Genomic DNA, 72089 nt, shown 5'->3' on the forward strand with positions numbered 1-72089 from the left:
GTTAATACTTAAGTTTTTTAAAAAAGCTTAATACTTGGAATTTCAAGACGCCATGGCGGTAGGACAACGAATGCCGTTCGACGGCGCCGTCTGACACATCCTAACGTCTTGGGCGATTTAAAAAAAATCTTTTAAGCTTTTCTGAAGCTGAAGTTATTAAGCTTCCTAAGGTTTTCAATTCTCAAGCTTAAACCCCTTCTCAAGTGGGCATTCACACTTGTCTTATCTTGAACTAGTTTCCGGCTTCCCTGAAAGCCCATGTTCGCACCTGCACTCTGATAGAGCCAAATTTCAGCAAATAGATTGCTATATGCAGTCTACATGGACGAAGTATCTTCTTGGAACAAGGCCAACATCAATTTCCATAGCCATGAAGAAGAAAGATAATAAAAAGCCACTTTTTTTTTAAAAAAGCAAGCCTTGTAATCCTGAATTTGAGCTACGCTCATCCCGCTAACAGGATTTCGAGTGTGTGAGGTTTTTAAAAATTTTGCAGGATGATAGATCAAAATATGGAAGATTTGATGGCAGAAGATGATCTACCAGAACCAACGATGGAGCAAAAACTGGACCTAATTATGATGCAACTTAAAGAGGAGCGAAGAGCACGTCAAACTTTGCAAGCTCAATTGGCCAGTCTTCAACGAACTACTATAGATCAAGATGGACCGCAACCTGAAGATATTATACGACGTACGATCGATGCGACACTTGAAGCACAATCTATTCAGAAAGAAGGCAAGATCAGTAAAAGAAATTTCAAATTTCGTACTTTCAATGGGTTACGCGATGGAAAGACCGCACTTGCTTTTATCAGTCAATTTGATGATTATTTCCATAAAGAATAGTATGCCCGAAAAAGACAAAATTAAGTGTGTCACTAATCATTTAGTGGACAGAGCATCCTTATGGTGGACTGTTGTCCGCAAAAACATTGATTGTCCTACTAGTTGCACGACTTTCCAAAAGAAAATTTTGCAGAATTTTCTTCCACCCCAATTCCACAAAAAAGCAATCAAACAGTGGGATCTTCTGCAACAAAGAGGTCACGAGTCTATTTCCCAATATATCGAGCGATTTTGGAATGCTTTATTACAACTTTGAATGCTCGAAGATGTACTTGAGGTGACCCATAAGTGCAAGTTTATGTCTAAGTTACTTGGTCACTTCTATGCGAAAGTGAACATGTTCAAGCCAATGACTCTCGAAGATGCAATTTCCTTGGCCCATGAGAAGCGTCTACAACAATTCTCAAACAATGGTAACTTCAATACAAAACAATTCAATTCTAATTTTCGAAGATTCAATCAAAACCGTTTTCTTCCATCTTCATTTCGTAAATCTTGGGCACGACCCTCTGCTTTACCATCAAACTCAAATTCAAATCCTAAGCCATCTCTTTAGCCAAATCCCAACATTCCTAAACTTCACACTATTACCAATAATGTATCTAAAGACAAATCCATAGTCTGCTATAAATGCCATCAACTTGGACATCTAGCGGTGAATTGTCAATCCAAAAAGCCAACTGTTCACATGAACTATTTGGGAGTGATTGAAGACGAAGACCATGAAGGAATGCCAGATTTTACGAAAGACGATGACGATAACGACACTATAGCTACTTTACCAGGATACCAAATCCTCATTCTTTATTAACTTTATTAACGATGAAATGTCTTGTGCATGGTAAAGAAAAGATTGTTTTACATGATGATGGGAGTACACACGACTTCATTTCTGCAAAATTTAATAAAGAATTGAAATTACATACTGTTTCCACTCATTATCGCATCAAGGCTGCATTCTTAGGCACTGGATATAATGGAACACAAGAAGTGCATGACTTAGAAATTAAAATTGGTGATTATGTTGAACGTAGAAATTTCCTAGTTGCCTCTGCAATCTAGTGACATTATTTTGGGAATGCCTTGGTATCATCAGTATAATCCTGATATAGATTATTCCATGCATTCAATGAAGATTCATTCTCATGGGAAACAAGTCATATTGCATGGTATGCACACTTTTGATAATTTTCCATTGCTTAGTCATACACAGGCTAAACATGCATTAAGAAAAGGTAGCAAATCCTATTTAATCTGGGTGTGAATGAAATTGAAGTTAAGGAAAATAAGATGCATCCTAGGTACACACAATTTCTTTCACAATTTAAAGACTGTTTTGCTGTTGACTTACCACCTGGTTTACCACCCACATGTCCTGAAGAAGATCATAAAATAGACTTAATTCCAGGTTCTCAACCACCATGTAAAATACCTTATCGACATAATCAAATTGAACAGAAAGAAATTCAAACTCAAGTTGAAGAATTGTTAACCCGAGGACTCATTAGACCCAGTAGTCCTCCATTTGGTACACTTGTCCTATTAGTTAAAAAGAAAAACAACACTTATAGGATGTGCATTGATTATCGTGCCCTAAATAAAATCACAGTAAAAAATAGATATCCGATCCCTAGGGTAGACGATCTTATGGAAAAACTACAAGGGGCTGCAATATTTAGCAAAATAGATCTTAAATCTGGATACCATCAAGTACGATTGGACACATCTGGCATTTTCAAAACTGCATTTGGAACTCAATTTGGACACTATGAATTCCTTGTTATGCCTTTTGGATTAACTAATGTACCAGCTACATTTAGTCGTATGATGAATCGCATATTTTTGAAGCATCAGCATTGTGTCATTGTTTTCTTTGATGGCATATTGGTTTTCAGTAAGAATGAGAATGAGCATTATGAACATTTATCTTTGGTTTTCAAATTACTGAAAGAGAATCAATTATATGCTAATCTTGAAAATAGTGTTTTTTTCAAACACAAATTGAATACTTATGACATATTGTTTCATCTGAAGGTATTAAAGTTGATCCAAAAAAGATAGAAGTAATTTTGAATTGGACGAAACCTAAAAATATGCATGAATTACATTCTTTCTTAGGTCTTGCTAGCTTTTACAAAAAAATTGTGGGAAATTTTTTCATTGCTTGCATTACCTTTAATAAAATTATTAAAGAAAGGTATTGTGTATCATTGGTCCGAAAATCAGCTAAAGTCTTTTGATTTACTAAAACATGCTTTAACTCATGCTCTTGTATTGCAACTCCTTGACTTTACTCAACCATTTTTCCTAGTAGTCACTAACGCTAGTGGATTTGGAATAGGAGCTGTCCTTATGCAAGATTTCCATCCCATAGCTTACTCTAGTTGCAAGCTTAAACCCTCTGAACTTAAGTATTCTACCTAGGATAAAGAATTGCTAGCTGTAGTACAAGCTTTACGTCAATGGAAACACAATTTAATGGGATCTGAATTCATGATTAAAACTAACCAACAAAATATTAAACATCTCCTTAGCCACAAATATCTGACAGATACATTAAATGGGCTGCTTTTATTCAAAGTTTTCATCCACTTATCCAATATCAACTCGGAAAAAGAAAATGTTGTTGCCGATGCCTTGAGTAGAAGACCAACTATTCATAATATATCTGTGATATCTTTTGATTCTCTTATCCCTATGAAAGATACCTATGAAGACCAAGACCCTAGTTTTCAAGCTGATTGGAATAAATTAATTAACAATAACTGGATCCCAATTGATTCATTGTCTTATGCTGATGGATTTATGTTTTATGAGAAAAGGTTATGTGTAATTGTTCCATTTATATCATTTGTGTTGCATGAAATTCATTGTCCCCCATATCAAGGCCATAGAGGTATTATTTCCACTTTATGTACTTTGATTGAAGATTTTTATTGGCCACAGATGGAATCCGATGTTTCTAACTTTGTATCTGAGTGTTTAATTTATCAAGGAGTTAAGCAGCACCATGGTAAGCTGTATGGTTTGTTAATGCCTTTACCAATCCCTGAAAGACCATGGGAGCATATTTCAATGGATTTTATTACTGGTTTGCCTAACACTCTCAAGCTAATCACGATATGATATGGACTATTGTAGATTGATTTAGCAAACATGCATATTTCATTTCATGCAAGAAAACATTAACTGCATCTCAAGCTACTCAATTGTTTCTCAAATCTGTTTTCACTAACCATGGTTTATCAAAAGTTATTATTTTTTATCATGATTCTAGATTCTGCAATAATTTTTGGACTACTTTTTTTTGCTAACTTAGGAGTAAAGATTGATTTTTCATGTGCATTTCATCTTGAAACAAATGGGCAAACATAAGCTACAAACAGCACAATCTTGGATCTTGTACGTGCATATACAATTTTAAAACCACAAACCTTGGATACACACTTGCATTTAATTCAGTTTGCATACAATAACACACCACATATAGCTACATGAAAAGCACCTTTTGAAATCATTTATGGATATAGATTGCCTACACCTCTTACTTCATTGTCAAACAAAGTTAAAGCTGTTGATGATATTGCCCGCATGCATGCTATTATTTTCAATGAAGTTAAAGATATGATTGCGAAAGCCCAGTAATCATATACTAAACAAGCAAACAAGAAAATAAAAGCTATGAATTTTACAGTTGATGATTATGTCTGGTTACGAATTGAAAAGCAAAGACTACAAAGTGTTGAGAAACACCCTTTTGTAAAGTTAGCTCCTAGATTTTATGGACCTTTCAAAATCCTTCACAAAATCAATGACAATGCTTTTAAACTAGAGCTACCCCAACACTGGAAAATTCACAACACTTTTCATATCAATTTGTTACAACCTTTCAAAGGCCAATTACCTGTCCACCATGTTTATGAAAATCGTCCTTTGTTAGAAGAAGAAACTGAAATCCTTGAACCTGAGACTATTCTAGATACCGACTTTATGACTACTAGAACCAACCGTACATATTCTAGATATTTGGTAAAATTTAAAAATCATCATGTTGAAGAGGCCCAATGGATGTACACTCGTGACCTAAGTGCTTACCCCTCACTGTTCGCTCCACATTGAGCTAATAGCAATTGAGGACAATTGCTATCCCACCCCGGGGTAATAATGCCAGAAGGCATATTCCACGGTGGATTTTGTGAGGTTTTACAGTGGATTTCGTAAAATTATATTTATTTTCTGGGGCTCATACACAAGGTGGATTCCTTGTATGAAAAGTCAATGGGGACGCTTGTTCTTTTCGGGCGTCTCGCTAATTTAATGTGCAAGTGGGTGATTTCATAGCGGGTGATTCCACAAAATACATATTTAAATTAATGGATATTTATGAGTTTAGAGTGTGCACTCGTATAAAATTAAGGTTAGGACAGAATTCAAACCTATTTATTTATTTTACAGCTGAAGATTGCTAGTTCTTCACTTTGATCAGTTTAATTTTATTATTTTCTAACAATTGTGAATGCTTCAGTTGATGTGTAGAGCAGGCAGCGGTGACGCTGGGAAGCATTGGGCGATAGCGCATATTCAAGTTATTTAGAAGAAATTATCATTTTTGATAGGCGCGCAGCTTAGGTGTGGCACCAATATTTATTTTGATGTGCTTATTTATTAAAGCACTTGACATATATTTATTATTTTATATGCGCATGGACACACGATTTAAATATTCATTATTGGACATTGTATTTGGGCATAGCCCGACTCTTGGGGTGCCCAACCGCTTTATTATTTATTTAGACAAAAGCAAACACAAAAGCTAAAGTGTGCTAATTGTAAATTTGGGCTATTTTTGAGCTTGGAGATGAATAATATATTAAATACATGCTTTGTGAAGTGCTCACACAAGGCATGGGGGGAGATTGTACTCAATTTGTCTTCTTGCTTCATGTCGTGCAAATTTTCTCTCTTGGTTTTTGAGCAAAAAGTAGAGTTCTTTGTTGTTGGGGACCTTCCGGCGCTCACTACGTATGTATACGGCATCCGATTTGCACACCAACCTTTGAGAAGATCAAAGGGAGGTAATGGTGGAAACATATTTATGAGGATGTTTCACAATTTGTGGAGACTTGCATCACATGTCATATGTATTCTTCTATGAGACACAGAGATGGTTTTCATCCTACACATATCCTCTTGCAATATATTATAAATGGGTTGTTGATTTGGTGATCATACATATGAGATTTTGGTAGATAAGATACATTGTTCTTGCTTGTGAGGACCCTCGCGGAAGTTACTATATGTATATCCTCTACATCATGTGCGTTCAAGGCCTATTTATAAATATCCTTATCTGTGAATTTTTCCTGAATAAAACATAACCCTTAGCTATTCAATATGTAAATAAACCCTTTATATTACACCCTTTTGTATGTAGAAAATGTATAAAAATGGTATTTTAAAAATACCTTATTTTGAACCCACGTGATGCACACATATATTCATGAGTAACTTACCTGAGTGAGGACCTTACAAACCAAGTTGAAGATCGAGATTTGGGGACTAAAGCCACAAGTTCTATATGTAAGTTCCTTCTAGGGGATGTATTCTATTGGCATGGATGTGCAAGTAAGGTCAGTTTTGACAAAGAAGAGATTGATGCAATGAAGCTATAGATTTCTCCTCTAGGTTAGGGACCAAACTTACACTAAATTTAGTAGATAATCCAAAGAAAAGTGGAAAAAGTGAAAGAGAAAATCCTCTAATTTTCAAGGCCTTGACAAAGTTGTAGAAGGATAAAATTCGAGAGTGGCTACGATTGCTTCCATATGCATTATGAGCTTATCACACTACTCATAGTGTTGTGATAATATATATGCCAAAAAAGCTTATTTATGAGTAGAAAATGATAATGTCAATTAAAGAAGTGGCTATTATATGGAGTGTCTTACAATGTGAAGAAGGTCTAAGTAGGGAAGAAGTACTAGATCTTAGAATTCATGAATTGGAAAGAAGACTAGAAGATAGAGAACTTGTAGTGAAGAGAGTGAAAGAAGCCAGATTGCAGAACAAAGATAGGTTTGACAAAAGACATAGGCTTAGACTAAGAGTTATTGAGGAGGGAGATTTGGTACTTGTATGATAGAAGCTTGGATAATCAATACAATACTATTAGGAGAGCTTACAAGAGGTGGTTTGGTCTATAATTGTGTTGCATGCCTACGACACTGCCACATAGTCTCCTTTTGAGTTGGAAGGGGCTGCATTGAAGATACCCATAGTTAGAAAACAAATAATATTTTCAAGAGAAGGAAATTTGACACCTATGAAGAACTAGATCATGAGGCTAAAAGAAACATGGCAGTATTAAAGAAGATGAAGGGGATAATATTGTGGAAGAAGAAGACCACCTCAAACTTATGGAAGAGTAAAGATATGTGGCAATGTCAAAGGATGTGTGGGTTTAGAAGGGATGGATGTTGTGTGGGTTTAGAGGGGATGGATGTTGTGTGGCTACATGTTTAATGAAGGAAAAGCAAGAGAAAGACATCTATACAAGTATTTCAGATCTATACTTATGGGATACTTACTCATGATCCTAACAAGTTTTCCCATGATAAAAATTGGTCCACTAAAATAGTATAAGTTTCTATTATTAGCTTATAATAACTTCATAAGAACTTTGGGTGTGGTTTTAAATACATGCAAGGACTTATCTTGAGTGCTATAAGTCCTCCAACCTTAAAAATATAGAAAAGCTACATGTTTTTCAAAAAGTAGCATTTATGACTACCTTGGAAGGATTTTTGCCATTTTACTCACATTACCTTGTCAACCAAATCTATTCACTCTAATTTGAATACTAGATGTCCCTATTTTGAGTTTGTATGAGAAAGTTATAGCAAAACAAGTTGCAATCAAGCACAAGGCCTATGCAAAGAAAAACAAACTCAAGAAAAGCATTGAAAAAAACAAAGAGAATACTAATTGTGATTATTAGATGCATGTGTGAGAATTGATCTGAGATGCTTTGGACTACTATGATTACCTACTATGCATGTGTGAGAATTGATCTGAGATGCTTTGGACTACTATGATTACCTACTATGCATTGAAAAAAACAAAGAGAATACTAATTGTGATTATTAGATGCATGTGTGAGAATTGATCTGAGATGCTTTGGACTACTATGATTACCTACTATGCATAGCCGGCTTCTATTGCATTTTATGCTCTTGATTAAGAGGTTTGTGTGAGAAAATCTAGGATTTTTCTTTCTAATTGCTATAGGTAATTAAAGGTAGGATTTTAGACCCAAAATATGGACCTTTTGAAGGGAGAAACGAGATATTTTGATAGATCTTTGCTGCTTTGGTTCAAGCATAATCTAGGCATGTCTAAAGCCTTATCTTAGGCCATAATTACATTGCTTTGAGCTTGGATTGTTGTATACTACAAATATTTTGGGCTATCATCTAAAAATTATTGTCTAAAAGTGATTGTACTTCTTTTGTAAGCATTCATATACACATTCAGATAGGAAGGACAAGGTAGAAGCCAAATGCAAAGGAGCAACATATACATCAAAGTGGTAATAGAGTATTGCTTATATATTAGGAAGTCTACAACAAAAGATATAACTTGGATAATCCTTTTCAAAGAAATATCTCAAATGTTTTCACTAAAGTCTCAAACTACAACAGATTAGGTCCATAAACAACCAAGCACCATATTTTGCACATTTATAAATGCACATAATTTGCAATTTTCACACTTTTATGTGAGTATTTATTTTATTACTATAAGCACCATATTTTGCACTTTTATAGATGCCAATCATTTGCAAATCTCACACTTTTATTTACATGGGTATGAATGCATAGTGGCACAACAAAGAAAAACCAAGAAGCTACTAGTCAATTCTGAAACTAGGAGCTCCCTATTCTTTTTTTCTTTTTGCTCTTCCTTTATGCACATTGGCCATTGTTTCCATGAATATAAACCACATTACATTAAAATTTATACATATTAATATTACTTGATACAATAAAATGTTGAAGGATAAAAATATATTGATAGAATAGTACTCTTATTTTCATTACAATTGGAATATGAGATTACGTAATGTTGAATTTAGAGTTGCAAGAATGTAACTACATAACTTGGAGAAGAAGAAGCTTGAGAGAGCACAACTCAAAGGTATTCATATATAGGGAAGTTGTCAACCCAATGGACTCGAACAATTCACAAAGGGAACTAAGCTAAAAGCTTTGTGGAGAGCTTCAAACATTTCACAAGGAAAAGCCTTTGTGAAATGATCTCTAAGGTTTTCATGCATTCACACACATGCTAAGTTGATGTCTCCTTGACACAATTATAGTGCATCTTGGTGTGCTTAGTATGTGCATGGAACACTAGATTCCATGCAACTTCCAATGCACTCTGATTATCAATGAAGTTGGTAGTGGTAGATGAGTGTCAAATACTCAAATGAGCCAAGAGGCATCTGAGCATGACTGACTCAACCATAGTTGTGAAAGCAACCCTATACACAACTTCGCAACTAGAAGTGGCCACACTAGGGTGCTTCTTTCTTAACCACAATATAGATGAGCTTCCAAGCATAAAACCAAAACCCATTTGTGGATGCACTAGTACTGTAACAAATAGCCCAATCAAAATGTGAAAAAGCATGTAACTTAGGTGTGGTAATGATTCTCCCTTGGGATAAAATAGTCCAAGTTGTTAAGCACCACTCAAGTAATAGAACATCTACTTCACTACTTACCAATTCTTAGTGCCTAGAAAGGCATAAACCTACTCACCTGTGAGATTACAAGCTAAATGTCAAGCTTGTAATACATACATAAATTAAGCATCCAACAATCTATTGATAGAGGAAAATATCAAAACTATCTCTAACATCATGAAGGCTCAACTTCAAACGAAACTCCATCACATGGCTTAAACTAAATACCCAAATAACGATGCAGTAGACCCAAATACGGCATGTCAAAAGCTAAATTCAAATAAGTCCTAAATTCGTCAATATATGTGTTATTAGGACCAATCTAAGTAGTATGTCATCAATATAAACTATAATGACTAGAGGCACATCATCCTCATGTCTAACATATAATGTGCTCTCAGCAAGACCATTCGCAAAACCATATGTAGTCAAGTATGCATATCTGCTCTCATAATAAGGCCGACGTACTTGCTTTAGACCATGTATAGAAATTTTCAATTTGCACACTTTATTTTCTCACATGTTTTGCACAAATGTCAAAGTACCATACGTTTGAATCCACAACAAACATACAAGAATATTGTAAAGATTTGCCATAACTGCATTGCATACTAAATGTTCATTATGTATCCTATAGAACATTTAAAAGTTTTGACTTAGAAAGACAACCATAGTAGCCTCCTTTGCTACCCAATTTAGGACAATCCTTTATGACATGACCTCTTGCCTAACAATATCTACAAAACATCTAACACTCTTTGTTCTTCTCATCCTTATTAGCTTTCTTTGTATCAACAATATTTACAAATCTCTACTTACTAGTAGAAAAGAAGCTTTTTCTTTACATTTTTTTCCTAGCCATATAAATTGTCTACAACATGCATAATGCAACTATTCTGCCTACATTGTTCTTCTAGTAATAAAACAGAGAGTGACTCATCAAATGACATAGTATTCAGATTTCCTTTTATCATCAAATGTAGAGTAGATACAAAATTTTGACAGAAACCAAGAAGCTCATTGATAACAATCTACACGAGTGAACTATCTAGAAAAATATCATTTATAGAAATTAAGACCTTTGATCTTTGTCAAAAAACAATCCATGGAGTCACCTCTACTATTTTCTAATTGCTTACATACGTAAGCATGAGTATCATTTCTTCATTGATACAAACATGCAAGAGTATCCCAAGTATCCTTAGTTTTCTTACATGATCAATTATGTGGGATCATGGTACATTTAATAAAAAATGCAATCAATGTATGAGCATCCACATCTCAATATCCCAATGAATCCATTTGAGAGCAGGTTATGGTAGTACTCTAGCATTAGCTATAGAAAAACTTAGACCTACAATACCCTCAACATTAGCTATTTCTATTGCTTCTAATACACATGTAGCATCATTTAGAGCAAAACTTAAACATACTATATCCTCAACTTTACTCTAGCATCAGCTAGAGAGAAACTTAAACCTACAGTATCCTCAACTTTACCTATTTCTATTGCTTCTACTACACATGTAGCTTCAAAAACACCATCAAGATGCCTTTTAATTCCATGTACAATGTTCCAAATCCCCTTTGTAACCGATATATGATGTATCATATAAGCCCACATTGGATAGTTGGTTCCATCCAACTTGTCCTTAATAGCTAGCAATGGAATGTAACATTGTTTCTAGCCATGGCCATTGATTATACTTAATGTAAAAGTGGAAAAATTATTTGTCGACCTATGAAAACTTTTAAAATCTCATCTCAATATTAGGAAACCAAGCGGAAAAGTATTGACAACACTATCCAAGAGATCGAAGCCCACTCTATACCATTTGTTGGATTTAGGATTGCAAGAATGCAAGTACACAACACAACTTGGAGAAGAAGAAGCTTGAGAGATGACAATGCAAATGTATTGTGAGGTATCAATAGAGAAGATTTACAAGACTAATTATGACCTAAAGGTGAATAGGTATCTAGATACATAAAGCCCAAGTTTGGCTTGCATACAATATTTGAGAATTGAAAGTTATCGAAGCTTGCTTGGATTTTTAAGTATGAGTTCTACCAAATCTCAATATGCATGCCTTATGGGTGCATGTGGGGATTTCTCTTCACAAAGTACCTATTGTGGACAAGGATTTGGATGTCTACGTGATAATGTATGCAATATATGTGGAATGAGCACAATGTTTTTCTCTTCATCATACACCTCCAACTTTACTTGCAATATTTTACTAAACATGAAATTTATTATGCAATAAAGTAGTACAATACCTATAGTGAGGTAGATGAGATGGTTGCATCTCCTATATGTTGACACTATTATACATACTATGACATGCTCTTGCTCTACATCATGCTGTGCAGAGAGCTCTTTCAAGCTTATCCGAATCAAAAATAGATTTTAAAAAACCATAGCACTAACACACAAAGAAAATAAATATAAACATTGGGAAACTCGAGCAAATGAAAAAGAGGGAAACATCTCAATATAAGCTCACCTCCTTTGAAAGCTATGGAGCTCAGCTTATCTCCTTTTACAAATATAGAGCTCATCTCCTTTGACAAACAAGAAAAACAAGAAGAAGAAATATAAGAATACAAAGAAAAGGATGAAGAGAAATGAAGAGGAAAAGGCAAAGAGTATCAAATTGAGCTCACCTTCGTGTGTGTGGAGAAGAATAGTGAGTTAGGAATAAAATGCCATTTCTCCATGAAAGCTCTCAACCATGACATCTCTCACATGCAAGCTTACGATCTCATCTTGTGTCTCATCCATCACATAGTCTTCTTTTAACCCTTGTCTCATCTTGTTTATCTCAAAAGAAGGTTTTAAATTAAAAGGAAATGATACTATGTTTTAAAAAAAAATTTTATGGTCATGCTTAAGTGCATCTTTGTGAAAGAGTTAAAGCTGTAGGAAAATATAATGTTAAAACACACATGGATATTAACTTGTATTTTCTTATTTAAATTTGTGTGCCAATTATTTAACACAATTTCGCATGTCCTTGCACATTATCATGGCTACATGTGCATTTGATTAGAATTCTAAGAGCACATCCAATGCTACAAACATAGATGTGGTGGTGATGCTGCGTGTCCACCACTGCAAATTTGAGGGCGGAGTTTTTCGCTAAGAATTTGAACACATTATTTAGCATAATTAAGAATTTATTTTTCGTTGTGTATGTCTCTTTGTTTGCATTTGCATGACGCACGAGCACCTATGGTTAGGCTAGGCACAATTTCTTCAATGCATTCATTAATTTTGCGTGAAAGCATCGTTTGATTGATTGCATTGCATGGATTTTAATTTGCAAACCACATGAATGTTTGGGCATAAAATTATGTTCTAGAGTATATTCTTGATAGGGCACATTGCATGGAAAAACAACTTCATATGAAGGTTTCTGTTTTGAAGACTCAAGGATTAAAGAAACAAGTCCTAAGTTTTACATTGTCAGCGAGTATTTCTTGAAGAAAAAGAGGACATGTGTGCTGAAAGTCTGTAAAACTACAAGAACATTAGGCCAAGGAAGGTTGGTACATGAATAGGCATCTTGGATCTCAGAAGCTCCAGTTTGTGTGAACTTCAAAGCACACAAAGGAAGCAGGACTTGTTTACTAGAATAGTTTGAAATCTTTAGTATCATGTTTAGATGACTTAATTCCCACTTTAGATGGATCCAAACATATACTGTGACTTATTTTGAAGGGAATAAGTTATTCAACACAAAAGATGGAGAAAAATAATGCAATTTACAAAAATCTATATTTTCACCTATTTTTGATGGATTTTTGCAATTCTACTGGCTTGTCGATCAAATGTGTTTCAATCATTTTGACTACCCGAATGACTATATTCAGAGTTCATATGATGAATTTATGATCCAAAAAAGTTGCAAACATGCACATGGTAGAAGAAAACAAAAATCGTGAAAAGCAATAAAAATGCATAAGCTTTAAAGGTAAACACCTTAAGCTTTTATGAGTGAAAGGGAGTGGAGAAAAACTATAAAAGGGAGAACAAGGAGAGAAGGAGGGCCACCGGCAAATCAAGGGAGAGAGGCTAGAGGTTGAGCTTGTATCCCTCGCCTTCTTCAAAGACCGTCATCGAATTTTGGAGAGAAGGCTTGAGGATGAGCTTTAAGCCCCTCACCTACATCAAAATTTCCATCATCGCGAGTCGTTATATTGAAGATTGGCTTGAGTTGATCTTGATACTCCTTGCCTTCCTTGTAGATCTTTCCACAAATCATGACATCTCACCTTCTCCTCTTCTCTCTCAGTTCGAGATATATGAATCTATATTTTGCCTATTTTTTAAAATCAAGAATTTATTTTCCTATTTCAAAATTCTTCTGAATGAGTTTTATTTCGTTGAATTCTCCCATCTCAAAGCGTGCTTGTGGTGAGCAACTTTCACGAATCCCCGCGTGAATCTCGTGCGACATCTGGTGAACCCGATGTGAAAGCGTCCCTTTTGATTGTCGAGACAGGAGACTCTTTGAATAATCCACCTTCATGGATCCAAACACATACTGTGACTTATTTTGAAGGGAATAATTCATCCAAGACAAAAGATGGAGAAAAATAATGAGATTTACGAAAATCTATATTTTCACCTATTTTTGATGGATTTTCACAATTCTACAGCTTGTCGACCAAATGCATTTCAATCATTTTGAGTACCCGATGACTATATTTGAAGTTCATATGACGAATTTATGATCCAAACAAGTTGCAAACATGCACATGGCAAAAGACAACAAAAATAGTGAAAAGTAGTAAAAAAACATAAGCTTTAAAGCTAAATGCCTTAAGCTTTTATGAGTGAAAGGGAGTGGAGAACACTATAAAAGGGAGAACAAGGAGAGAAGGAGGGCCATTATCAAATCAAGGGAGAAATGCTAGAGGTTGAGCTTGTATCCCTCGCCTTCTTCGAAGACCATCATCGAATTTTGGAGAGAAGGCTTGAGGACGAGCTTTAAGCCCCTTGTCTACATCAAAATTTCCATCATCACGAGTCGCTATGAAGATTGGCTTGAGTCGAGCTTGATGCTCCTCACCTTCCTTGAAGATCTTTCCACAAATCATGACATCTCACCTCCTTCTCTTCTCTCTCAGCTCGAAATCCATGAACCTATATTTTGCCAAATTTTTAAAATTAAGAATTTATTTTCCTAATTCAAAATTCTTCTGAATAAGTTCGATTTCATTGAATTCTCCCATCTCAAAGCGTCCTTGTGGTGAGCAACTTTCACAAGCCCCCGCACAAATCCCTGCAACAATGTGATATTTCATGAGTGTTTAATGCACCCATAAAAGCATATTAGGCACCCATGTCTTTGCTTTAATTCTATTGTAGTGTCATTATAAACATGTTAAGCTCTCTCTCGAGAAATGGTACTTCTTACTTCTTTTCTCTTATCATTTTTGTCCTTTTTGTTTCTAGTCTTTCTTTCCTAATCTTCCCAATCCTCTCAATTCCTCTTTTGAGTCTAAACTATAGGTCATGGGTCCTAGGCCACTACTTATGTTCTAGGGTCCGAATAGAGTTCTTGATTGTACTCTTGCTCTAATATGGTATTCACTTTAAAGCTCACCGAATAGTCAATTGAGTCAATTAGATCTTGCTAAGGACTTGTATGGCTAATCTCTCTTCTTTCTTGTTAGAGTCCCAATCAATTCACAAAATAGAAAAGTGCCAACCTAGTGTGACCTATTTGAGTACCCCACAATTACTATTATTTGGTGATGTAACCATCCTTCTCGTCTTTTCTAATTTATTACTTTTCTCATCACCTTAAATATTTATTACAAATAAAAGGAATTGAAGACTCACTTTTTATTGTTCCTACTATGAATGAATTTATAACTTCTATACTAGACGTCCCTAACCTTTCAAATGATATTTAAAATTTCCTTTAAATTTTTTTAAAAGCTTTATATATGATTTAAGAACAGAAAAACACAATGGCAAATAGGTTAGCGTACCTAGCATAGGCCTATGAAAAGGTTGAAGTGGAAGGTTTACTAATTTGGTCTCTATGTGCACGAAGTCTCCCTCTAGTAGTATATGCTCTCAGCTTGGGAGGCATACATAAAATTATACAACTAATCACTTTTACATCTCATACTTCTCTCTCTCTCTCTCTCTCTCTATATATATATATATATATATATATATATATATATATATATATATATATATATATATATATATATATATATATATATATATATATATATATATATATAAGAAATAGGAAAACTACACATACATATGTGTGCATGCATGTGCACATGCACGTGCATGCGTGCGCGCGCACACGCGTGCGCACACACACACACACACACACACACACACACACACACACACACACACACACACACACACACACACACAAGCACATATGCTGTATATATATATCACATAAAGAAAATAAAGTAAGAAAAAAACAAGAATTTTTATCACACACACACACACACACACTCTCTCTCTCTCTCCCCCCTTCCTTAAGAAATCAAAAGATGAAAGCAAGTTGCTAGAGAGTATTGGATAAAACTAATGAAGAATCTGCATGAATGAAATCTAAGTCACGAGGTCCTATTTATATTGTAGGGGCATATTTTTGTATGAAAGATTCTTTTATAGAAAAAAATTACGTATGAAAGAATGATCTATTTGAAATAATCATTTGTATAAATGAATGTTTCATATGGAATTATTGTCTAGTAAGATTAGTGACTATATGATATACGGATATAGAATGGATTATATGGTTGTATTGGACATTAACATATTTTTACATGGTACAATTACATAAGTGTAGCTAAGGAAGAGAGAGACTTTGACAATAGAAAGATAGAAAAGGGTTGAGACAGTAGCAAAGTGTAGGAGCGGCACACACACACACACACACACAGATAGAGTATGAAAATTCTCTTTTCTATCCCTCCCTCATAGCATCGTATGTTTCTTTTGATCATGCAACTTTAAAGAGTTGGTCAATGTGTGGGTAAATGCATTGATGCATGGATGAGGATGATTCATTAGTGGTATCTAAGAGCCATGAAAATGGAAAGGCAAAGATAGATATATCAATTTTATTAGGAGGTCAAAATAAATGGTCGGATTTAGAGAGAAGCAAGAGATTGTCGACACAAGCTTGAACTCACACTCTCTTTCAAAGCTTTTTTTAAATTATGCTCTACTCTTCCATGTCTACCTAGATTTTCAAAACTAAGCAATTATGAATATGCCAATACATGGATAATAGATTTTGTTCAATACTCCTCTCTCGCTCTCATATGAGCTATAAAAATATGTTTCTCCCTTGAATTAGTTTTGTTGATAAAATGAAGTGGTTTAGCAATTGTGTGAGATGTGAAAGGTCATAAGTTTCAAATGCAAGCACAACTATGACCCACGAAAGAGGATTCGAATACTTTGCCTATCCCATTTAATATATATAACATTGTTCCATTAAACATATTCTTATGTATTCTTGAAAATTTTGGAACTAGTCTCTTAAAGCTTCATGTGTAGGTGGCAAACACCCATTGCTCTCTCTCTCTCTCTCTCATAGTGAGCATTTATTGCATGTGTAAGCAAGGAGAAGGATGTAAGAAGAATGCATACACCAAAGATTTAAATCTTGATAGAAAGAGTAGACAATTAACATGATGTTGAGCATTTTTTACATGTATATACAAGGGGAAGAATGCATTGCACATACCTAAAACAAGTATTTAATATTGATAGAAAGCGGATAGAGCTCATGGACATTTAACAATCTGTTGCATGTGTAAGCAAGGAGAAAGATGTAAGAAGAATGCATACACCAAATATTTAAATCTTGATAGAAAGAGTAGACAATTAACATGATGATGAGCACTTTTTACATGTATGTACAAGGGGAAGAATGTATTACGGATACCTAAAACAAGTATTTAATATTGATAGAAAGCGAATAGACATCATGGACATTTAACAATCTATTGCATCCTAACCATACACATGACATCACTACACAATTGGATTTCTAAAAAATACAAGTATTGCATGAGAGAGAGAGAGAGAAGAGAGAGGTGTTTCTACATGTCTCTCAATCTTCATACATATACATGTGTGTGTGGGGGGGTGTGTGTGTGTGTGGGGGGGGGGGGGGGGGTGGGGTTTAGGGCATAAATAGAATCTAAAATGAGTTCAAATGTGCATATACAATTGGTTTTACCCAAGTAAACTAACACTCCGCAATGATGGGTAAGCTACACATAAATTAAGTTGAACGTCATTGAAGGGGACAAAGTAGAGGTAAAAAGGGTAGATTTGGAAAAAGCCTAATAATTGGCAATCTAGAAGTTGTAAGTTGCAAGATACACTTATAGATATGGTGGAGCTAAAATTAAGGCCATCAAAGTGGAGAATAACATGGCATAACCAAAAAGAGCCTCCATTTCAAACGTCATATTAGTGCCACTTATATGGAGTAGTGCACCACTTACATGGAGTGCTACACACAAAGAATGTGCTAACAAGTGGGATGAGAGAGATGCATAGCAAGGAGAAAGAGTGGGGAGACAAAATAATTGAGATTGGTGCCCTTACACACAATACAAGATCATGCATCTATATAAACATGTAAAACTCATCTATGGTTGCATCCATACCTTCTTTACAAAAAAGAGTACAATGATATATGGGAAAAAAGGTTAATGGACCCATAAATCACACATAACAAACCGCACATATATACATACACATGAAATGTGTGGCACAAAAAAAGTAAGTGTATGGCTCTACACGCACGCACGTGTGTGTGTGTGTGTGTGTGTGCGTGTGTGTGTGTGTGTGTGTGTGTGTGTGTGTGTGTGTGTGTGTGTGTGTGTGTGTGTGTGTGTGTGTGTGTGTGTGTGTGTTATTACCAAAAAAAATGTGTGTGTGTGTGTGTGCGCGCACCTATAAAATAGATTTTTCCTCATTCAAATTTGAGATGATTATGTAGTTTTTACTAGTATGGTAGTCAATCTACAATATAGCAAAATAGGAACTTGCCTATCATATCCAATAAGAATTTATGTATGCCATTAACAAATTATGCACTCTCATCCTTGCCACAACATCAAGGTACTCATAAGATGTTGCTCTAATACATGTCATGTGGTTTTTCTTAATAAAATACAATTGAATTGTTAATAGGAGAACCATTTCATCATGATCAAGTTGAAACCAAATAGAACTAAACTATTATTGCTTTCTTTACAACTCAAGGAGGATATTAAGTAGAACCACAAATATAAAAATAGTTTTAGGGCTAAAAAATCCTGAGCATCAATACAAGAGCTGAATGTAGTAGGAAGAAGCTCAAGAGAAAAGGTTAGAATGGAGGGAATTAGATTAAATTTGGGCCCAATTTCAAAGTGACCTAGTAGCATGGGAGAGGTCACTACTATAGTGGAAGACCACGAGGAGTTTTGTGAGCCTATTGTAGAGGAAAAGTGCATGGGGGACAACCATTATAGAAAGAATGAGAGACCTATGGAGGACAAGGTTCAACATTAAAAAGAGGAGTAAGAATAAGTAACAAGGGAACAAGTGCATGTGGAGTAGACACAGAATAATCACCTAGATAGTTTGCCTATATCATATGAGACAAATCATACTAAAAGAGCCTCTCCATGGCTATCAAAGAACAAGGAGATTAGATTGAAACCTCCACATATGCCTTTGCATATGAGGAGCATCCATAGTATCAACCTCCTTTGATTGAGGATTATCATCCAATGTAGTAGGCTTTTGACTCAAAACCAAGCTCCTACGAAGGATTAACCTCTTGTGTGACTTGCACTATACAAGACATTGTTACACAATCTTCTTCTCAAATTTTCTAACTTATGTTTAATGGTGGCTAGTTATCATTCTATGGGTTTTGTATTATTTTTCTATTATGTTTCTGATCAGTACATGCAGATTGCATAATGTAATAAGATCTACCTCCTCCATGACTTGCACTATATTGGGTATTGATAAAATAAGATAATTAAGTCAAAAGAAAAATTTAAACAATTTGCCTTGAAAGAAAATGCTTTGCAATGCTACTACCCTTTATCTCCATATGAATATCATAGTGTGATTGTATTAATGTACAAGATTGAATACTTCTTCACCTATACTATGTTACAATTGATGGATCCCCCAACCCAAAACCCATCCTACATGTTGAACATATAACATTCCCAATGATGCCATGGGGTTAACAAGCGTTGTTGGCTAGATAAACTAGTTTTTATAAAGTTTAACCTGCAATGGCTCATTTTTTGGACCAAAGGAGCTAAGATCTTAGCAAATTGGAACTAACTAGTTTCCAACTAACTCACTATGGTTAATAAAATAAATATATAAAATTGTGGCTTGTAATCATGTGCTTACATGCAACTATACTTAGTACTCTTACAATTGACTATGTTAGTTGTGGATTTAACCTAATTATCATCCAAGGAGTCCAAATTGGTATCATTTTTAGTTGCTCTATAGATGAGCATTGTCTAGATACATGTGAAATAAGTCAACAAAAATGTGAGATGATTGAACACGAAAATATGCCTCTTAACAAACTATGATGAGGTGTTATTCCATGATTGGAGGTCTTGTTTTCTCATCACACCGTAATGAGTGTTTCCCTTGTCTAGAATTCATAACAATGGTTATAGAAGAATATGCCTATTTGTTCTAACTAGGTTGTAGCTCTACCTTGATGTTATAGACTTGCTATTGCTCCATGCAACAATATCGAGGGCCAGAATGCACTCTAGTAGATACAATTCTTCATAAGGTCATGGATATACATTTGAAGCAAAAACACATTCTAATTAAATATATTGAGATTCTATGCTATGTTTTTGAGGTTGATAAGGGGACATCATAATTGTGGGCCTGTGCTCAAAAACATAGCCTTGATAAACTTACATAATTAGTATCTTTATGCATACCCATGCTAGATTGATAGTAAGAGCTCATAATTGGGCCTGTGCTCAGAAACATAGCCTTGATGATCTTACATCATTGGTTTCTTTCCTTGATGATCTTACATCATTGGTTTCTTTCCCCTTATCATAATTGGGCCTATGCTCAGAACCGCCTATGCTCAAAACATAGCCTTGATACTCTTACATCATTAGTTTCTTTATGCATACCCATGCTAGATTGGTATTCCTTACCACACTATTATTTTGAGATCTTTAACCCTACCCTTCTTAGAGGCTGAGAATGTCAACATATCAAGTCACTTTACTTCTCATTTTTATTGTTCACTTGCAAGTAGCCAATCAGGTTAAACTTATCTTGGGCAGGCAATGTTAGCATCCCTCTTGTTTTTGCAGTGGTTAAGTGGTAGACATTGTGATTTGAGAGCAATATTGGCTGATCAACATGGGACTTCCACTTGGTTACGTCAGATCAGCCATAAGTTTCTAGCACTAAGTACAACCAGTGACCACCAAAAGAGAAAAAGGCGAGCCTAGCTAGAGACCTACCGATGATTCGTGTAGCCAGTGGCCACTGATAGCAGCCTGCAGGTGTCTCAGAGGAGGTTTCTTGTTCAGAGTTCAGACTGGCCAAAAAGCCATTTTCCTTATTGATCATCTCCTCTTTCTCTCTTCTGCAAAAGCGTAACAAGTGTATCTGCACAGCGGCACGGCCAGACTCGGGTAACAGAAAGAAGAGAAGAAGCTGAAGACAGAACCCATTCGTGATCGACTCTTCCTTAATACTGGTTCCTACTTGGTGAGCTGCTCTTCTTCTTCATCGTATTCATATGACATATGCTCCCTCTCTCTCTCTCTCTCTCTCTCTCTCTCTCTCGTGTTTTCGAACAGTGAACTTTTGAAAAAGGTTGCATCGTAGTCAGAAACAATCCTCTCTTCTTTCATGCTCGAGAAGCGTGCATATGCTTACTTTGTGGCTGATTCATTGACATCGACCTCTCTCCAGACCATTCATTCATGACAATAGCACTAACGAAATAATCCTTTTGATCTCGAGAGATTATTATGAATCTTATCACTTGTCGTTGGGAGATACAGATCGAGAGAAGACCGTATAAGGCTAGGTTGTACTTAGCTTTCAATCAAACCTTGTCTCCCCTTCGATGCGATCACCTGTCACGGAGCCATCATCGTTCATTCAGCAACTGCGGACTTCGATGAACATGATCATCACCAAACATGTCCACCACCAGGTACTTCACAGAGGCTATTGCATTCTGAGCTACCTCCTGTCTCTATTCTCTGTGCATATTTAGGTACCTAGCAGCAATCTATACCCGTGTTGATAAGCTCGTGTGTTTTGATCATCGAGCGCTTTTCCGTTTATTAACGGCTATGATTGGCCTTTCTCAACTAACACTAGCAACCTGTAACCATGGAAGATTCCTCCAGACATTTTATTTGATAAAATGTTTATTCCTGCTCCGCTGCAAAGTTTCCGCTGGCAATATGTAGGCTAGTAATTAATATTCCGTGAGAGAGAGATAATGTAGTACCGCTCGGCTGCTTTTTTCTCTATTTGTATTGCCTATAGCTCTAAAGAACCTCTCAACATGACTGTTTGTATGGATGGCTTGATGCATGGATGTTGGATGAAGGGCGCATATCATGCCATCGTGCAGATTAAACTGTTCGTTTTAGCGTTTCTTTTGAAACACGCTGCACTCATCCCTTCTAAAGACGTTACCATGATCGCTTTCTTGACAAACCATATATTTTGGTGTGCAGCAAAGTTCTTGTTTTGAGCTCAAATGGCCGGACCTAGGGTTTGTACTGCAAACCAGAAGAGCAAGCCTTCTTCTTCGCCGTCTTCGAGACAGCTTTATGATGTCAATCGATCAGCTCGGCTCCGCAGTTCAAGGGTGGGAAAACAACAAAGATCAAGCTTTTACAAAGGTCAAATGACTAGCTATGGCCTGTTGGCAGTATGCCGCTCTTCTGATTCCTACTCACACTGTGAAGGCAATCTGAACTATTTATCTGGCTCAAAGATGCCAGGTGAAATCACTAAAGGTAACAGTAGAGCCGCCATTCATGAACAGGGTAAGAGTATAGATGCCGGGAGAGGAAGACTGCACATGGCTGGAAGTTCGTTTTTGCTCAAAAGTGGCAGCAGGATTCACAGTCCGAGGGCGAGAACATCTCCAGCAAAGGCAGGCAAGGGGAAAGGATTAACTGGTAACCAATCGTATCGGGGCAAGGTTCTCAAGAAAGATTGCGAGAAAGCAGCACATAGTTCAAGGAAAGAAGGCTCATCCAATGTTAATTCTAGGTCAAGCAAGAGCAGATTAGCTGATGCACGTTGTACTAAAAGTTCTGCAGCAGCAGGAGTTCATCACTCTCCCAGAGTGTTTTCCATGCTCACTCTGGAGGAGTATTTGCGAGAGAGGTCTTGCCTGCCATTGGACGAAGACCTGGAAGCCGCCTCTCGCCTTTCTAGCTTCGACAGCCCCGCCCTGCCGCTCCTCTCTGCAGATTCGCACCGCCATCGCCCTAGAACAATAATGAGACCTCGTCCTACCTCGAAATTGCGGCCAGGGATTGTCAGTAATGGCTGCTGCTTCCCCGCAGCGCTGCCAATAGGAGCTTCGACGTTGCACTCAGAGGAAGACAGCGCCTCCTATATGCATGGGTGCGCAGCCTGGTCTAGCATGGCGGCCAAGCTTCGAAAGTACAAGAAGAAGCGAACGGCCACGGATTATGTGGGGAAGAGCTTCGCAGGTGGTTTTGCTGTGTCGAAGCGGAGCAGCAGAAGAAGAAAGTATAGCATAAGGCGGCAGAGATGCATGGGATACACGTCGCCCACTCTCAGCGATCCGGAGTCTGAAACGGCTGTACTGCTCACAAAATCAGAGCTATGTGTGCAAGATGACAGATGTATTACTACTGATGATGCCGATCATGATGATTATACTAAATTAGCAAACTCTGACGTTAGACGTCCACAAGTTGATGCTGGAAAAGTTGAGTCGTTCAAAAATAGAACTCATATTGGAACAAAACCTAGCCATTTTGTAACGACTGATGATCCACGTCTTGTGCAGATTAATCTCGTGAGGACTGAATCATGTAGAGATAAGGGCAACAAAAATAGCCATATTATGGAGCCTGATATTTCTCAAAGACGTAGATTCCACAAAAGGTCTTTGAAACAGAAGCATGCGTGTTGCAGGGATGTGATGAGTCGGCCTTTAGAGCATCAGACAATGCATCGGAGCTTGAGCCAGAAGTACAGGCCTAAAAGCTTCAGGGAAATGGTAGGACAAAACATGGTGGCACAGGCCCTCACCAATGCGGTTCTGAGAGGGCGGGTCGCACCTCTTTACCTCTTTCAAGGACCTAGGGGCACAGGCAAGACATCTGCTGCAAGGATATTTGCAGCCGCCATGAATTGCACATCCATTGCTGGAGAGGAGAGGCCGTGCTTGAGATGCTACCAGTGTGAGAAATTGGCCAAGGGGAGGAGCTCCGATGTGAAGGAGGTGGACGCCCATGGCGTCCACAGCATGAGGACTCTGCTCGCACATGCGGCCATGCCCCCGCATGCACCGTCCAAGTACAAGGTCGTCATCATCGACGACTGCCAGATGCTCTCCCAAGAGGCCTGGAGCTCCTTCCTCAAGGCCATGGAGGACCCTCCGCGCCATGCTGTCTTCGTTCTCATCACCTCAGACCAGGATCAGCTGCCCCGCACTGTTGTATCCAGATGCCAGAGGTTCCCATTCCCGAAGCTCAGAGATGCCGCCATTCTTGATCGCCTGCAGAAGCTCGCGCAGGCTGAGAGAGTGGACATCGAGAGAGAGGCGCTTCAGTTGATCACAGCAAGGTGCGATGGTTCTCTGAGAGATGCCGAGACCACTCTTGACCAACTTATCGTTCTTGGGCAGAAGGTCACTGCCTCAATGGTGAGGGAGCTGGTAAGTATGATTGCCCTGCAGTATATTTTCTTCTGGTGGCTAGTGAAATAAGGATGCTTACGATCAACTGGGTGATTAGAATATAATATTCATTTGACTCTGCAAGGTTAAGCATGCTTAAAATTAACTGGAAATGAAGAATTAATTAGTGGGGAAAGAATTTTAAATGTGTACTGCTAAGCAGGTTTAACGTTGTAAGTGGAAAATTCGTATGAATCGCATTATTACTTCAAGCATCTTATATTGTGGCATAAGGTCAAGTTCTCCCGCGATAATGCTTGGCCAAATTACTGCTGTAAGTACTACCTAATATACCGATCAGTTCCACCAGTTTTAGATTTGGGGTACACCAATTGACCAACGATTCGATTGCCAATAGCTCTAAAGACTAGGAACTCCTGTAGAAGCTGCACGATGCTGCATTTTTATTGAACGTGCTTATCTCCAAAGTGAATGAGGGTGCTGCACAAAAGCGAGACATTTACTAGCTCCTTTTGAGGCCACGAAATTTACCTCTCTCTTTACCTACTACCAATCCTTGGCTTCCCTGAACTGAATCCTAAATACCTTTTGCTTTGGAAAGGAAAAGCAGGCCACGCCTTCCTGTTATGAAATCCTGAGCTTATATACATATTACAAAATGCATATAGCTGTGGGACAAAAGCTCAGCACGCACATGCATCATGTTATTGCATTGCTAAATGATAAAAGCATGTCACCCATGATACTCTGTAGCTGATGCTCTGACATGGTTATAAACGTTTTGTAGCAAGCTTTCATATCCCCATGCAGGCTACAAAACAAGCATGCTGGCCAAAGCATGAAACCGGTGTTTCATTTTTTGTGGCATGCTAAAAGCATAGGAACCTTAAAAATTCGTCAACTTTAATGATTGTAAAGATTGATTGGTGTTTGATCTACTGAGAAGATGCCGGAACGAATTTTTATTAGATAATAAAGGGCTGGATATTTTATCCAAAAGCAGTGATTCCTTTAGTGACATAACAATTAGTACAATGTTCATTCCGTTGAAGAACCATGCGTAGAATTTTATGATCGTAACTTGTTAAGATCGTTTGATAACCAATTTATTGACTAATTCAGGTGGGTCTTATACCTGATGACAAGCTGGTTGAGCTGTTACAGTTGGCATTATCCGCAGATACTGTGAACACAGTCAGATGCGTTAGAGAGCTTATTGAATCTGGCATAGAGCCCTTAGCTCTCATGTCCCAGCTGGCTACTCTCATTACTGATATGCTTGCAGGCAACATTTCCACCAAGAACACATGCAGAAGCTGTGTCTTCTCTGGACATCGGTGTAAGTAAATTTATATTATATATCACGCACTTTTGCTGTTTGATTCTGCATTGGTAATCTCTTTATGAAGCCACCAAGCTTAAATGGGGTGCTTGGAGCTGTCAGGTTTACTCATTTCGGGTTAATGGTACAGTGAGCAAAGAGGAGGTTGAAAAGTTGAGGAAAGCTTTGAAGATCCTGTCAGAGGCAGAGAAGCAGCTTAGAGCAGGCAATGATCGCACTACCTGGTTGACGGCAGCTCTTTTGCAGTTCTCCCCAATTGAGACAAACCCTCCGCAGTATACCTTCAATAATTCTAACCAACAATTTCAATATCATTTCTCCTCCATGGGAACCAGTGTCACCCAAAGTCCCATAGCTTTCCTTGACACGAGTGAGAAGGAGACTACCACAGAGCTTCATCCTCCGGCATCATCAACACCACTTGTGATTAAACCCCCGTGGGAGAGAGAGAAACTCGTAAGTGAAGATGAAGTTTTTCTCACCTTTGAGAAAATTGAGAATCAGCCAAGAAGTATCACAGATGTCCAATCTTCTAATGTATCTCCTCATGTCCTAATGTCTAAGGGGGAATGCTTGGAAGCAGCAAGACAAGAGCTGTTGTTGCCTCAACCACAACAGGGTGACGTCAAATATTTCGTTCGCAAGTTGTCTCCCAGTCCTGCTAATGATGTCAACCAGGAAGTTGTAAACAAGATGAGTCCTTGCTCTATGGTTGAGGTATGGAGGAAGGTGATGATGGAAGGCAGACGTTCTGATGTTCTAGGTCAGCTGCTGCTCGGGCACGGAAAGCTGCTCTCGTTATCTGTCTCTGGAGGTGTGGCTCTGTTGCTGAGAGAGAGACAGAGCGAGCATGAATATCGACTATTATAGATCTGCATTGACTGTATTTTCACTCTTCATAAGCCAGTGCATAGTTTTTTTCCGTCACACATATCGTAGACGTATGCGCTTCCATAATCCGATAATCTGTAATTGTAAATTGGATTGTGTATTATCCGTATTAGTAAAGTATATCACTGTCGTTTATGCCTGCCGTACTTTTCTGAGCAACTTTAGTTGCTTCTTTCAAATATAAACATCTTATGTGGATTGATGATCAGCTTGCGCGACTGCTCATCTGGAGTTTCGATCGGCAAAGGACAAATCACGCGCCGAGGCAGCCAAATCCGCAATTTGCACGGCCTTCCAAACGGCCATGGGCTGCCCGGTTGACATCAAGATCAGCTTAGCAGTCTACAACCATAATTCACAAGCCGCCCATACGGCTGCTGAATTACAGCAACGCGGAACCGTAATCAGACAAAGAAGCCCACAGGCAGGTGCTGCAGAAGCCACTGGCGAAGACAAATTACCGCAGAGGAAGAGTACGTCTACATCTTTGAAGGCGACAAGGAAGAAGAAAAAGAAGAAGAGCGTGGCGAGGATGACAGGTGAAGTGCGACATGACGATAAGTTGGGAATCACAAGCTCGATTGCCCACAATATAGCATCCTCATCAGCATCTCTGTTAATATCATCGTCATCGTCGATGCGTGACGATAGCTTGCGGCACTATTGGAGGAAGGGTCGCGACCACGCCACCTCAAGCAGGAGCTCCTCCGACTCCGGCAGGCTCAATGGTAATAATTATAATAACAACGATAATAATAATGATGATGATAACATAAAGCATGGCTATGGTCCTGAGAGGAAAACACAAGAGGGAAATGCTAATATTTGCTACGGAGCCGATGATGACGACCATGGCAGCTTCGATGTCGCATCCAGCCATAATTATTATGATCTGAACAGCAGCGGTCACATTGCTTGTCTCTCAGTGGAAAGGGACTCTTGCCAGGTGCATGATGATGACGACGATGATGCTAGCTGCTATGAGGAACGGTACCACATGTGAGTATTGAACAATGGCTCTGTGTTTTCACCAACAGATAGGTTCTAAGTTTTTATGCTTTCCCTCGCACTCCTTTAAACCAAACATATGAGGTATTTAGATGGACTACGATGATGAAATTCATATGATGCAGGAATTCCACCTTCAGAACTGGTTACTCGTGTTGGAAACAACCTCGACAGACTTCACACACCAAGGTACTCCAAATCTAGAAACTAAGTAATTCTAAGAACTTACCGTGAATTTTTTTTTTCGAGATTGCTCAAGTGACTATGCCTTAAAGAACATTATTATTAGAATCATTTGTAAATACAGAAACATACCTCATTCATCCCAACTCCACATTACGGGACAAGCTTCAATCTCTATCTTGTCAATTGATCATGTGACATACTTTAGGAAGCCTTTGGACAGTCCAAAAAAGAAAGGAGTTGTGCAGATATATTCTCTAAATAGGCTGCACTGGCAAAAATTGGGTACGTAGGCGACGTACTTCATATCACAAAAAGAGCTATTTACGAATTTAGAGCCGCACAAAATCTAAGACCATGGACTCTGGAGTAAGGCATAGCCGTAACCAAGAGGAATTGATCAAAAGACCTAATGAAGAGAGTTTGGACTTGTAAATCAAAAATTTCGATGCTCGAATATTGATAGTTTCCTCTGTTTTTTATAATGTGTAGTGAAGCCAATGTTTGATAATGGTCTTTATGAAGATTTGGTAGGCTAAGAACATAACGAGAGTGATGTAGTTGATAGCACAATGAGTGAATTAGCAAACATTTGTTGATAGCACAATGAAAGAATTCACAAACATGGCTCTTAGATCATGTTCCTTATGCAAAAATGTGTGATTTTTCAAGAGCAACTGAGGAGCATTCTACTTCAAATGTTGGCTTAGGGCCATCCAAATTGATGGAACATTTAAGAAATTATGTTCCAATCCAAACGCTTCAAATAAATTTTCACATTATGAGAAATGGGTCTCTATCTCACAACAAAATGTTTGTTGGATTGAAGGGAGGATTGATTATGTTTAAGCACTACCAAAGAAAAGGGTAGTATCAATTTGGACTACTAACATATCATTATGTTCCCACAACCTATGTATGCATCATAACCACAAGTTAAAAAGTAAAGATGCCTTGTTGGAAACTACCATGATATTGGGACTCTTGTCATTGTTTTTTACCAACATTGGATAATGGATACCATAATATTAAGCCTTTAGTGGGAGTAGTATTTGATTTTTTGTGAAGTAAATATTAAAATTTTTTAGGATATTAAGAGCTAATTTTAAGGCCATTTGTTGAGACATTCTTATGTTTTTGTATTCTAGTCAACTTTATTGAATATCATAGGCAATCTTCATGCAACAAAACCAAATTAAAACTATGAAGTTAACCTAGGCTTCCTCCTAACTTTCTAAATCCATAGATCTATTGCTAGGTCCCTTTTTTGTGGGGTTTCTTCAAAGCTTTTGCTTGAATTTGTCTAATGTTTCAATTGACTAGTTGCAATAGCTTTTTTTGTTACTTACCAAGTTGAGGTGTTACTACCATATTGCACTTGCGTGCAAGCCCTATTTTGTCTTCATGTTTGCCTCTTTTTCATTACAGCTTCACTGAATGATCTTAAAATTATTGTTTGAGCCAAGTTCGCAAGTCAAAAGTATTCATGTAGACAATTTGGGAGAACTAGACTCAACTTGTTCATAGTCGAGTGATAGCACTTGAATTTCTGGGCTATGTAATTGTAATCTCTATGAGAAGGCACCACATATCTATCCAAAGCATAGTGATTGTCACAAAAGTGTTTCACCATCTATTACTTATTAGGTTTGGCGAGACTCGTGCAATTGTACCACCCTTTTGAGAAAGATATTTGAACAGGTTATCTTTTTTGGAACACGTATTCCGTGACTTTTGGTGATGATTTCAAAATTGTGGATAGGCCATTACTAGTGGCTCCATATTTTTCATGCCATAGTCTTTGCAACTTATGCCAAAATCATTAAGGGAAGGGCTTTACTTGGTCAGCCTATCATAGAGGTAGCTATTGGAAACCTTGCAATTTCTATAGCTGTCACACACACACACACACACACACACTCTCTCTCTCTCTCTCTCTCTCTCAAAACGTTATGATGAAACTATCTTAGAATTACTCTTTTGACTCTTTCGGCAACATTAAAATATTTGACCCATACATGAAGCCTTCAAAATTTTCTTCATGTGTTTTAATCATTTGTATAGTTCAGTAGTTGTTTTCTCAAACATTGTTGGACAACCATCCATACACACATTGTGGACTAGGCACACTATGGTCCATCAAGGATATTGCCAATACTCGCATTGTGTGTAATGAATATCGGATTGTCTCGAACTCAGTAAACACATGTGGATAAATAAGAGATGGAAACCGACATTTCATTGTTATCATATGCCATGGCAATATAGACACGCTAATAATGTCTGAACGTGGCTTTGTTTCGTATTTACGTAGCAATATCACGATAGGGCCTTGGAAGTTGTGGTCTCGACTCTTTCCTATCTTGGCTTTGGGTAGATTTGAATGCTGCATAGCTTAATATGAAAAATATCACTTTTTTCATAACAGCTTAAAAAAATAGGACCTTAGGCGCTCTTTAATAACCTTTACCTGTTCACGCGTTGCAGGTATGGCAGCACAAACCTAGGCGGCGACGGAAGGTGGCATTATTGATGAGATACATCCCTTGTGCGACTTATGCATGATTCTGCAGGGCTTAAAATTAAATGAAGCTCAAGGCCGAGATTACTCCACCATTTCTGCCCTGTATTAAACCAGAGGTATATTTCTTCCATCGACCATGCTCAATTGAGAAACCCCTCCTGTAAAGCTCCGTGTAATCCTTTTGATTATTGACCAATGACCAACGTGCATAAAAGAGAGAGGACGCCACAGCTGAGTTGGCAGTTCTCCCACCTTCATTTCATCTTTCTGCAATTGAGGGTATATTCGTTAACCCAGCATTTGCTGGCCTCAGTGCCCACTGGACTCTGGAGGACCGGTTGATTCTAGTATCATACTGTTCATGATGACAAAAGACGTACACCAACTAAAGAGCCCAAATTTTAAGGAGTGGACGCCTGATACGACGCTCTATCTGAAGGTTGCAGGTGAAGAGACAATAAAGATTTTACGTTCGGAATAGTTCTCGGAAAAGTTTTTACCTCGGTTTTGTGAACGTGGCTCGATCGAGAGACACGTATACCGTTTGTCACCTAATGGTGCGTGCGAGGCCACATAGCAGCGAAACAATCTACTTCCTTTCTTTTTATCTCTCACCGCATAAATGTCCATGCAGTATATATTCTTGGATTAGTAGAATTAATCAATACGTGCAACTCTACATTTATGCATGGTCAGCTAATAAAAAGTAGTATCACAAGAAAGAATCATGGTCTCACACACACACACACACACCCCGCTCATTCCAAACATTGAGCTTAGAGGTACATTGAGGTTGCACAATGTGGCACTGCCACCATTTTATCCATGAGTTCCATGCGCTTCGTGCAAGTTGGAATATGATCGCGGTGACACAATGATGAAGTTCATGAGTGGTAAACCCTCACGATCTTCATTGTATTGGATAGATCCGAAGCATTTAAGGCCGTTATCATGGCATGAGTGAAGGTGAGATCCATTTACAGTGTGACTCGTGAGGTAGGAGATGACTTGAATTCTCTATCATAAATTGGATAAGTATTCTATCTACAGTGTTACTCGTGAGGTTGGAGATGACTTGAATTCTCTATCATAAAGTGGATAAGTATTCTATCTCTTGAAAATCCAAAATTGCCCATTCCATCAAATTTTAGTTTCTTGCTCTACTTTTTGAGGCTTTGTTAACGTTGAGGGGATGGGTTTTTCCTCTTTTGATCAAATTTGCTTGGCAAATTGGTCAACTTGCTTGTTTTATTAGAGCTACATCTCAAGATAAGAGAGACTCTTATAGAAGTGAACATTTGAAGATTGGTATTCAATAGCGATGGGCTATGAGTTCGAGAGGGCATTGCCACATAAATCAAGCATAGATGATGCAATAGATGTGACTATTAGCCATGTTTATATGTTATGCATATATATTTATGTGTGTGTCATCTTTTAGGATACTCGTGCCTTTAAACAGACTCAATGATTTCACATTCAAACTCACAGAGCTCATTTCATTTTCTTTGTGTGTTAGTCATAGCATCAAAGAAAAGAGAAAATAATGCCAAGAAGCATAGGTAAAAATCTACAAAGAAATAGCAAAGAATATATATTCTTATATACCCAAGCAAAGAAAGATCACGTGAGGCCACCAAAGAGCAAAGTAGTGCTCCTTTATATAATAGGAAAGATGTACTTTTTCTTCCCCCTCTTCTTCTTCTACTTGCTTACTCTTTTATTCCCCCACTTTCTCTACTTGGTAAAGGCTAAGCATAAAAATGGAGCCACAATAGATTATTCAAACTATAGTGGGAGCAATACCTCTAGGCATAGCCATTTTGTGTGTTGCTAGGAAGCTCATGTAGATGGCAATAAAGTGCAACACACAAGATGCCAACTTGCATTTGAAGGAGATTCTCTTAACATTGTGCAAACTTTTACCTTTTCATAAGGACATCCTCAATACTCCATAATAATGTACACTTCTTGAAGGGCAAGCTTCATGTGTGTCATTGAGGCATTAACATTCATGATGTCCTTGACTCTAGGATTCTCTCTTTGTAGTTGTGATAGTGCATGAGACTATTTTAGCTCTAGGATTCTCTCTTTGTAATTGTATCATATTTATTAATGACTTTTTGAATTCAAGATTTCTATGATGATTAGATTGTCATGGTGAAGCCATGCGGAAGCATATGACCAAGACAAAGAATGAACACACAGAGAGAGAGAGAGAGAGAGAGAGAGAGAGAGAGAGAGAGAGAGAGAGAGAGAGAGAGAGAGAGAGAGAGAGAGAGAGAGAGAGAGAGAGAGAGAGAGAGAGAGAGTGTGTGTGTGTGTGAGTGTGTGGAACACAAAAAATATGCAATAGTGAAGAATGTTGTATAAGGATGCAGATATGTACACGAGTGCAGAGGGAATATCTACGCATGTCTCCACCTCGATCTCACACTTCGTGAACCCAGAGGGTAGTCTCTACAGTCTGCAGCCTAGAAAACTGAGAGCACAACTGAAAAAGAGTATGGAGATTGGGGCCAATAAATAGGCCACAAAAAACACATGGAAAAATGTAGGTCAATTGCATTAAATGCAGTTGATTGAACAAAAACTATCTAACTTCTTGTAGTCCGAGTTGTTGTAGGCTATAGGACTTGCCACGTCCTACACTTTGGCTGACGTCAACTACTTGCCATGTGGATTGCTTGATGCAGCTATTGAAAGACTACTCAGATTTGCACATGAATGTCTAGGGAATGTCAATCTCTAACACCCCTCTCAGATTCTGGACACAACAGAAGGCTAAGGGATCTAGAGTGCTGACAAAGTAAAGCCTTAAGAAGTGCCTACGTAAATAAGTCTACAAGATTGTCCTCTATCATCTTGCAATAGACTAGGATAATAGTCTCATCTAGAATCTTCTCTTGAATGAAATGGTATTGGATCTCAATATGCTTCGTTCGAGCATAAAACACAAGGTTCCTGGCCAAGGCAATGCAACTCTCATTATCTCACTGAAGAACACTAGGACCTCTCTGTGGGCAACCAAGCTCCTCCAAGAGATTGCGAAGCCACACTAATGTGAGTTGCTTCTTGCTACTCCATGAAGTAGCACTAGCACCCAAGGTAAAGCAATAACATGTCGTGGACCTTCGATGATCCACATTGCTAGCCCAATCTAAATCACTCTATCCTATAATTACCAAGTCTGTGTCACCTGTACATGCTGGATAATAGATCCTTAGATCAGAGGTCCCCTATAGGAACCCCAAAATCCTCTGATTAGCCTGCCAATGCACCATCTTGGATACACTCATACACCTGACCAACACACCTACAACGTAATATAAGTCAACACGAGTATTGAGAAGCTTGATCAAGAAGCCAACCAATTGCCTATAATGGGTAGCATTCGCAAAAGGAGAATCGAAATGAGTTATAGCCTTCCAATTTGGGTCTATATGAGTTATAAGGCACTTGCATCCCTTCATCGTACATGTAGTCAAGAGTTCATGTACATATCTTTGTTGGGAAACAAATATCCCCCTTGGAATTTGATAGATGTCATGACCTAGAAACAAGTGAAGAAGTCCCATATCCGTCATCTCAAACTTCTCATGAATTGCTATCTTCGTCTAATCAACCATCTGAGTATGGTCATCTATCACAATGAAGTCATCCACATAAAGGACAAAGAACACACAACCTCCACCTGAGGTGTGAACATAAAGCTAGGGGTCGGCCTTGGAGCGCAGATACCCCAAGTTCTCTTGGAGGAACAAGTCAATCTTCTCATTCCAAGCATGGGAAGCCCAATTAAGGCCATAGAGAGCCTTCCTCAACCTATACACCTAACCATCGGAATAAGAGAATCTTGGAGGCTTCTTAACGTAGATCTCCTCCTTCAACTCCCTATTTAAGAAGGAAAACTTAACATCTAGCTAATAGATCGACCATCTTCTATGGCTAGCCAAAGCAAGAATTGTGCAAATAGTAGCCATCTGAGCTGTAGAGGAAAAAGTATCATGGAAATCAATGCCTACACTGTGCAAAACCTTTAGGAACAAGGCGTGCCTTGTGCTTGTCCAATGTACCATCACTGTGGTACTTGGTCTTGAAGAGCTACTTGACTCCAATGATCTTCTTATGAAGAGGCTTCACAAAGTACCAAGTACCATTCCTCTCAATCGACTCCATTTCCTACTCTATCACTATCTGCCAATGATCATGCTATAAAGCCTTCTTCGTAGAGGTTGGCTTCCGATTTTGCATGGCATGATTCATCAAATTGTAAATACTATAAACAAGCTAATTGTGGTGTGCTTGGTTCCTCCGAGATGGCCATGGGCCATCTTGTGATTGCCACTCCTTAGGGACCCCCTCAATCCCAACATCACGAAGATGTCACGAGCCAGGATGGATCTCACCTTGTCGCTCACCATTTGTTGAAGTTTTCGGAAGGTCCACTAATGGGTAGGGCACAATCGTTGAGTCCGATGGGGCTAAGAATTGAGCTCCTCATCCAAAGAAGAGTTCTCAAGAGGCACTAGCTTGAGAGGAACATTCAATGCTAGCACCCAGCTATCACCAAGATCTCCAAGAATAGGGTGTTTCTCACCCCCCTCTGAAGTTGGAACTTCCACAAACAAAAAATCATGGCACGTGTAGACATCATGCTTCATGGGATCATACAATTGGTGACCTTGAGACTGTGAGCTATAGCCCACAAATACCTGTCTTTTAGAAACCACTTCAAAATTGTCACAATGTGATTTTGGGAAGTGAACATAGGCATCACACCCAAAAACCCTAAAATAAGAAACATCTGGCTTAGACCCAAAGTATGCCTCATAAGTGGTCATACTAGCAACAATAGAAGCAACTGCAGTAGCCAAAGCCTCAATCCATAGACACTAAGGTGACAATGCTTCATTGTGGTAGGGTCCATCTTAATCACACTATAATTCTTCCGCTCGAATATGCCATTCTTGTTGAGATGGCAAGCTCAACACATGTGGACATTGATGATGGACTGCTAGGCTAGATGGGTCCGCACATCTACACTTAGCATGTCAATGGTCATTATGATCCTCACATGGCCACTAACTTATCACTTATTATATTTAGTTTGCTACACCTACCTATAGTTGGTATAGATATAGTGCCAAGTGATTAGTATAGTCTGTTATGCACTATTTGACTTAGTAGGCCACTTTTCTCTATGTTATATCTTATCTATGCTTTGTGTACATTGTATAGTGTGTGAAAGAAGAAGAAGAAATCAACAAGGAAAAGTTTTGGCCTCCATCTCTCTTCTTGTGTTCTTGAGTGAGCTTCCTTTTGTGTACAATGTGTGTTTGGTGCAGTAGCTCAAGCAAGTCCCCCCACCACGCGATTCTTGAAATAGTATCAGAGCAATACCACTGAGAGAGGTTGGTTTTGAAGGTTGAAGTGAAGGAGAAGAAGCAAGGTTCAAGTAAGCAAGCAATGAGTAAGAAGCTCTCCCATTCTTCCACTCTTTCTCTTGGATAGTGCCTATGGAGGCATTGACAGCGATAGCAGGGTAGAGTGAAAATCTCAGATTGTTGTGAGATTTGGTGTGCAAGCATGAAGCAAACATAAGTTTGCCAAGAAGCAAACATAATTTTTATATACAAACAAGTTGTAGACTAAGGTAAGTTATTCATGAATATATGTATGCATTACCTGGGTTCAAAATAAGGCATTTTTAAAATACCATTTTTATATATTTTTTCATACAAAATGGTGTAATATTAAGGGATTATTTATAGATTGAATAGAAAAGGGTTATGTTTTATTCAGAAAAAAATCACAAATAAGGATATTTATAAATAGGCCTTGAATACATGTGATGTAGAGGATATATATATAGTAACTTCCCTGAGGTTGTAGATTACATGTATTGTTGAGCAATCAATGAAAAAGGTTGCTTGGTGTATCGTTGTATACTTCTTGAAAGGTTGCAGAAGACTTGCTTGTTGTTTTATATCATTTTTATGATAATGGCAGAGAACGATGGAAATCCCATTATTGAGAAGCTCAACAAGAACAAATACCCTTCATGGAAGCTTCGTGTAATGAACTTTCTCATTGGAAATGACCTTTATGATTTTTTTTAAGGTGAAGAAAAGGAGCTAGAGTTAAGTATCACTCTAACTACAGATGAATTTAAGGCATGGAAAGAATGGACTACAAAAGACAAAAAGGTAATGTATTGTCTATATGTAATCATTGATAATACTATGCTCAGACATATCAAGAATGCAAAAACTTCTAAACACGCAACTTGGACAAGTTTTGAGAACATATTTTCAGTAAATAAAAAGTCACAAAAGATTCAATTCAAGCAAGACTTGAATATCTTGAAGAAAGGGAAAATGTTTGTCAATGAGTATGTTTTGAAGGTGAGGAGCATTGTAGATGCTTTAGCAGCAATTGATGCAATGCATGATGATTATGATTTTGTTTCATCCACTTTCAGTGGCATTAATAATGAGAAGACTTGGAAATCATTTGTCACTTCTTTATATGTACGGAAGCCATTTCTAGATTTTGATGAGGTGGTCTCTCTCATGATTACCGAAGAGATCAATATGTAGGGTGACTCATCTGAAAGAAATGGTAAACAGGTCCAAGCATTTTACTCAAGTTCAGGAAGGGGACGTGGTATATCCTCTTCCAGAGGCCGTTGTCATGGAAATGTTTTCCCATGGGTGAAAAATAACACTTTCTGTTGTTTCTTAACTACTCTAGAAATTTCTAGAGTATTCACAAAATAAGTTGTTCTTCCTGCTTCAATTACTCTTGTCCTTCACTTCTATTTCCATTCCAACATTATGTGCTATCCTTTGGTTTTTCTTGCCTTAAGAAAAAAAGTTCTCACCTTGAATAAAGATAGTGTCATGACAACCTTGAAGTTACAACTCATTCAACTTTTCTTCTTTGGCCACAAGTTGTAATAAGTCATGTAGATCACCAAGCCTAATACATAATGGGAAATTGGGTTGTTGGATCTCTAGCTGTTAACTTTGCCTTGTAAGCTTCTTGCCACTAAACCCGGATTGTTTTTGCCTTGTAAGTTTCTTGCCACTAAACTTGGATGGGAAGACCACTCTCTTTATTTCTTGGCTATGGTATCTTAACCTTTTCAGGATCTTTAGTTTAAGCTCTCTTGAAGCAAAGCTCTTTGTCCTACAAGCCTTGTAATTGACTCAAAAACCTTGTTCCTTACAATTTACATTGAATGTAATCATGCAAAGTTGAATAATGGGATGCTGAGTTGTTTATGATACATGTACTTAACTTCATAATCCATGATTGCTCTATCTTTGCTAAGATCTTGTAATTGAAAAATCTATTAACATCTTCAAGGACTTGGCTTGAAACCTTCAACCCTTCTCTCGTCTCTTCCATATCTAGAGTCTAAGCTCTTGAACCCCAATACAATCTTCTCTCTTAAAACCCTATGATTGACCAAGAAGTACTTCTTGAACCTTCAAACATCCACTGTAATTTACTTATCTCTTGAAGACACCTCTCCAGTTATCTTGTCTAGTTTTCTTGCCAAACCTGTGTGGTGATCTTCAACCCTACGCGCTCCGACATTGGTGAACCCGACATGAAAGTCAGTGTAAGAAAACTCCAAGATGGTGGATTCTTCAGGAGATACTCCACAAAAATTGGTGCGCATACTACAACAGACCCAACAATAACAAATCCAAATGTTGCAACAACAATAATAAAGGCAAGAAGAAGAGAAGATTGATTCCATAGCTATCAAATTCTCGCGCGCACATGGCTATGGTGGATGGAGCTTGAAGGAGGAGGCTTGAGGATGCTTGAGCTAGCATCTAGGATTGTGGAGCTATCGGTGAGCGTGAAGGAGGAGGCAACTCATTTCGGCATCAAGGTAAGCTCACTACATTCGTAGGTTTGGAGGTGCATTGGCTAGGAGAGAGGTAGCCATTAGAGCTCGCTTGGAACGCTTGAAACATTAAGCAGTCCATGGGTCTTGGTGGTCAAGCGAGAGCTCCCACATTTTGGTTCCGTTTCCGGGGCCATCGGATTCAACCTTGAGCACTTGCGCGCCTCATACTGAGCATCGAAGTAAGGGATTCATCCTCAAACCGGAGCTTGAGATAGGTAGGAAGTTGGTTTTTTTGTTATTTAGGTTGTTTAATGATTGGAAAAGAAGGGGAGATCATTTCAGTTATTTACTTTTGATTCTTATTGCATTTAGCGTAGGTTAGGATTAAGAAATTAGATTGGAGAGGCATAGGGTTTACTACTGTAAAACAAGGTAAAACAGGCACAAATTGGGGTAAATGGAAAGAAAGAGTAGTTGGAATGATTAATGCCGGCAAGGGAGTGATTGGGGATAGCAAGACCTTGCTTTGGAAGGGGTATAAGGGCCATGTGACCATGGAAGAGCTCATTTTTGACCCTAGCAGTGAGAGAGAGAGGGAGAGAGTTTTCATCATTGATTTGGTTCGATCTTGCTATCAGGGAGTTCTTCGCACGATTTAGGTATATCAAAACCTTCCTGCTATGTATTTTTTTAAATCTGGAAATCGATGTACATGGTGATTGCGTGGATCGTTGGATTCAACGAGATCATCCTCGGCGTGACCGTCCTCAATGCGACTCGACCCATCCGAGTGGCTTGGTTTTTGGCGGAGTCCCAGAATTGGCCCATTTGGCCCTCGGACCACCCAACCCACTCGGCCCATCCGAACGATCGACTCGGCCCACTAATGTGGCTCGGCCCTCGGACCACTCGGCCCACTCGGCCCTCGGCCACATCTATTCACCCGTCCGAGTTGCAAGTTTGGTCGGGGTTCCTATTCGGCCCTTGGCCGTCTAAGTCTACCACTTGACCCCTGCAATTCGGACGAGTTGGGTCGAGTCAAAATTTTACAAATTTTGTGGAAGTTTGCACCAGACCCAGCTAGATCTCAACGGTGCCAACCTTTGTGAGTCATCACGATGCCCATAACTCGATTCTGACACAAGGAATAGGCAAATGCGCAAGACGCAGCTGCCTAGGAGCTTGAGTAGGTTGTTGAGAGAGTCAATGCCTTAACAACAACTAGTGGAGACGTAGACCCCAAAGAACCTAAATTGAGTAAGATGGCGTAGCAAGAAACCCTAAAACCTACCAAGACGGCCAGAAATTGATCGAACAAACCTATCAGGCCTAAGACAAGACGAGAGTGTGCAAGCCGCTTAGACACTTGCTCTTTGCACTCATCTTCACTCCCAGTACTTGAAGTACACCTAAGAATAGCCAAAAGCATGATTGAACACAAGTGCATGGAAAAGAACACACTCGCTGAGTGAAGGTAACTTGAGGATTGTATGCAATAATTAAGGAACTCACTCAGATAAAAGAACGTGAAGGAACCCACCAATAAGAGAAGAACCCAAGACATAGACGGGCAATTGGAGCCTAGCGTAGGACTAAGCGAATAGCAATAGAGACGTGGATCTACCCAACCTCCTTAACCTTATCAACAGCTTGGTGGACCAAGAGAACACAGCCATAACTTAGACCGCAGGAAGAACGATGAATTTGACTTAGGAGTTTTCCTAGAAGCAATCCAGTAGTTGGTGAGTAGGTATGATTCTCATGCTCGGTATGAGCACCACGGTAGAGCGGCAAAAGCCATCATAGCTGAGCTAGAGAAGGAAAGGAAACTAGCCCACAAAGCACTGCCAAGCATAGTGAAATACAACCGAGACCAGCAGACTAGGAGCTTGAGGCAAAACTCAGAGATGCGAGAGATACAGTGAGTGCTGAACCTAGCGGGCATGAATCGAACTGACCATGAGAGAGCGCTAGAAGGAGACTTGACGCTAAGTGAGCTTCTCATGAAGCAATTTCTGGACAACATAGCAGCGGAGCAGAGTGTTGTAGCATTAGCCACATCACTACTAGCGGGGTTAGGGGTGAACCAAGGCTCTAAGAGCCAGCCTAAGATACTAGTTGTCACTAAGCAGCTCGATAAGTACCATCCCCAAGACGATCCATATATCTTTGTAGAGTAGTTCGAGTAGGTCTGCGAGGCCAATGGTCTCACCAACTTGACTCAATGCTCTCAAGCATTTGGGCTTCGCTTAGGCGACAAGGGTCAAACTTGGTACACAAGTCTAGATGCACAGAGCAAGTAAACTTCAATGGACTCAAAAACCTCTTCATTAAGAGATTTTTCAAGCCTGGATACTCTGACAACCTGCTAGTATGACTTATGAACATCAAGCAGAAGGAAAAAGAGGATATCCGTGACTATGTAACCCACGTAAGGAGTCTCTTCAAGAGAATCCCGATGGGTGAATGACCAATCAAAAGAGCAATGTCGACGGTATTCATCAGTGGAATACGAAATGAGGAGCTTTATAAAGCCTTGGCAGGCAACTTGAGCTTGCAGCGAGACTTGCTAGCAAGGGTGTTTGAAGAGGCCATTCGAGTAGACGACGAATTGAAGGAGAGGAGCTCTAGGAACTCGAAGCAAGAAGAAACTAACTCAAGAAGTTTGGAGAGAGCTTCAGTATCTAGCGAGCGATCAGGTGCAAGTACTAAAGATAAGGGAAAGGCTGCAGACACCAACCAAGAATTGTTTGATATGAAAATGGAAATAGCCAAGATGCAGGAAATGCTAAGACGACCAATGCGACCACATGTCCAATGCGTATACTATGGCAAGAACCACTTGTCGATTGAGTGTCAAGACCCCAGGTCACGACCTTGTGCTAATTGCGGTAGGTTTGGTCATGATAGTGCGCATTCTAGATTGCCCAGAAGACATCTATACTCACAACCGTACAGTCAACCCTACCTTAGCAAATAGGCCGCAACAATTCTTCAGAAGGGGAGCGCCATTGGCCCTTCCTTAGCAAATAGGTCGTAACAATTCTTCAGAAGGGGAGCGCCATTGGCCCTTCCCACGCCAAACGATGCTAAGCCGGTTGTTCCTAGAATGGATATAAATCCTATTGGAATACCCACACCACCGGGTCCCTATGTGACACATCCACTGAGCGACACTCCACTCCACTACATGAAAGAGCCAAATGAGGAAGAGCCTTACGTATACCCTTACGTCTCGTATGACGATGAAGGCAACACAGTCCTTATGGACTATCGACCAGTATTCGATGATGGCATTAGGTAGGGGACAAGGTAGAGGCCTAGGAGGGCAGATCCAAGATCCAATCATGTGTTGGACTTGCAGTCACCCGAGACACATCTCATCACGCTTTCTTGAAAGGGAGCAACAAAATAGAGACAAAGCTAAACCAAGGTGTCCTTACTGTGGAATCACTCATCTCTTCGTTGATTGTCCAAAGCAAAAATCATCCTTGAGCTCAGCTAATGTACCATCCATCCCATTGGGGTTGTTCGGTGTCAAGAATCTTGATGGGGAGGCTACACCTATCCCATTGCACGTCATCATATGTGCACAAACAAAGAAGATCGGCATATCATTGCTAGGTCCTAGCAATCTTGACACAACCTCGATATGGAAGAAGAGCCATATGCAAAGGAAGAAGAGACTCGAAGCTAAAGTCACACTTAAAACTGAGAGTGCCACCACGCTACCCGCCAGAAAGAAAGTCACTGGCACTCAGGCAGAGACATCAACTCCAAAGATGGCTGAAAAGGGAAGTGCTAAGGTAGGGAAGTACCCCAACCCAAAGCACCAACTAGAGGCCATCGAGAATGTGAAGGAGTGAGTAAAGGAGGCTCAGGAATACCTGAAAGATACGGAGTTCATCTTAGAGAACGAGATCAAGGATCTCTCTAGCATTAGCACGCCAACCTCACCTCCTCCACCAAAATCGAGAGATGCGACTATGCCACAAGCAGTACTGCTTAGGCAAAGCCTTAACTCTATGGGCCAACAACCTAGTCATGGCCACTGGCTAGGGAAATTCGGAACAGGAGAAAGACGAGTAGCTAACGACCTTCTTACCACTCTAGTGACAACCTCGATTACGCTAAGACTGGGAGATCTACTTAGGAAGCATCCGACCCCATGGTGAGACCTAAAGCAGTGGGTTGAAGGGCCTCAAGAGCGAGCTGCTGCATGTCTATAAGAACATAATGCAGAGATGCAGATACCGAGTTTGATGTTGCACTCCATACCTAAATCCTTGCACGTTAATGCTTTTTGGAAAGGCATTGAGATACATGCAATCTTATCGGTCTTAGCCCTAGGCGACACAACAAGAAAAGGGATTGTAGACACAGGGGCGAGAGTTAGTTGTTGAGATGGCAAGCTCAACATGTGCGGACATTGATGATGGACCACCTGGCTAGATGAGTCTGCACGTCTACACTTAACACGTTGGTGGTCATTATGATACTCACATGGCCACTGACTTATCACTTATTATATTTAGTTTGTTACACCTACCTACAGCTCTCAAAGATATAACACCGATCGATTAGTGTAGTCGGTTATGTACTGTTTGACTTAGAAGGCCACTTTCCTTTATATTGTATCTTATCTATACTTTGTGTACATTGTATAGTGTGTTGAAGAAGAAGAAGAAACCAGCAAGAAAAAGTTTTGGCCTTTATCTCTCTTCTTGTGTTCTTGAGTGAGCTTCCTCTTGTGTATACAATGTGTGTTTGGCGCAGCATCTCAAGCACATCTCCCCATCACACGATTCTTGACATGGTATCAAAGCCGCGCCACTGAGAGAGGCTGATTTTGAAGACTGAAGTGAAGGAGAAGAAGCAAGGTTCGAGTAAGCAAGCAACGGGTAAGAAACTCTCCCAATCTTCCACTCTGTCTCTTTGATAGTGCATATGGAGGCACTGGAAGTAGGATCAAGAAAAAATCTCAGATATTATGGGTGTCTGAGGCTATTTCAGGCCCCGTTTTAGAGTTGCAAGGTTGCGGACAACAGTTTCAGGGTACACTGTGATTTCGGCTATATTAACTGAAAGTCGGTGCACAAGTTACAGATTGCGAATCTGTAATTTTTAAGTGTTTGCAAGAAGCAAACATAAGGTTTATCTGCAAACAGGTTGTAGATTACATGTACTATTGAGCAATCATTGAAAAAGGTTTCTTAGTGTATTGTTGTGCACGTGTTGTGAAAGATTGCAGAAGACTAGCTTGCTGTGTTGTATCCTTGTTTGTGATAATGGCAGAGAACAGCGGAAATCCCATTATTGAAAAGCTCAACAAGAACAACTACCCTTCATGGAAGTTTTGTGTGATAAACTTCCTTATTGGAAAGGGCCTTTATGACTTTGTTTCAGGTGAAGAAAATGAGCCAAAGCTGGGTATCCCTCCGACTGTAGATGAGTTAAAAGCACGGAAAGAGTGGAATGTGAAAGACCAGAAGGTGATGTACTAGCTATCTATAGTCATTGATAATACTATGCTGGGACATATCAGGAATGCAAAAACTTCACATATAGCTTGGACAAATTTTGAGAGTATTTTTTTAGTAAATACAAAGGCATGAAAGATTCAACTCAAGCAAGAGTTGAATGCCTTGAAGAAAGAGAAAATATATGTCAATGAGTATGTGTTGAAGGTGAGGAGCATTGCAGATGCTTTAACAGTGATTGATGCAATGTCGGATGATGATGATTTGGTTTCATCCACTCTGAGTGGCCTTAACAATGAGAAGGCATGGAAATCATTTGTTACTTCAATATATGTATAGAAGCCATTTTCAGATTTTGATGAGTTGATCTCTCTCATGTTTACTAAAGAGATCAATATGCAAGGTGATTCGTCTAAAAGAAATGGTGGACAGGTCCAAGTATTTTACTCGAGTTCAGGAAGGGGACGTGGTAGATCCTCTTTGAGAGGCTGTGGTATGAGATGTGTTGGCAATAACTAGCAAAACAGGTCCAATCAACAGTTTGGTAAAATGCAGGTTTCTGGAGGCAGAGGAAACTTTAGAGGCAGGGAGAGCTTTGGAGGAAGAGGTGGATGGCAAAACAGAGGCTTTGGAAATTCTGTTATTGTTTGCCATTATTGTAGCAAAACAGGACATATTGCAGCCAATTGTTATGCTAAGAAGGATGATATTCGCAGTGGTAAATTGCAGCAAGGAAACTATGCATTGTCTTCACGACATAATGAAGACAAAAATGAGTGTCTATTTGTTATGCAGCATATGCTGAATGCAGTTACAAGAAAGGGGACACATGATGATGTATGGTATGTCGATTCGGGTGCATCTAATCATATGGCCAGTCATGTTGAATGGTTTGGAGGGATGCATGACTTACAAAACTCAGGTAATGTGCAGATGGGAGATGATTCATGCCACCCAATTTCACACATTAGAAAGGTTCCCTTGTCCTTGTATGATGGCCAGGCAAAGAGTCTAACAAATGTATTACATGTGCCATCAATTACAAAGAATCTAGTGTCTGTTGGCCAAATGGTAGAGCAGGGGTTGCAGGTCCGATTCAATGCAAAAGGTTGTTTTGTAGAAGACTTTAATGATAAGTGCAGGTTGGTCACAAAAGAAAGTAGAGTTGGCCTAATGTTCACTTTAGATGTTGGAATTCCTGCAATGGATGTTGCTATGTATGCTAAAGGAAAATGAGTAGTTGCAGATATTGAAATATGGCATAAACGTATTGGACATGCAAATGTGCAAAGGCTGAAATTAATGTAGTCCATAGGATCGGTTACAGGGTTGCCTTCTTTTAGAGTTACAGAATTGCATAAAGTCTGTGAAGCATGCGAGTTTGGTAAGCAGACGAGACAACCTTTCTCGCATGATAGAGAAGTGAGCAGAAATATACTTGATGTAGTACTCACAGATGTTTGGGGGCCTACACACAATGTATCTCTTGGTGGCAGCAAATACTTTGTCACATTTATTGATGATTGTTCAAGGAAGCCTTGGTCGTCTGGAAGACTAAGGAGTAGCCCCACATCTTCAGGTGAATCTATAAGTGTTTCAGGGAAGGACAAAGGAAAGAAGAAAGTTCTGGATGGTAATGATACATCTACTAGTGATTTGGTATTTGATGGAGATTCTAGTGGTTCGGAGAGTTTGGATGATGAGCTTGGTATTCCTTCAGTCAGGACACCAAGTGTACAGAGAGCTCATATTAATGTAAAGGCTCCATTGAGTGGTCCAGTGGTACGCAGATCTAGCAGGGTCAGATACCCTATTAAAATATTTGGTTTTGAAGGTTATGCAACTCACCATTATGCTTATATGATGAAACTAGTTGAGGATGTTGAACTCACTTGTTTTGAGGATGTTGGGAATGTTCGGTGGTACGCAGATCTAGCAGGATCAGATACCCTATTAAAATATTTGGTTTTGAAGGTTATGCAGCTCACCATTATGCTTATATGATGAAACTAGTTGAGGATGTTGAGCCCACTTATTTTGAGGATGTTGTTGGGCATGCTCATTGGTGTTAAAGATGAGAGATCTAGAGCATGACAAAGGCGGTAGCTATGGAGGATGGAAAATAAAGACACAACTCATGTTGACATGACAATGTAGACAACTGTTACACAAGTGAATTAGGTTTCAAGATTGAAACTTGAACTCATAAACACAATCTTGTGTATGGACAACAATGACACAGACACTTGACATAAGAGACAAGTACTATTGCATTATCATTATATGAAAGTGATAGTTCAAGTACATCATTATATAGAGTTCTTTGGTAGCACTTAACATCCACTATGCATATGGGATTTTGTCTCTCTGTCTAGAATGGACTACATCTTCCTAGCCTAGTTGTCCTATACAAAGGGACTAGAGTAGGTGTGATTGCAAGTATCTCAACACCCCTCCTCAATCACGACCAAAAGTGCAAAGTGTGTAGAGGCTTTAGTAAAAGCAACACCTGCAAAGTGTGGGCACACCATAAACATGGCAAAACACCAGAGGCTGTCGCAGAAAAGGCTAAGTGTGGGTACCACAAACATGATGGACATCTAGAGGCTGTAGCAAGGGCCTTACAAAGTGTACAAAGGCTGTAATACAAGGATAACTGAGGAGTCTTACAAGTTTATGTTTGAGACATTAGGACTAGGAAACACAAAACTAAAAAATTCTATCTTAATAGAAGGACTGATGAGGTTTGCCCTTCTTCTGGTGGTCTTTTTCTTCTTCTTCCTTTGCTCCATTTTCTTCTTCTTCTTGAACTCCAACTAGATATGATTTTGGGACCTCTTTCTTGCGTGGCAGAACTTCTCGGTGTGTCCGATCCTTTTGCAGAAGTCACAGAAGAGTTGATCCTTCTTACCTTTGTACTTTGATGATTTAGACTATGCACCGAACAAGGTGTCAAGTCTCTTCCATGTATCCTGTGAGGTCTCACAGTTATCCACATGTGGTGGATATAGCTGTCTCTAGCTCCAGTTTGATAATGGCCTAGGCTTTGTCATCATTCTTTTGCCAACTAGTTGCAAGGTCCGCATCTTGAGGTTTCTTCTCTTTGCCATTTGTGATGGTCCATAGACCCTTCTTCATCAAGATGAGCTTGATGCGGGTTTGCCAGGTGTGAAACTTAACTCCCTTGAACTGAGCTGTCGGTGAGTCTTTTCCCATGCTGGAGAGCTGGAGCAGCAGAAAATCAGTTCCAAGATTCTCAGATTTTACAAGTGAAAGAGCAGATTACAATGTGTCAAGAGACACAAGTAATGGTAGTGTGAAAACACACTATGTCTGACTTGATGTTGAGCTTAAATCTTCATGTTCGGGTCTTCGATCCTTTGTCGATCTTTCCAGATCCTTCCCCTCCTTGACTTGATGCTGGGACAGTAGATCAGAGTGGCAGTGGGTTGCTCCAGGTGGCAGGAGAGAGAAAATGATGAGATTTTTGAGCTTTATGAAAATGGCTATGGCTGGCAATTTAGGGTTTCAGACAGGGGCCTGGTTTTTTGCTCTGCGTGGGCTGTATACTTGATCATTTCCCAAACCTTTTTTATGGAAAGAAAGCTTGACTCATGGACTTTCATTGCCTCATAACCATCGTCAAGATTTGGTTGAGCAGCAGGCGTGCAGGACGACGAAACGAAAACAGGCGCAGTTCGGACAGATTTTGACAATTTTAACAAAGCTGGGGGCAGAGGTGGCTAATGTCAGCGGTTATGATGCTGGGATGTTGCGCCTTAACCAGAGGAAGAGGTCTTTAGAAGGAATCATCAACAAATATGCTTTGTATTGAGAGATCCAATGACTCCAAGTGAGCTGGGTCCTATTGGCTATGGAGGACACCCAAAGCAGAAGTTGAGAAGATTGACAATGCTGAGCTCCAAGGTGTGCAATGCTTAAGTATGAGGTGCAGGGAGGAACTCTGGAAGTAGAGGAACATTTTTCCAGAAGGAATTGCAGTGAGATATGACTTGTGGAGAGAGATCCAAGAGCTTGAAGTAGGTAGGTTGCAGCCTGGCTATGGCTGCCAAGGAAGGTCAAGTAGAGATGGAGGTGAGAAATGGAACCATGAGCTGTACTTGAGTTGACCTAAGGTTAAGATGAGCTGAGAGAGAGTAGAGGAGAGCTAAGCCATGCTTAGCTGAGCTTTGATACCATGTTAAAGATGCAGGATTTAGAGCATGACAAAGGTAGTAGCTATGGAGGATGGAAGATAAAGACACAATTCATGTTGACATGACAATGTAGACAACTGTTACACAAGTGAATTAGGTTTCAAGATTGAGACTTGAACTCATAAACACAATCTTGTGTATGGACAACAATGACACAGACACTTGACATAAGAGACAAGTACTATTGCATTATCATTATATGAAAGTGATAGTTCAAGTATATCATTATATAGAGTTCTTTGGTAGCACTTAACATCCACTGTGCATATGGGATTTTGTCTCTCTGTCTAGAATGGACTGCATCTTCCTAGCCTAGCTGTCCTATACAAAGGGACTAGAGTAGATGTGATTACAAATATCTCAACAATTGGGATGCAGCAATGGATGAGGAGATGGTTGCATTAGAAGCTTATAAGACTTGGGATTTGGTACCCTTACCTAAGGGTAAGAAAGCTATTGGTTGTAAGTGGGTTTACAAAGTTAAGCATAATGCATATGGTTCAGTAAGCAGGTATAAGGCTAGGCTGGTTGCAAAAGAATATGCTCAAACATATGGCATAGATTATGAAGAGATATTCGGTCAAGTTGCTAGGATGGCAACTATTAGGTGTGTGATTGCCTTGGCAGCAACCAAAGGTTAGAGTTTGCAGCAAATGGATGTTAAGAATGCCTTCTTGCATGGTGAATTGCAAGAATAAGTGTATATGGAGCAGCCAACAGGTTATGAGAATTTAGAGCATCCCACATGTGTGTGCAGGTTAAAGAAGGCGCTCTATGGGCTGAAGCAAGCACCTAGAGGATGGTCTAATAAGATTGGAGAGTATCTTGTCAATATTTGATTTTGTATTTTTTATGCTGATCACTCACTTTATGTGAGTAAGGGAGATGTAGGTTTGGTTATTACAGGTGACAGTGACAATGGGATTACTGAAGTTAAGGACTTCTTGAAGAAGAATTTTGAGATGAAAGATTTGGGTGAGCTGAGATACTTACTTGGTATTGAGGTGATCAGATGTGATGATGGTATATGGTTGTCCCAAAGGCAGTATGACTTGGATATGTTATCCAAGTATGGTATGACAGCATGTAAGCCTCTTTCAGTACCATTGGAGCAAAATGTGAAGTTAAGTGTTGACATTGGGGATGAGATAGAAGGCCCTACTATGTTCAAGAGGATAGTAGGGAGTTTGATTTACATGACTATCACAAGGCCAGACTTGAGCTATGTTGTTGGCCTTGTCAATTAGTTTATGCAGATGCCTAGAAAGCCTCATTTGGATGCCATTAGTCGTATATTGAGATATGTGAAGTCCACTTTACATTATGGACTTTTTTATGAGGCAGGTAAGGACGTACAGGTCTTTGGATACACATATGCACATTGGGCTGGTAACATGTCAAACAGAAGATCTACAAGTGGATTCATATTTTCCCTTGGTAGTGCAGCAGTTACATGGAGTAGCAAAAAGCAACCTACAGTTGCTTCATCGAGTACAGAGGCTGAGTATAGAGGTGCTGCTATGGCAACATGTGAGGTGGTATGGCTGCAAAAGTTATTAGGTGATTTGGACGTACAGGGAGATGATCCAGTTATCATTCATTGTGACAACATGAGTAGCATACAGCTAACTAAGAATCCAATGTTCCATGCTAGTACAAAACACATTGAGATGCACTACCACTTTGTGAGAGAGAAGATACTTGCAGGAGAGATTGACTTGGTATGTGTCAGCACACAGGATATGATAGCTGACATTTTCACAAAGGCATTGGGTGCAGAGAAGCTTCAAAAGTTCCGAAGCTTACTTGGAGTTGCAGAGATAGAATTGAGCTTAAGGGGGAGTGTTGAGATGGCAAGCTCAACACCCGCGAACATTGATGATGGACTACTTGGCTAGATGAGTCCGCACATCTACACTTAACACGTTGGTGGTCATTATGATACTCACATGGCCATTGACTTATCACTTATTATATTTAGTTTGTTACACCTACCAACAAGTGGCAAAGATATAATGCCAGTAGATTAGTGTAGTCGTTTATGCACTGTTTGACTTAGAAGGCCACTTTCCTTTATGTTGTATCTTATCTATACTTTGTGTACATTGTATAGTGTGTGGAAGAAGAAGAAGAAACCAACAAGAAAACGTTTTGACCTTCATCTCTCTTCTTGTGTGCTTGAGTGAGCTTCCTCTTGTGTATACAGTGTGTGTTTGGTGCAACAACTCAAGCACATCCCCCCATCACGCGATTCTTGACATTAGTGTACTGAGCCATGTAGTGCTCCAGACTTGGGGCAACCCACCTATCGAGAATGTTAGGTTTAATGTTACATTAGCTAATGGAAAGAAAGTGAAGCCATTTGGGGTGCTAAAAAACTGGCCGATGAAAATTACCGGAGTCCAATTATCAATTGAATTTATAGTTGTGAAGGGAGTGGACTATGATATCCTATTGGACCGACCCTGGATGTGCAATGCTAGAGTGATTGAAGATTGGGGGAATGGTCTCATCTTCCTAGGTAGTAGAACAAAAGCTGTAAGGGTAGAAATGGACTCCTGAAAAACTGCACTAGTTGACATTGACACCATATCCACGATGCTCAAGGGTGATACCCAGGTCAAGAAATCCTACGGGCTCCTAACTAAGTATATCCCATGTCCTGAAGACAAGAGAGACTAGATGTATATCCTTGTTACCATCAACCTACTGTTCTCGGACGATAAGGAGTACAAACATGCCATTAAGATGATCGGAGAGCCCAAGGGTACACCCTCAATATCAATCCACATGATGGTAGGAAACCTTCGCAGAAGACCTAACCCTATCACTTTCCAAGTGCCAACCAATAGGAGGGAGCTCCAGGGGGCTTTAGAGTATTTGACCAGCAAGCTAGCAGGAAATCTAGTAGCAAACTTCAAGCCACTCCAAGATCTCTTAAATGAGCCAAGGTGGCAATGGGCCAGGGTGCATAACCTAAACCTCAGGTACAATTGGGCTCTAGTCCCTGATCAAACACATGAGACATACCAAGACCTAGGAGACGACGAGTGGTCAGACGAAGATGCTTTCGAGGATGAATACAAGGACTACTACTACTTTAGTGACGAGAGTGAGGATGAGACAGATGCCATAGAATACGACACCGAAGGACGAGTGATAGAACACATATGGGAAGACTCCAAGCCACAGAGAAAGAACACCTTCAGGATAGAGCAAAGGGTCATGCACGTGGATTGTGACCGCACTTGGCTGGAATGTATAATAGCCACAGATCTAGAGCAAGTAGATCTAACCCAACCAGGTAACATGCTAGTGCTTAGAACACAGTCACCTTTTGAGCCCTGACCACCGGGGGAAACTACCTCATCTAGCGAAGATGGGGAGTTCGGTTCTGAGTCGTAAGTGAGTTCAGAGAGTGACCTAGAAATACCAAGGCATCCCAAGACTAGACGTACCAAGGGGGACATGCCTGTCCACTTGAGGCGCAGATGCTTGAAAGAAGAAAGGGCAGAACAGTTTAAGGATGCAAGAATGAATGAACAACGGAAACCACATGACCTCCGTAAGAGATTTATAAAGTTTAAAAAGGGCGATAGTAATCCTGCTGGGTGCCAAACGTCAAGGGCAAACAAGTGAACCCAATGAGGGACCTACCAAGGTTAAGGAGGTGAACCTAGCCTAGGAAGGGAAGACACCCCGACCTATTTTTATTGCCGACGACCTGACAGAGGAAGGGGAGACACGTCTCATTGTCCTCTTATGAGAGTATATAGACATGTTTGCTCGGTCCTTAGAAGAACTCAAGGGGGTAGATCCATGTGTAGCGACTCATAACATACCCATGATACCAGATGCAACACCGGCCAAGCAGCGACCGTACCTTATGAATCCAAAGCATGCTCATGCGGTCAAGGGGGAGATTGACAAGCTGATGAGAGCAAGATTCATCTACGAAATTGAGCACACAAACTAGGTATCACCCATAATCATTATAATGAAGAAAAACGGAAAGATTAGGATGTGCATCAATTACAAGAAGGTGAATGTTGCCACTAAGAGGGACAACTACCCATTGCTGTACACTGCGCACATGCTCGAGAGAGTGGCGAGCAAAGAGGCCTACAGTTTTCTAGACAACTTCTCTTGACACAATCAAGTGCAGGTGCATCCTAATGATATGCGTAACACTGTATTCGCCACTGGGTGGCGTGTCTTCGCCTACATAGTCATGCCCTTCGAGTTGACTAATGCTCCAGCCACCTTTCAATGCCTTATGTGCACTATATTTAAAGACATGCTCATGAAAGAGTTAGAGGTCTTTGTAGACGACTTGTGTGTTCACTTGACCTAGAGAGAATACTTAGACAGACTCCGAGCAGTCTTTGAATGATGTCACCTATATCGCCTCCCTCTGAATCCCTTAAAGTACCAGTTCTGGGTAAAGAACGGATATATCCTAGGGCACGTTGTGTAAAAAAATGGCATTGCCACACAGACTTTTCAAAAGTCAGGGTCATTGTTGATCTTCCACCCCCAACCAACTATAAGGGAGTGCAATGCTTCTTAGGCCATACAGGGTATTATCAGCGGTTTGTGCTAAACTTTGCATTGATTGCTAGACCTTTGTACAAGCTATTGATTATATTCGAATGGAATGAAGAATGCCAACACGGATATGAGGAACTAAAAAAAGCTCTGACCACAGCACCGATTCTGCGAGCCCCAGATTGGACCATTACCTTCCACGTGCATATTGATGCTTCAAAATTCGTTGTGGGGGCAGTGTTGTGCTAACCTAGCGAACACAATCTTGACTACCCAGCGAGCTTTGCTAGTAGCAGACAACTCACTAAGACAGATGAACTACTCGAAGGAAAAAAGAGAAGATTTGGCCATGGTATTTTTCGTGAAGAAATTTCAGCATTATTTGTTAGCCACTCCTTTCACTTTCTTTGTGAATCATCAAGCCTTGCTATATTTAGTAAACAAACCTTGTGCTATAGGCCACATAGCTCGATGGCTCCTTCTGCTTTTTGAATTTGACTTCTCTGTGGTTGTATGAAAAGGGAAACAACACTACATGGCTGACCACATGTCATGCATCTCCACGGGAGAGGACACTGGACGGGGCATCATGGATGATTTGCCAGACACACACTTGTTTAACTTGTCTAGCAAGAGAGATTTATTTCGAGCCAACTTGATGCCATATTGGGCAAATGACATGGTCCAAGTGCTTGAGCAAAGACTACCTGAATGACCAATAGAGAAAGCCCGACTTAGACGGCTCATCCTCAAGATCCAACCCTATCAGCTGATATCAGGTCAGCTGTATAGGCTAGAGCAATACGTATTGTTGTGCAGATGCATATGCAAGTACGAGATGCACGGGGTTCTCTCAAAAGCACATAGTGGAATCACTGGAGGACACTTTAGTAGAGAAACAATAGCCCGCAAGGTGCTGCAGTCTCAATTATGGTGGCCCACGCTTTTTCGTGATGCAACACAATTTGTTAAGTACTGTGACGAGTGCCAATGGAAAAAGGTCTCGATTCGTAAGGATCAAATGGAGCTAGCCCCAATAATTTCACGACAACCCTTCGAGAAGTGGAAATTTGACTTTGTAGGACCTATTAGTCCTATGACACAATACTCTCAAGCCATGTATATCATTGTAGCCACTGACTATCTGATGAAATGGGTAGAAGCAAGGGCTACGAGAAAGAATGATGCAAAAATGGCTGCCAAGTTCCTATGGGAGTAGGTGATCTCATGATTCGACTATCCTATCGAACTGGTTAGCGACCAAGGTGCACACTTCATTAATGAAGTGATCACACATTTTCTATCCACCTTTCTAATTATCCATCGAAAATCCTCACCATACGACCCTCAGGCAAACGGCTAGGCGGAATCCACCAATAAAATTCTAGTAAATGTCCTGACCAAGGTAGTCTTTGCTGCTGCGCACAGTGACTAGGACAACAAGCTAATGGCAGCCTTGTGGGCTTACCGCTCATATAGCCTACAAAACGGCTGTAGGCCAGATGCCTTTTAGGTTGACCTATGGAACTAAAGCAGTTCTACCTGTAGAGTTCTTTGTTTCTAGCCTGAGGATCGCCCTTTACGAATGATGGGAAGGGAAGGAAGCATGGACGAAACGCCTAATTGAACTCAAAAACCTCTCGGAATTTTGCCTTCTGACTACCCATGCACTCATATGCGAGAAATCATAACGCAAAAGTTGGTTTGACAAGCATATCAAGTAGCGCGACTTTGAACAATGCGACTTAGTGCTCCTATACTCCGTTAAGGGACATAAATAGAAAATGAAGTTTAAAGGTCTAGTGCCCTTCAAGGTTCGTTCCATCATCCAAACAGGTAATGTCGAACTCAACGCTAGCGGGTAGCCACAATCACAGAGATTAACGATGAAAATGAGGAAACCGTGGAACCTGCCTATCTCCGCATCACAATCACTACCAAGAAAACATGCACTGTCAACACCTTGATTGATGAGGGAGAAGACTTCAATATCTTAACCCACGATCATTGGACCCATATTGGCAAACCCCAACTACAGCCCACTACCACCAAACTGAGCCCATATGAGGGTCAATCATACACACTCTTAGGGAAATGCAGGGCCGTAGTTTCTATCAAGTCTGAGAGCATACCAATGACATTTTATGTGTTGCCGAACATTGAAAATGTAGGCATTGGATCGTTTTACTGGGTCAAACCTTTAAAAAGCATGCTCATTGCCATGTCCATTATGAGTTACAGTGTATCCACTTGGCCATTGGCAATGTCCGCATAGTGTTGGCTTTCAGCAAGGGCCACAGGACTCCAACTAGATGTGCAATGCCACCGGTAGACATGCATTCAGCCAAGTTTAAGGAGGAGGATTGTGAATTGTTACACCCTCCCAAGCCTCTATGCTAGCAACCTGCTGAAGCCAAGGTCAATGCCCATGAACTCTAGTTAAGGTGGGTGCCTAAAGGTTAGAGCCTACTGTAGAAAAGCAATCAACCATGCCTCTCAAGGCTAACAACACAACCTCAAAACCTAGGAGGCCAAAACAAAGCTACGAACAATGACGTGTGGTCAAGTCACGATGGGTTCCTAAGACCCTATTGCAGGCGCAAGGTTATTATGAGGGTAATGCTTGGATATGGATCCCTAAGTCTAAAATAGCCAAGAGTAATAATCAAGTGCCATCCTCACATGTATCCATACCCAACCATAAAACGTGTCAAGGCCTAACGCCACAGATGCCTCGAGACACCAAGCACATTGACTCACAACTGATCATACATATGAAGACCGACCAAGTCTACTGGCCTAAATCTCAACCTGCAGTTCCCAAACCAGTCCCACGCAACTCAATCAAGACTCAAGAGGCTGCAATCCCAAGTAGTGATGCCCCATTCGCAGTCCAGTTGTCCCAACTCGCTGGGCAAGCAACCCGGCCGCAATCTCAGGAACAACCGAGCCCGCAACTATCTGCTGCCAAACTCTCTAGTTTTGTCAAACCGCAACCACCCGTAGGCCTTAGACCCTCCTATGAGAAAAAATCATTCTTGTCACTAGCCACAAATCTAGCTGAAGACACAAGGGATGACATCATTGCTTGTCTCAGATGCTTAGATGTCACATTCATATCATTGGCTCTGAGCTATGATCGCTTGGACTTGGACCTGTTGCAAGAGCCCTTTGCGACAGAAGTTTGTACAATGCCTTGTTCATGGGACACACTTGAATTTGCATTTGTCAAAGCATCCCACTCAGTTGCAGGGTTGCTCTGCACTAAGATATCTACAGAGCAAGCCATCAAACAACATCTCATCACGTCATACGATAAGTGAGCCTCTTCTGCTATCACTGATCAAGAAGGAGTTGAAAAAGCTTGCTGAAACCAAATCTCCATTCTTACTACGGAGTTGGTATGCTCTTCGATTGCAATGGGAACTCAAAGGATGCCAAATAATGACCAACATTGAGCAACGACGCGCCATCAAGACATCAGAATATGACCCGACTTATGTCGCTCCAACTTTGTATAGGGTGCTAACAACTATTCATGACCGACCCCTAGAAGAGCACATCAGAGGACACCCTTACCTTGATCGCTGCTGACAGAGGAAGAGCTACATATTGCTAGCTGCATTGACTCCGGTGACATCCTGACAGATGTATTTATTTACATCACACATATAGGTAGCGGACCCTTCGATCTGGACTGTGATGCTTAGTTGGAGTACAATCGAGACTTCTATGCTTGGCTCATGTGAAAGTAAACACTCGACCATATGCTAAATGCCCTAGGCTTGCTAGCCTTCAATCCTAAAAAGGATTCTCCCTAAACATGGAAGGGGAGGGGATAAGGTGAGTAAGTCAAATTGGAACCAATCAAATCAAGCAAACACATAAACACATAAGGAAAAACACACTGCTATGAAAACCTCAAACGAATTTAAACGTAGGAAGAAAGGAAACACATTAATTTGCAATTGAGGAAAAATGTCACAAAAATGTTGAAATAAAGGGTGAAAAGTCTAACAAGAAAGTTTACGTTGGAGCTTAAATCTTTTCATTCAACAAACACAAAGCCTTTCTTTTCAGTAAATAACTATTTCAGAAGCACTAATGGGAACATGAATGAAAGATGTCGCAGCAAGATTGTGCTTAGTGACTCCCTTTCACAAAGGAGGAGAGAATGCAGTACAACATCAACTTAGAAAACTGTGCTTATAGTCAGCTAAAATTCCGTAGCATTCACAACCTTGAGAATGTGGTAGCCAAGGAGGAGGCCGCAAGGAGATTAGTGGAACAATGTAACCTCTCGAAGTGCCTAGAGAAGTTTGCGTAGGAGCCTAACCACACGAAGTGTGTGGAATTTTTTAGAATGTACAACCTCGATTAGGAATGTTGAACAATGAATGTGGGAAGAGGGGACAATGCTCAACAAGTGCAGGTGCCATTGAACCAAGCCTTGGTGGAGAAGGCACTGGGGCTAGAGCCTAAGGTGGAGAAGAAATGTGAGAGAGATGTGTGTGCTATGGTAAATATGAAGAGGGAGGATATTTTGACAAATGACGACATCAGCATACAAGATATTCCCGATGCTGAGATTCGCATGCAGGGAAAATTGGTGCACTCACTTTTCTCCAGCCAATGCTATAGCTCCCTCATGTACTGAATCAGTATGCTTGTGCTGGAGAATGAGGCAACCCACACCTCGGATGAGGTGGATTGGAACAACTATGTGCGCAAAACTATAGACCAAGCAACCAAAGCACTAGCCCTGGGCAGCAAACAGGCAGATGGAGAATCCCCAGCCTCTAAAAATACGAAGAGGAAGAAACCTTCCTCGAAAGCCTCCTTCATCAGGTATGAAAGTGTGTTGATGGCCATCATCCAAGAGGCTATAAAAGAATCCCAACAAGGAAAAAAAGGAGTGGATGAGACTCCAAATAGGTTACCGACCCACCAAGGGAAAGAGCCATCGAGCAACAGGACAGAAATTGAGACAGAGAAAGAGGACCTTGAGGCTTAATCCGGAAGGAAAAAAACAAAGAAGCCCACTAAAAAGATAGCTCAGAAGAAGAAACAGAATGGGGACAGAAAGAAGGAAAAAGAAGATCTAGAGAGAGCCAAAAGGAAATCCCTAAGAGAGGTTGCGGAGAGGAAAAAGAAGGAGAAGGAAGAAGCTGAAAAGCTAGTAGAAGAATCAAGGAAAACAGAGGAAGAGAGAGAAAGAAGAGCTATGGAAAAGGAGGCAGAGTTGAGGAGATAGGAGGAGGAAGACATGGCCGAAGCAACTCACCGGCGGTCCATAGAACAACAAGGCCAACTTGATGGCCTAGGGGCTTTAAGTCTGCCTAGAGATGATAGACCTGGCTCAAGCGCTCATGTACCCGAAGTGATGCCACCCGTGGTCATCGAAGGCAAGGGTAAGGCTCCCATCCACCCCATCCTGTCCCTCTTGGAGTCCACCAGCAAAGCAACCACTGTCACTCCAACCATCCCGGCCAGCACCGATGTGAACAATTTTGTGGCATGGATGCTGTACTTCATCAATAAGGAACTAGCGCAAGGAGAGAGTGGGGAGACTATGGCCAGTGGTGGGCAGAAAAGGCCGGCCACACATGCCAAGTCTAGGCAAGTTTCGAAATGCCAAAAGATGGAAGCTTCGACCACCCCAATCCCTACTACTATGATGCCACCAGCAAACCATAATGAATATGTTGATGAATTGCTCTCTCAGTTAGAGAAGGCAAGGGAGGAAAGAAAGATAGCGGTGGCTGAGTTGGAAGTGGAAAAGGAGTCGGTGGCAGCCTTCCAGCTCGAAAAGACGAGGCAAATGGCTATGCAACAAAATGAAATTCTTGATCTGAAACGGGAACTAAAAGCCAAGAATGAAAAGGAGCAAAGCTGGTGGCAACATCTCGTAGATGAAAATCAAGAGCTAGTGAAAATGCAAAGAGAGTATTAGCTTCTAATCATGCAACATGAGGATCTGGCAGCAAAAATAGGTCGGATAGAACGGGGCATGAAAGAGTTTGCCACAACGGAAGAAGGAAGGAAGCAAGAAGAGGAACAACACCATAGAGAAATGAAAACCATGATCGAAAAGCTAAGTCTTGAAAGAGAGGAGTAGGACAGAATGAGCAGGGAATTGGAAGACCAGGAACAGAGACTCATGGCCTTGGTACAAAGACAAGGAGAAGGTATGGAGGAAATGAAAAAGAGAGCCTAAGAGTGGGTAGGTCAAAATGAACGAAGAGTGAAGACATTGGAAAGTCGCCTGGCTCTTGTGGAAAAAGAGAAAGTCCTAGCAAAAAGCAGAGCAGAGGCAGCCCAAGTGGGTCTCAATACTCAACAACGAGTCTTCCTGAATACCTCGATGGATGCCACTCACATAGAGGAAGGGGAGTCCTTGGAGGTGGTAAAGAAGAAGCATAGCACGCAGAGCTCTACGGACAGGGCTACACATGCCCCCCCAATCTGTTGCAATTGGGCTAAGCCTTGATGAACAACGTAGGCACCTGTTGTTGGACGGCCTAACCCCCCATGAGATTGATGATCTGGGGTTCGTAGAGGAGGTACAACAGGAAGAGTTCCCAAGAAGTGAAGCTGAACTGCAATTTTACATGGGCAGATTCAAAGAAGAAGTGATCCCACAACCCCCTTCACCCCATCCTGAAGAGTAGTGATAGCCAACAGACGCATCACCCTGAGGGAGAAGAGAAGGAAAATGGTGGAAGAAGACAGACAAAGATTGAGGGCTAACCCTATGGCACAGCTATCTGTACCCCTTCCACCATGCCCAAATGACCTACTGGCTAGTTTCCATGCGGAGCTCGTAGCTTGTGAGAGATAAGAAAAAGAGAAAAAACCTTTCAACTTCAGCTTTCTCATCCCTAATGCCCTGCGCAGATTCCTTCCCCCTAAAATAGTGGACGAGGTGATTGGCGTCGGAATCCGGCTAAGCCAACAATGGTTAGATGAAAGAGAGAAGAATCCCACCCTCTGGGGCACTGAGAATATGGAGTACTGGCAAAATAAGATTTTTGAAGTGTCTTGATTTGCGCTAGGATATGAGTGCCAGCCACTGTGGTAGAGACGCATCCGCGACTACAATGTGTTCGCATGGATGGCTTTTTGTGATACCCTCCCTTCTGAGAGAAACAACCCCACCTACATGGCATATCCTCATAGGGTAGGAGTAGACTTTGATGCAAATACCCATGGCTGTTACGACTTCCGCGTCATATATAACCCTTGTACTACGACCTTAGCCCAAGCCCTCACCTTCACCTTTGAAAACCTAGATGCTACCATGATCCACTTTATTGTTGACTTCTCCTCTGTCCAGATCCCGCCTTCATTACCACATGCAACTATCTTAGGCTATTAAAAATCCTACTTAGGCAGGACCCCACCCAGGCTGAACGTGGTATCCCCCCACTCTTTTTTGACCCTAATACCATTGATAGTTGCGCGATGACCCGCCTAATGATGTGAGCCAGCTAGTTCACCCGATGCAACCATCCATTCCTCTCGAAGTCTGATTGAAGGGTTTCGTGCAGAGCTTGAAATTTTTGAGTCACTCCATTAAATCCCCTTCACCACCACCTTCTGATGACAAGAACTAGCAATTAGATACTGTACGAATCTTGTACCTCAACAAGGCTTTTTTTTAAAAAAACTAACAATGCAAGGAGCCCGCGACATGCCCAAACACAAGTCATGGCACATAACTCACAGTCACTACACCTAGGGGTCCTCAAGTTAGGCACATCCGATGGCCTCGGTCGGCTGGCCCCGCTCCTAACCCCCTATCCCTTTTTGCCTCCCCACTTCACACTTAGGGTACCCCAAGGGCAACACGACACACCTAAGGAGATAACACTTGCCTATGGTTAGACCTGTCAACCTAAGCTACATACACCACATCCCTTTGCACGAATAGGGTCCTCAATTGTGGAACATCACCCAAGCTTACCTAGGGTTAGACCCAACTACTTGTTCCACTAGCACGAGCACCAACCACTGCACAATGAGGTAGACACTCCCCTTAGGTCGAGCACTTTCTCCTTCCAGGTACAACAGGATGCTCAAACCACCAACTTTAGAGGCCCCCGTCATCCCCTCAACACATCTTGGGTTCTCCATCCAAATCATTATGGAAGCTTCCCAATCAAGCGAGTCCACCAACCCTGGCCCAGGCCCCACCCTTCCACAACAAAGACCTTGAATGCCATGGGACTGGCACCCATCTCGGAGGGGGGTAATGTTAACCTCAGTTCAAGATGGCAGAAATATGAAGCAAAAAGCAGAAAAAGAACAGAAAAATAGCAAAGGCGCAGAGGTAGTCTCTAAAAGCTAAGTTGAGGCAAAAGCACAATTTTAAATAGAAGGCACCTCAAATAGCTTTAAAAACTCTTGTAAAAGAGCGCTAGGTTTCCTCTTGTGCCATTTGTAAAAGAATAGATGGGTGTAGGCTTAAGGCATGAGGCAAGAAAAGGGAAATAGGAAAAAAGACCTTGCCACAAAGGCCAATCATGTAAAAAGGGATGGGTGCCCATGGAATTTTAAGGCTTGTATATAAAGTTCAAAAAGTAAATGGAAGCTCATTCTTTGGTGTGTGGCTAACAAAAGACCTCTCTCCTTGTCTTCTTCTCTTCTCCTTGTTTGTGTGTGTGTGATATTGAGAGAGGGGGATTGAGAGGGTGAGGGAGTGAGCACGTGGGAGTGAGGGGATCAAGAGGGTGAAGCTCTTCATCATTCCCCCTTCTCTTCTTCTCTTCTCTTCTCTTTTCTCGTTCCTGTACGGCTATGGTGGATGGAGCTTAAAGGAGGAGGCTTGAGGATGCTTGAGCTAGCATCTAGGATCATGGAGCTCCCAGTGTGTGTGAAGGAGGAGGCAACTCATTTTGGTATCAAGGTAAGCTCACTACATTAATAGGTTTGGAGGCGCGTGGCTGGGTGAGAGGTAGCCATTAGAGATTGCTTGGAACACTTGAAACAATAAGCAATCCATACATCTTGGTCGTCGAGTGAGAGCTCCCACAGTTCTTCCTATGCTCAAATCCGAAGCAAGGATAATGAACGAGCTGTCCAATTTCTTACTATGTGTGTTAACCATCATCGAAACAGAGATCGATTGCATGATTATCATGTGCTTCCTAATGCCTGAGATTTCAAGGGTTTTTGGGTTGCATTGCTGTAAAAGGAGGTTTTGGTAGTGCATCATGTAAAAAGATTGTACCTCCTTATGCTACAAAAAATGTGTCTTTAGCAAATTTGCATGTATGTATAGCCAATAGTATGGGTTGTTATAAGTCTCTTCCAGCCATGACAAAAGCTAAAAGAAAATACGTATGTCATGTAGAAAGGGTGCTAAAAACTTATGACATGATGGCTGAAAATGAAGATATTTATTGTATGTTTTTTGGATAGATTACTACTGACACATTGGCTAAAATATATGCAGTTGCTCATGCAACAAATTAGGCTGAAAATCAATCCATAGAAGTATGTACATTGGATTTTTATCAAACAATTCAAGAATTTGCTAAACAAGAAGATATTGGTTTACTCAACAAGGCTGAAGTGCAAGTGGAGACAAAATACAAGACGGTGGATAAGAAAGTCAAACCTATGGCAGTTCCACTGTCTCTCTTAAAAGCGAAGGGCTGGCTGATAGGGCAGCAAATCAGCCAAGTCTTCGAGATCCTTCTAACATTGGATACAAGTTCACATCTGAAAGTATAAAAGAGCTCAGAATAGGTGATAATTCTTTCCTCTTGCCAGCTGAAAAACACTCTTTCAAGCAAATGCTAATGAAGCATGGAAAAGCCTTTTCATTTAGCCAAGTGAAATAGGTTATATGGATCCAAATATTATGGCCCCTACGATCATTTTTACGGTCCCATGTGCCTTGGAACCTCAAGCCTATTCCTGTTCCAAGAGCACATTTGCCTAAGGTATTGGAACTTCTAAATAAAAAGATCAGAATGAAATTTTTAGAACCTTCTTTAGCACCTTACTCAAACCGATGGTTTACCGTGCCCAATAAAAATGGATCTTTACAATTCATTCAAGATCTATAGCATGTTAACTATGTCACAATCCGAAATGATGGTTCGGGCCCAATTGTTGATGAGTTTGCTGAAGCTTTTGCAGGTAGAGCAATTTATTCTAAGGGCGACCTATATTCAGGATATGACCAATTCCACCTTTCATTAGAAAGCTGAGACATTACCACAATAAAGACACCTCTTGGATTGGTCCACATGTGTACTCTACCGTAGGGAATAACAAATTCCGTGGCCCATATGATGAACGCCATGTACAAAGTCTTAAGGGACTTGTTCCACAGCTTACTCTTCCTTTTCTTGATGATGTGCCCATCAAGGAATGTGAAGTCTATGAAAAGAACGAACAACTTGATGAACATGGCTGCATGACATTTGTAGTTAACCATATTCATGATTGTGACAGGATCTTAGCAAAGCTAGAGGAGGTTCATCTTACCCTTTTTGGAGCTAAGTCAATATTTGGAATTGAGGAAGTCCTACTGGTCGGACATTTGTGTGGCCCCTATGGATGCAAACCTTCACTAGTCAAGACAGATGCCATCAGCAGAATGCAAGAAAAATGCATAAATATTTTAGAGGTGAGAATATTTCTTGGCACATGTGTATCCTATCTCATATGAATATTACATTTTGCTCATATAGCCGAAAATCTTTATTAATTATTAAGAAAATGTCAAAATTTCACTTGGGATAAAGAGCATACTCTTACTATGCGCAAATTTAAAAAGCTATTAATTATTCAAAAGGGTTGATTATTCAAAAGGGTTGATTATTCAAATGGTCAACCCATTATCCTTACTGTGGATACAAGTCCCATTGGATGGGTTGGGCTGTTGGCCAAGAGGATCTTGAAGGTAACATGTATGCAATTCATTTAGGAGCAAAAGTTCTTAATGAATGTCAAAGAAGGTATGCCCAAGTAAAAATAGAATTGTGGGGAGTTGTAACAACATTAAAATGTGATTGTGAATACTTTATAGGTGCTTCCGTAGTGGTAAAAACTAATTGCATTTCACTCTTGGGCATGAATACCAACTGCTCTACACCCGACATAGCTATTCTAAGATGGATTACATATATTAAATCTCTCAACCCCAAATTAAAGCATATTGTAGGAAAGGAAAATCCAATTGCCAACATGTTGCCACGTGCAAGATATGACAATGAAGAAGAGCTAATGGAAGAAGATGAAGCTGAAGAATCTATACTTGAAGACCTTCATTCTATGGCTGCTGAAAATACCTTTTCAGTTACTACATATATTGATCCAAAGTTGAAAACAGCAAATATACCTGATCCTTTTAATGATATAACATTAAGTTCAATAGGAACAAGAAAAGGCACTACTATAAATCAACAAACTGCAACAAAGGGCAAATATTTGTCAATGGAGGAAAGGTGGTCAACTAGAAGCCAGCATGCTCATTGCATTGCTCAAGTTCTAGTTCATTTCCTTGAAAAAGATTATAAAAAAGAGTGGCTGAAGATTGGCCAACATTTGAGCACAAGGAAGAAGAAAGAGGCTTGGACTGATAAAGAGTTCAAGCATATTAAGAGGAAAGCTTATGGCTTTTTCCTTAAAGAAGGGCATCTATGGAAGCATATAAAAAAGAAAGGAGCGCCTATCCGAGTTTTAGGTAATAAAAGATTACAACAACAGGTAATGAAGGAATTTCATGAAAGCTTGTGGGCAAGCCATAGAGGCATATGGGGAACTTTTATTAAAGTCAAAGAAAAATATTGGTGGCAGAACATGTATCGGGACATAGAGAATTTTGTTGAAACATGTTATATATGCTAGATGTACTCTATGGTTAAACATCGATATGGATTACATCCGACTTATCCCTTATCTATACATTATAGATGGGTTATTGATTTTGTAACCATGCCTACAGGAATATGGAATATGCAATATTTAGTGCTTGCAAGAGAAGATCTAACCAATCAAGTTGAAGGTAAAGCTTTATTAACCAAGACCACTCAAGTCATTTGTCGCTTTTTTCTTAAAGAAGTAATTTATAGATATGGCTATGTTGGCAAGATAACCGCAGATAGAGGAGAGTTGGATGCCGATGAGGCATGCAACTTCTTTACTCAATTAGGTATTAAGTTAGCTTTAACATCAGCCTACAACCCTAAAGGCAATGGGAAAAGTGAGAGAGGGCATCAACCTATTCTCAAAGCTCTAGCAAAGTCTTGTGGAGGAAAGATCAAAGAATGGCCTAAAATGCTTCCTTTTGCATTATGGGCTGATCGGACTACTCACAGTGTTGTAATTGGCTATATGCCAGTTGAACTTATGCATGGGTAGCAAGCAATTATGCCAATTGAAGAATCTATTCTCACATGGAGTCTTCTATCTTGGGAGGAAGGCATCAGTAGAGAAGAATTGCTGACTTTGCACATATGGCAGCTAGAAAGAAGACCTAAATATGTTCATGCAACTATTGAGAAGCTAAAAAGAGAAAGACTAAAGAACAAAAGAAGATTTAATAGGAAGCATTGACTTCGACCAAGAGCTATCTAAGAAAATGACTGGGTGCTTGTCTATGACAACAGCCTAGACAATCAATACAATGCTTCTAGGAAGATGGTAAAGCATTTGTTTGGCCCATATGTGGTAAAAGTCATTCATGACAATGCCACATATTCATTTGTTGAATTAGATGGAACAAGCATGAAGATACCCATAGCTAGAAAAAGAATCAAGCTCTTCAAACGAAGAGAAAGCTCAACATATGAGTTAGAAGAATTGGATATAATCCTAGAGCATGAAGACATAGAAGAAGAAGAAGGATTAGAAGATGAAGATGAAGACATGACAAATGAAGATCTCCCTTAATGCTGCAAATCCAAAGAAGTGGCACATACTAGAGGATGTGTAAGTTAGGAGGGGGTGAATGTCATGGGGATGTTTGCCCATGGTTAAAAACTATCACTTTCTGTTGTTTCTTAACTACTCTAGAACTTTCTAGAGAATTCTCAAAATAAGTTTTTTTTCTTGCTTCAATTACACTTGTCCTTCACTTCTATTTCCATTCCAACATTATGTGCCGTCCTTTGGTTTTTTTTCCCTTAAGACAAAAAGTTCTCACCTTGAATAAATACAGTGTCATGAAAACCTTGAAGTTACAACTCATTCAACTTTGCTTCTTTGGCCACAAGTTGTAATAAGTCATGTAAATCACCAAGCTTAATACATAATGGGAAATTGGGTTATTGGATCTCTAACCTTTAACCCTGCTTTGTAAGCTTCTTGCCACTAAACCCGGATGGGAAGACCACTCTCTTAAGCTTCTGCTAAGTCTCCAAAGTTGATTTGATTAACCTAGTATGCACAATACATTGTGCAAATAACTTACTATGGCTTATGTGACTTGGAACCTTATGAGCATTATGCCTGTGGAAAGGAGGAGCAACCCATTTTTTTTGCCGCATTTTGTTGGCCTCATTAGGCTGAAACCTTGGCGCCATAGATGGAGAAGGATGAGAAGTGTCAAGCCTCCACACACAAAAAGGAAAGCTCATGCCATGCATCCACAAGTATCTTTAGAAGACTAAACTCAAACTGTAAGTACCTCTCTTTCCCACGTAATAACGAAAATGGAAGGCCATTCTTAATTGAGTAAAATAAGGAAAATATGTGTAAAAAGGAGGGCAACAGCCCATTCAAGGGGGATGGATGCTCAAGGAAGAAAGAGAAGGAAGCTTTATTTATTGTTTCTGCCATTATGTATGGAGAAGCATCTCTCTCCTTTCAATTAAGCCTCTTGCTCCACTTCTTGATCTTCATTATCAAGACTTGTGGCCTGAACTGATAGGCCAAGAAAGCTCTTTAATGAGGTGAATCTCTGTTTTAAGCATCTCTTGTATGGATCAAGAGATACATGTAATTGTGTAGATGAAGTGAAAGACAATGACTATGTGTCTACCTCTTGATGTAGACCTTCTTCTCTATTGAGAGATCTTTGGGAGACTTTGAACTCTGATTTTGGATTGACATATTCAGCCCATTATATTCATTGGGCTGATTATTATCTTATTGATGTTTCATTTTATACTCTCATGAATTCTTGAAGAAGGGTTATTCTTGACCTATGTATTCCTCTACATGTTGAGACTGTTCTTCCATGTCAAGAGAGACACCAATTTCACTCACTTAAGTCCTTTATGAGATTAAATAAAGACTGCTATTGGTCTTCCAAACTTGAAATCTGAAGGGCTGAAGTTCATTTACTTGCTCTATTGTTTAATTTGTCTGAAAGGGCCCATTCTTACTCTTGGAAGTTTGTTGTAATCTACCATAATGGAAGCTTGGAGAGAGGAGAGTCAAGAAACCCTCTTGACTTGTTTATGAGAAGAAAGTGGTCTGAATATTTCAGCCCAAACTAAGTATTGTGGGTAGCAACACTTATTATTCTCTTCTAGTAGATTCATGGCATTGCTATGCTTGATGCAAGTAGATATGGCATAAGCATTGTGGAAGGGAGCATCTTGATTGCTCTAAGTACGCGCTTGAGGTTGAAATAGGTGGCCAATTACAAAGCAAACAAGGGCAGTAGGAATTCCTTCTTCTCTTCTACTTGTATATGCCTATTGCAAGCTACCTATTACTTGTTACATGCACTGAATATAAGGGCTATTTTATACTTCATCAAAGTGCCTTCTTCGAAGGTTGAAGGCATGTATATGGGCTGAAATAGGCATCCCACACAATGATTTTATGTACAGAAATTAGTTTTAGTTCTCAAATGCTTGATATGGTATGATTTACACTTGTACTTGGTTGAACTAAGCACTCTATGTTAGGGGAAGTTTATGCTATCATTAGAAGTGAACTCCGGAAGTTTTATGGGCTGATTTGTGGCTGAAATCTTCAGCTATATTCAGAGAATTAGCTACATCATTGAACTTTTAATTCATTTATTGCTCTACAATTGACATCTTGTCAAATTATGCAATTATTTTGTGCCCTTATGGCAGGGCAATATTTGAGGACCATTCATCATTGAAGCTATGACTTGATTTAAGAGGATTTCATTCTCTTTATTTCTTGGCTGCGGTATCTTAACCTTTTCAGGATCTTTAGTTGAAGCTCTCTTGAAGCAAAGCTCTTTTGCCTACAAGCCTTGTAATTGACTCAAACGCCTTGTTCCTTATAGTTTACATTGAATATAATGATCAAAGTTGAATGATGGGATGCTTAGTTGTTTATGATACATGTACTTAACTTCATAATCCCTTATTTCTCTATCTTTGCTAAGATCTTGCAATTGAAAACTCTGTTAACATATTCAAGGACTTGGCTTGAAACCTTCAACTCTTCTCTTATCTCTTCCATCTCTAGAGTCTAAGCTCTTGAACCCCAATACAATATTCTCTCTTAAACCCCTATAATTGACCAAGAAGTACTTCTTGAACCTTCAAACATCCACTGTAATTTACTTATCTCTTGAAGACACCTCTCCAGTTATCCTGTCTAGTTTTCTTATCAAACCCTTATGGTGATCTTCAACCCTATGCGCTGCGACACCGTGATATGGGATTTATTGGTAATAACCAGCAAAACATGTTAAATCAATAATTTGGTGAAATGTAGGTTTTAGGAGGACAAGGAAACTTTATAGGTAGGGGGAGCTCTATGTTGAGATATCGAGCTCCACTCGTGATATGCCAGGGTAACCGTTGTGCATTTATGTCACCGACTTGTTAGCTATAGATACGGTTGGTACACCGCCCATGAATAGTAGCTAGATGATAGCTATCCTTATCTATTCTAGTTCGTGGCTCAGTTAGTATGTCACCTTAGTTAGTTGAGTTTGGTTTGAGACCCATATATAGGGTTCTTCTATTTCTCTGTACTAGAGTTCTTTTTGGCTTACACAACTAAGAAGAGGAAAATTGTTTTCAGCCTCCACCTTTGTGTGTATTCCCCCATTGTGTAAGTGAGAAAGCTACAAGTGAGACTCCTTCCTTCTCTCCCACAATCTTAACATGGTATCAAAGCCTAGTTTGTGGTAAGGAGCTCAAGAAAGCAAACCAAGTTCACGGTGTTCTAGTAAGAGGACCAGTGTTGCTTTTATTTTTCGAGTTTGGGAGCAAGTCTCTGTAGGTAGCACAGCCGGAAAGTGCAAGAGTGCATTGTCTCATATTGAGACGCCTTTCGCAGTGTAGCAAGAGGGTAGTATATACTATGGGAACAGGCTTTAGCCCTCGGTTGCCCTGTTTTTTTTATTCGAGGACATTTCGGGGCCTGTTTTGGAGGCGGAAGTTTTTCGCACGCACTCAGGAAAAGGCCCTGTTTTTTGCTGTGCGATAACTATTCGACAGGTCAGTGAAAAGCTACCGTAGAAATTGCATCGTATGCCTGTGCGCAGAAACATTGGGAGTTACAAAATCATCCTTGTTGCCTGTTGATGCAAAATCGTCACTAGGAAGTGACTGTGTGGTCAAATACCACTTTCGTCAGTTTTGTAGATTTTCCCTTGTGAGGATGAAACTATGTTTTTTGCAATGAAAGAATTTTTTGCAGTGTTCTGTAATGGCATCTGATTCTCTTTCACAGATTGTCACTAAAAAGCTTGACAAGAACAACTTCCAAGCATGGAAGTTTAGAATGACGAATTTCCTTATGGGAAAAGGATATTGGGAATTCGTTGCAGAAAATGCAGAAGAATCGGTTCTTCCTGATGTTCCCAATCAACAACAAATGCAAGCATTTAAAGGATGGCATGAGAGAGCCAGAAAAGTTATGTACTGCCTGTCTATTAGTATTTTAGACTCTATGATTGTGTATATTCAGGATGCAAGTACGCCAAAGGAGGCATGGAATACTTTGTCAAAAATGTATAGCATAAATACGCAAGCCACGAAAATGCAACTCAAGCAAGAGTTGCACAATGTGCAAAGAGAAAGTATGAGCATCAATGACTACTACATGAAGGTGAAGAAGATTGCAGATACACTTGCTTCCATTGGGTCGCCAGTGGAAGATGATGATTTAGTTTCTGTGACCTTGAATGGTCTAGGAAAGGATTATGCACAGTTCCAAACATCCATTTCCATCTATGAAAGATTTCCTGATTTTGAGGAGATGATTGCTCTTCTAATTTCTGAGGAGCAGAGAAATGGTGGTGCATCTTCTTTAGGAGAAACTTCAAAAGAAGCTGTCTTCTACTCAAACGCTGGAAGAGGTAGAGGCAGAGGTAGAGGAGGCCGATCTGGAGGCCGTGGTAGAAATCAGAATATGTAGCAAACTCAAGAAAACCAATCCTACGGAGGAGGATGTGGTAACTCTAGAGGCAGGGGGAGCCAAAGAGGTCGTGGTGGATGGCAAAGAGGCCAAAATGCAAACAGCAATGTTGAATGCTACTACTATAGTAAAATGGGTCATATGGCTAAAGAATGCTATAAAAAGCAGAATGACATCATGAATGGAAAATTGCAACAAGGGAATTATGCATCTTCTAGTAGACAGGGTGATGACAGAAATGAGCATTTGTTTATGGTGCAACACTTGACCAATTCTGTGACAAGTGCAGAAGAAAGCAACGATGTGTGGTATGTTGACTCAGGTGCATCAAACCACATGACAGGTCATGCTGAATGGATGCAGGATGCAAGGAAAATGGAAAAACCAGCATTTGTGGAGACTGGTGATGATACTCCACATCCTATTGTGCAGATTGGAAAAATTCATTTGTCTATGCAGGATGGGAAAAAGAAATACCTGTCGGATGTATTTCATGTCCCGAATATCACCAAGAACCTGGTTTCTGTTGGTCAAATGGTTGAGCAGGGCTTGCAGGTTAGATTTAATCCTCATGGATGCTTTGTTGAGGATATAAAAAATAAATGTCGCTTGATAGCAAAAGGAAATAAGAAGGGTAGAATGTTTACATTGGATGCAGACATGCCTGAATTGAGTGCAGCAATGTTTTCACATGGGACCGACGTAGTTGCAGATATTGATATCTGGCATAAACGCATTGGTCATGTTAATGTATTGCGACTTAAATCAATGCAAGCCCAAAATATTGTTACAGGATTGCCTAAATTTAAGGTTGCAGAAATGCATAAGGTATGTGAAGCCTGCCAATTTGGAAAACAGGCAAGGAAACCATTTCCTAGACATGTTTAAGAGAGTAAGAAGTCATTGGAATTAATCCACTCTGATGTGTGGACTACTAAAGCTGCATCTATTGGAGGTTGTCATTATTTTGCCACTTTTATTTATGACTATAGCAGAAAAGTTTGGGTATATTTTATGAAAAAGAAAAGTGAAGTGTTTGGGCATTTCACAACTCTTAAAGCTATGGTTGAAAAAGAAACAGACCTGCAAATAAAATGCCTAAGGTCAGATGGAGGGGGAGAGTACCTCTCAAATGAGTTTGCAAGGTTCCTGCAGGAGCATGGCATAAAGCAACAATATTCATGCAGTCATACCCCACAACAAAATGGAATTGCAGAAAGGAAAAATAGGCATATTGGAGAGGTATCTTGTGCCATGCTCAACAAAAAAGACTTGCCAGATTTTTACTGGGTTGAAGCAGTTGCTACAGCAGTCTACATAATGAACAGGACTCCCACTGTAGTAATACATGGGATGACTCCAGAGGAGAGGTATACTGGTAGGAAACCAGATATTTCTCATTTGAAAATTTTTTGTTGCATTGCCTATGTTCATGTGCCAGATGAGTTGAGATCCAAGTTGGATCCAAAAGCTGAGAAGTGCATCTTTATTGGTTACTCTCTGCAGCGCAGAAAGGGTATAAATGCTATAACCCTTCTACTCGTAAGTTTACAGTGAGCAGAGATGTTGTTTTTGATGAGATAAGTAGCTGGTATAAACCAGTAAATGTGATTGATGATGTAGATGCACAAAATGGTAATGCTGCACAAAATTCACAGCAGCAGTCACAAAATATTAGTGGACCTGGAGCGTCCTCTAGCAGTGGCTCACACTCTTCGCCATGGATAAGCAGATTGAGATCAGGAGAATCTCCTTATAACAATGCAGATAGTGGTATGCAAGTTTCGCGAAAAGAAAAAGAGAAGGTAGATTAGCCCATGTTTGATGTGAATGCAGGTCACTCTTATGTGGATAGTGAATCCAGTGGCTCAGAACAGAGCATTGATGATGAGTTGGGTATTCTTTCTATTGTTACACCTGGAATAAGGAAGACCATGGATGTTTTGAGAGCACCTGGGAGTAAACCTACTTTGCGTAGGTCTACCAGAGCTAGGTATCCTATGAATAGGCTGAAATATGATGGATTTACAGCCATTCACTATGCCTATATGGTCAAAGTAATACAAGAACTAGAACCCACTTCTTTTGGGCAAGACATGGGAAAAGAAAAATGGGAGAAAGCCATGGATGAAGAAATGGATGCCTTGGAAGCAAAT

General features: G+C 40.0%; 1 protein-coding gene across 7 annotated transcripts; it reads left to right on the plus strand.

The window, feature by feature from the left end:
* Nucleotides 1–21076: 21076 nt before the first annotated feature.
* Nucleotides 21077–31347, plus strand: LOC148016651 (uncharacterized). 7 transcript variants are annotated; one of them, XM_087664069.1, is made up of 10 exons: nt 21079–21391; nt 21691–21845; nt 22381–23615; nt 23697–24569; nt 25674–25890; nt 26024–26349; nt 26458–26707; nt 26994–27783; nt 27918–27981; nt 30463–31347. In XM_087664069.1, the coding sequence occupies exons 3-10, from the start codon at nt 22404–22406 to the stop codon at nt 30538–30540; spliced, it is 3810 nt and encodes a 1269-aa protein (XP_087520195.1). In that variant the 5' UTR covers nt 21079–21391; nt 21691–21845; nt 22381–22403; the 3' UTR covers nt 30541–31347. The 7 variants fall into 7 exon arrangements, with proteins under 7 accessions (XP_087520194.1, XP_087520195.1, XP_087520189.1 ...); XM_087664068.1 differs by lacking the exon at nt 30463–31347 and adding an exon at nt 28100–29516 and having other exon boundaries at nt 21077–21391; nt 22381–24569; XM_087664063.1 differs by having other exon boundaries at nt 22381–24569.
* The last annotated feature ends 40742 nt before the right edge of the window (nt 31348–72089 follow it).

This window comes from Lygodium microphyllum, chromosome 23 (genome assembly GCF_053477565.2).
Source record: "Lygodium microphyllum isolate KBCC chromosome 23, Lygodium_microphyllum_v1.1.10, whole genome shotgun sequence".
Lineage (NCBI taxonomy): Eukaryota > Viridiplantae > Streptophyta > Polypodiopsida > Schizaeales > Lygodiaceae > Lygodium > Lygodium microphyllum.

What these genes read in the sequence shown, in the direction of transcription:
- LOC148016651 (XM_087664063.1), top strand. Translation starts at nt 22,404, where the DNA reads ATGGCCGGACCTAGGGTTTGTACTGCAAACCAGAAGAGCAAGCCTTCT. An exon ending in CCTCAATGGTGAGGGAGCTG is followed by an intron (nt 24,570 to 25,673) that starts GTAAGTATGATT and finishes TGACTAATTCAG; the next exon opens with GTGGGTCTTATACCTGATGA. An exon ending in CGTGGGAGAGAGAGAAACTC is followed by an intron (nt 26,350 to 26,457) that starts GTAAGTGAAGAT and finishes CTAATGTCTAAG; the next exon opens with GGGGAATGCTTGGAAGCAGC.